The sequence below is a fragment of the Gallinula chloropus genome (genome assembly GCF_964237585.1).
Source record: "Gallinula chloropus genome assembly, chromosome: 31".
In the NCBI taxonomy this organism is placed as follows: domain Eukaryota; kingdom Metazoa; phylum Chordata; class Aves; order Gruiformes; family Rallidae; genus Gallinula; species Gallinula chloropus.
Genome location: NC_140116.1, coordinates 129,591 through 199,469, shown reverse-complemented (window position 1 = coordinate 199,469; position 69,879 = coordinate 129,591). Strand labels below are relative to the sequence as shown.

The 69,879-nt window shown below is 53.1% G+C and overlaps 5 protein-coding genes across 5 annotated transcripts in view; 3 read left to right on the top strand and 2 right to left on the bottom strand.

Moving 5' to 3' along the window:
• KRT80 (keratin 80) overlaps positions 1 to 7,855 on the top strand; it is a gene marked incomplete at both ends in the record, with an annotated part of 13,573 nt that extends 5,718 nt beyond the window's left edge. Inside the window, 7 exons of the mRNA XM_084277160.1 lie at positions 2,615 to 2,675; positions 3,625 to 3,720; positions 6,040 to 6,204; positions 6,699 to 6,824; positions 6,920 to 7,140; positions 7,507 to 7,562; positions 7,653 to 7,855. Coding sequence (XP_084133286.1) covers positions 2,615 to 2,675; positions 3,625 to 3,720; positions 6,040 to 6,204; positions 6,699 to 6,824; positions 6,920 to 7,140; positions 7,507 to 7,562; positions 7,653 to 7,855 — 928 coding nt within the window. The remainder of the gene's footprint in view (positions 1 to 2,614; positions 2,676 to 3,624; positions 3,721 to 6,039; positions 6,205 to 6,698; positions 6,825 to 6,919; positions 7,141 to 7,506; positions 7,563 to 7,652) is intronic.
• A 19,828-nt stretch (positions 7,856 to 27,683) lies between these two features.
• LOC311202585 (RNA 5'-monophosphate methyltransferase-like) lies at positions 27,684 to 30,939 on the bottom strand (the record flags this gene model as incomplete). Its single annotated transcript, XM_084277174.1, has 2 exons — positions 27,684 to 28,325; positions 30,748 to 30,939. 2 exons carry the CDS (start codon positions 30,937 to 30,939, stop codon positions 27,684 to 27,686), a joined length of 834 nt encoding a protein of 277 aa, XP_084133300.1.
• Positions 30,940 to 35,320: 4,381 nt separating this feature from the next.
• Positions 35,321 to 50,303, bottom strand: FAIM2 (Fas apoptotic inhibitory molecule 2; the record flags this gene model as incomplete). Its single annotated transcript, XM_084277286.1, has 12 exons — positions 35,321 to 35,600; positions 37,388 to 37,441; positions 39,278 to 39,373; positions 39,867 to 39,954; positions 40,780 to 40,817; positions 41,302 to 41,341; positions 42,056 to 42,106; positions 44,350 to 44,403; positions 44,873 to 44,937; positions 45,088 to 45,191; positions 48,736 to 48,916; positions 50,289 to 50,303. The coding sequence occupies 12 exons, from the start codon at positions 50,301 to 50,303 to the stop codon at positions 35,451 to 35,453; spliced, it is 936 nt and encodes a 311-aa protein (XP_084133412.1). The 3' UTR covers positions 35,321 to 35,450.
• An 8,917-nt stretch (positions 50,304 to 59,220) lies between these two features.
• Positions 59,221 to 63,532, top strand: AQP2 (aquaporin 2; the record flags this gene model as incomplete). The annotated part of the gene is made up of 4 exons (XM_084277129.1): positions 59,221 to 59,586; positions 61,435 to 61,599; positions 62,406 to 62,486; positions 63,317 to 63,532. The coding sequence occupies 4 exons, from the start codon at positions 59,221 to 59,223 to the stop codon at positions 63,530 to 63,532; spliced, it is 828 nt and encodes a 275-aa protein (XP_084133255.1).
• A 5,928-nt stretch (positions 63,533 to 69,460) lies between these two features.
• AQP5 (aquaporin 5) overlaps positions 69,461 to 69,879 on the top strand; it is a gene marked incomplete at both ends in the record, with an annotated part of 2,868 nt that continues 2,449 nt past the window's right edge. Inside the window, one exon of the mRNA XM_084277130.1 lies at positions 69,461 to 69,823. Coding sequence (XP_084133256.1) covers positions 69,461 to 69,823 — 363 coding nt within the window. The remainder of the gene's footprint in view (positions 69,824 to 69,879) is intronic.

Below are 69,879 nucleotides of genomic sequence, written 5' to 3'. Positions count from 1 at the left end.
CCTAATTCACCTGTCTTCCTGTCCAGGGATGCAGGCTGGAGGCTGGCACAGGATTTCAAACACAGGGGGCTTTAGGAAGATAAAAAAAAAATATAATCAAAGACCAAAGCATAGCAGGGATGACTGCCCAGAGGTGCACATCTGCACCAGAGTGTTTGCTTCTGCTCCCCACAGGTGTGATTTGCACACACAAAGACCCATTTGAATGAGTAGGCAGGGAATTTTTGCATGTGCTGACCTACTCTGGTGTGGCACTGGGGAGATACTGCAGGAAAATGAGGGATAAAGCCTTCAGAGGATCCGTTTCCATGACGCAGGGACAGTGTTGGTCAGATCTTGCCCCCTGAAGACCAGCCAGCCAACACCCCTCTACCTTCAGCCTCTGCAGCTGGCTTTCAGCTCCTTCCTGCCCCGTTTCTTTGCTCCGTAAGAGTAAGACTGACTTAATTCCATGCCACCAGGCTCGGATCCATCCCAGCACTATACCTAAACCCTACAGTAGTCTTGAAGGCACATCCAGGGTGGACCATAGCCTGCCTGAGATTTGGTTCACCTCTCATTTTGCTTTGTTGCCTATGGAAGGAGCCCAAGGCAACCAGACGCCTGTCTCAAGTGTGTCTTAAGTGCATGAATCGAGCTGGGATGGATTTACACCTTAATGCCTGACTGCTTGAGGATTATCTCTGAGGAGATAAATGCTGTAATGTGTTTGTGGAATGCTCCATCCCCATGTGAATCATCTCCCGGCTGCGGGGCCCCTCCGGAGCCATGCAGTGAGCACGTCTGGCTGGCTGGGCCTGCTCCCTTCCAGTCAGGAGCCTTGGCTGGCTGGGCCTGCTCCCTTTCAGTCAGGAGCCTTGTTTGTTCAACAGGCAGGATTATGTCAGCGCCCGGCAATGTGCGACGCTGCTTCGGCAGGCTGGGACAGCCTGGGATTGGGCTGAGATGCAATGAGGATGAAGGAAGAGTGGCAGGCTGTAATTAAGCTCAGCACACAGCTGCTGGCAGCATGGCTAACATTCCAGCTACAGAGCAAAGAAACCAGACAGGTAAATCTCGTTAGCCACAATCCCTGGCCTTATAAAGGCAGGTAAGGAGAGGGTGAGCTTAACACCATGGGGGTACTCAAAAGGAGCCTTAGAAGTGCCTAACTGGAGAGGCTGTGACTGTCAGACCCCTCCTTGTCTCACTGTCCACTCTGTCAAGGGAGCAACAGCTCCAGGGAGCTGGTTTTGGTATTTCAGGTCCTGAGCACGACTTACCCCCCCTCGCCCTGCCACACAATCCCCCGTGCTGCATTCCCAACACCACCTCCTAGGCATAGCTCTTCTTTCTCCTAAAGGTCTGTATAAGAGCAGGGAAGGCTCTTGAGGGAACCTGGAGTGATGCAGAACACCAGCAAACAACAGGGTATCACCATCGTTCCCCATTTTATCACCATCACTCTCTTAGGAGCTGCTATTTTACCTCAGTCCCCAAGGTCTCAGCCTTCCCCATATCAGTTTGACGATATCTATAGCAGCACTGCAAGGTTTAATTCACCACCTAATGTGTGTGTTAGGGTAAGAGCAGCCTGAGGTATCATGGAAAAGCAGGGAAGGTACGACCTCCCTGGGCACAACCTGCTCCAGTCTCAGCTCCCAGAGCGTGTCCAGCAGCACAGTGGGAGCTCCCAAACACCCATCACACTGTTCCTGTGTGGCAAACGAACCAAGCACGAGGCATAAAAGAGACCCTGTGGCTTCCTGGCCAGGTACCTGCTTCTAGCAACACCCAGGCCAGCCACATGCTCTCAAGAGCCAGCAAGGGCTGGGATATCCCCCAGGCTACCCTCTCATGTCTGCTGCTGGCCATCAAGAAATGCATTTGCCCCTGGACTAAGTCTTTGCTATCCTGGTCCTGCTTTATCAAGCCTCTTTTAAAATCCCTGTGGGGTTGGTTCCTCCCTGGATATTTAGCCCTTGGGACTCCTCCCTATCCTGCCTGGTTTTTGTTACCTTCTGCTCTGTGGGCATTTTCTCCACAAATTGCTTTGCCAGGTCCCACGGTCCTTCACAATTTGTGCTACGTTTAGGGTAAGTTATGGCACTGGTTCAGTATTCTCAGAATTTTCACAAGCCAAAGTCTTCTCCCATGAGAAGACTCTCAGACTCTGGAAATTAAATGCTGAGGACACCAGAAAGAAATAGAAAAGGAAGGCTGAGGGTGAAAATTTGGGAGGTTTTGGGTGAGCAACTGGGTTTCGCTCACCACACCCCACTGCTCCATGCCTACTCTCTTTCTGTGGCAAACGTGAGGTAACCTGAGGTTGCTTAGCCCTCAAATTAAATTAGAATTAAAGCTACCTCCTCTCTACTCTGGGGCTCTTCAGACTTGAAGTGCTCATGATGTTACTACAGAGCGGTTGGCATGCAGCAGCTTGTTATCCTCTCTCTTGTCCAAGATGCCCACACCTAGGAGGTATCTTTCCTTGGTGCACAGCAGCATGACAGGCAGGTGGGACACCACAGTAAAAGCTGAAAGCTTTGATACCAACACTGTTTGGGGGCAGCAACCATGAGCACCCCTGAGGCTTTCTCCACATGCAATTGCTTACTCTCTCCACTCTCCCCAGATATGAGGATGAAATTCGCCTCTGCAGTGGCATGGAATACACCTTCATGGAGCTCAAAAAGGTCAGTGACAAGAGCAGCTCTTCACCTGGGTGGGCTTTACACCAGCTCTGCATGGTCACAGAAGAGCCTGGAGAGGCAAGATGGTCCAGGCTCAGCTAAGACAGGCAGCCAGGGGCAAAGTCTGTACCGAGTCCTTGTACCACAGCTGCCTTGTGGGGTAGGGAGGCCTTGAGCAGGGCAGCAGAACAGGAACACAGTCACCATTTCAACCCAGAAGTGAGTCTGGGCCACTCGTGGTTAGAGAAAAGCCCCATGGCTGTTGGTGGAAGGGCCTTGGGGGGTCAGACCTCACCAGCACCCAACCCCACTGCGGTGACGGCCCTGGCCAGGCCTGGCCCAGCTGGGTCTGCAGCCCGGCGCCCTCAGAGGCAGCACCGCTCCTCCCTGGCTCGCTTCCTCTCAGAATGACATCAGACCTTGGCAGGGGCTGGATATTGATAAACGTGTTTGCTTTTGTTTCCTGCTGCAGGGCCACACCCTGCTCAAACATCCCGGCCCAGAAGTGGCTGCGTTTGAACATGGGCTGAAATGGGAGGCTTTGTGCACAAATCCCGGCTGCAGGGACGCAGGGTGTCATTAGGCAGAGGAAGCATTCTCCACAAACGATCATTAGGGCTAATTGCATGTTTTCCCTGACACGCTCATCAGCCAGCAAGGGCAGTTCTAGTGACTTCTGTGAATGGCATCAGAGTTTTCAATAACCTGTGCTTTTTGTGGTGAACAAAAGATGAGTGGGCATGGACCAGCCCCGGCCGTTTCCTCCTCCACCCTGCCTCCTCTCTGGCTGCCACCAAAGCAATCCCAAACTTACAGAGGAAAGAGCTCCACAAAGGAATCTCCCTACTTGTAGAGCAGTTTCAAAAGCACCTGCCAGGACACTTGCTGGGGGAGAGGGGGCAGTGGGAAAGACTTCTTGATGAGCTATTAATACACTTTCCTACTGCTGCAGGATTTAGATGTGAGCTTCTTGCACAGAACCGAGCTGCAGGTAAAACTCAACGGGCTCCAAGAGCTGATGGATTTGAAGAAAACCATCTATGAGCAGGTAAGAACGCCTTCAGTAGAGCGGCCCTGGCACACACACAAGCTGCTATGCAAAAAGAGAAAGGCATTTCTGTGATCACTTCCAGTACAGAGGGGGCTTTGTTCCGAATTTACACCAAAATCAGAGCTTGGCCGGGGCAGGTGCGTGGCAGACAACTATGAATGGCTTCAGGCAGGGGCTTACAAGCTAGTCCCCTCTCCTTAGCTAAAGTAGCTGCATTTTAAATCCCATCAGCATGTTCCTGCTGCAGGGAGGCTGCCCCAGCAGCTGGAAAGCCCCATCGAGCTCCCCGGCTTCGACATTGTGTCCCAGGGTTTTGAGCTTGGCCCCCAACCCCACTGACACCCAGTGCCCAGGCCAGGAGCGAGCTGAGCACTGCTCAGAGGAAGGGCTCAGCACAGAACAGGACGAGTCCCGGGGACCTGGGTGAGGTGCTGGATGCTCCTGAACACAACCCAACGTATTTCCACTTAAACAAGAGCTGTGGAGTGAGGGATGACTGCGCTGAGGGGGGAAGGACACGGAGTCTGCAGCCCTTCAGACAGACCCAGGGGCTGTAGCATGCCTGTATCTACTCACAGAGGCTGAAACGATTACAGCCACTTACTCAGAGCCTGTACAATGTTACCAAGCAGGCTCAGCAGTGTTTTGGGAATACTAATGATTTGTCAGGATTCTACCAATCCAAGCAATTAAAATGCTTGACAGAGGAATGTTAGTGTTCCTTGTGGGGAAACTGAGGCACAGAGAAACAGAAGGACCTGCAGAATATCAGAACTGCACTAGAACCCATACCCTGCCTGCAACTAACCACGAAGCCTTACTTGCTCTAGAATCACAAGATTCTTTCTGGTGTAAAGCAGCTCATGCTGGTAGCTGGAAAGCAGATCTTGCATGAGGATGACTTCCTTCAGGTCCCACACTGCTGTCCTGGCAGAAGGCTCCCTCCACCCCCCTCTCTGTCCTCTTCTCTCCTCAATAGCTTGTTTTCAGCTTAGTCTCTTCCTCGCCTGTACCCGTTGATGGGACTGACATCAACACACAGACAACATGTACCCAGTGGAAGGGCAAATGAGGAAAGCTCTGCTTGCCAGCTTTGCTCACAGCACGTTGGTATGAATCAGACCTCAGCCTCAATCCTCATTAATGAACCACCAGGTTCTTTTGTTGGTCTGCTCTGTCCCGTCCCCCCCCAGAAGATGGTCAAGTATTTCCAATAAACAGGCATTTTCTCACATAGCTCTTAACCTGCTCAAAGATTAACGAAAAGGCTCAGCTCAAGGATTCAACACCCCTGAGGAAGGAATACACTGAGTATCCTGCTCTTTGGAAGAGCAGTGAGGTATTTTCTGCTCCTCAGGAATCACCATGTCAGGGTGCTCTGTTTCCCCACTCAGGGGAAGGCAAACACGGGATACAAATGCTTCTCTAAAGAGATTAGAGCCCTCAGCACAAAAGGGAAGAACAAAAAGATCAAGATGAAAGGTAAGAGGTGGGGAGAAAGCACGTTGCTCTCTTGAAACAGCCTTGTAGATCAGAAGCAAGTGCAGAGATAGGGAAAGGAGCAACAGCCCTGCAGCAGTTGTGAGGCTGGGGGGGCTGCCAAGGGAATGTGTGTGCAGCATCAAGTCACGTCTTGCCTGGACACAAACCACCCAGGAGCGCAGTTTACAGGCAGGGATCAAGGGTCCTTTTTAGGTTCACTGAGGGGACTCTGCATTCATCACTGTTTGGCTCCTTCTCCTAAAGCCCTGACCCGGTCAGCAAACATCCCAGGCAGTGATCCCACAGCCTGTGTGTGCCTGTTCCTGCTCCCCCTGCGCTGGCTGGAGTTCCCCCAGCATAGGAGAGCAGCTCTGCAGAGCAGAACAGGTCTGCTGGTGATGGATGTGTTCAGAAAAAGGTCCTGCTCCCCCCTTCTTTTCCCAGACACCAGACTATCACAACAGAAGCATTTCTAGCACCCCCAGCCTGCAGAATGATTTGCGCTGCCCTATTGCTCTTGCCCAAGAGATGGATGCCCACCACCTGGATACTGAGAGAGACTGAAGCACGACCATCACTCCAGTTAGCCTGCTCTTGATGCAGTACAAACACACCATCATGTCTGGCTCTCAACAGATTGTATCCAACTGTTCCACACTGATACCTCAGCCTGAGTCTGGATTTTAAGGAGAAAATAATACCAGCTTCCAAACTGGAAGCCTAGGACGCTCTGCCTAGCTAAGCAGAGCAGATCTGCCAGGGTTCAGCTTGCTCCTGGCTTGTACCTTTGCTGACTGCTTTGTATTTCAGCCCTGTTATCTCTTTGCTGTTCAGGAAATCGAGGAGCTGCTGACAGAAATTAAGGACGTTTCTGTTGTCCTGGGGATTGACAGTGCATGCAAACTGGATCTGAGCAGGATTGTGGAAGAAGTGAGGGCCCAGTATGAAGCCCTGGCTCTTCGGAGCTGGGAAGAGGCTGAAGCACTTACCAGGAGAAAGGTATTTGTCTCCTTATCTGATTGGTACTGGGGAGAGGCAGGGAACAAGAGGGAGAGAGATCAGCCTAGAGAGTAGAGGAATCAGCAAGATGTGGAAGGACAGACTAGACCTGGGAATGGAGGGAGGGACAGGGTGCTAACCTGGATCAGCTCCTCCTCACTCAGGTGTGTAAATGAGGAGTTCCACTGCTCTAGGCTCTCCATCAGTGGAGAAGGGCAAGGTGGCAGCTTGACCACCTAAAATGCAAATGACCTTCCACTGGTACTCCTTCAAGCAGAGGAAGAGCAAAGGTGATGAACCAAGAGGCAGCGTGCTCTACACCTGACAGCTTCAGCCAGAAGGGGATTATGAGAATAAGCCCTAAATCCTTCCACACACCCACTGTTTTTTCCCCAGTTAGGTGTTTCTCCTCAAGGGCAATGGGAATCCTCACAGGTTCCTTTGCTACAGCAGAGGAGGTGCACAGGTAACCCACTCTTCCATCTCCCCTGCAGCTGAGTGAAGGCAGCACCCAGTCAGGCACCTATGGGGGTCACCTCCTCGACAGCCGACGGGAGATCGCAGACCTGAACATACAGATCCAGAAGCTGAGGTCCTGCATCGTGTCCCAGAAGAGCCAGGTCTGTCCTGGGGTGGGTGACAAAGCTCTGACTGACGAGTCTGAACCTACCACACACCTAACACCTCCACCACCCTTTTCCTTTTGCAATGCCAGTGCCTGTACTTGGAGGAACATATCAAAGAAGCAGGGGAGCATGGTGAGATGGCCCTCAAGGATGCTAAAGCCAAACTAGTCAAGCTAGAAGAAGCCCTGCAGAAGAGCAAGGAGGACATGGCTCACCTGGTAAAAGAGTATCAGGAGCTGATGAACATCAAGCTGGCACTGGATGTAGAGATCCTCACTTACAGAAAACTGATGGAAGGGGAGGAGAGCAGGTAAGCTGGGCTTCTGTGTGCCTGAAGAGGGGAAGGGATGCACCCAAACACCTAGGGAGAAAGCAGTCATCTCAGGCTTTGAGTCTGGTATTGCAGGTTTAATCAAAGAACAGATTCCAGCAGTCCCCAGTCAGTTGGGTCCTGTTTCTTGCACTCAGATTTTCCTCAGGCTCCCCAGACTGGAGGGTTCCAGCACTTCTCTAGATGATGCTTTGCCCAGATCCTCTTGATTGAGCCTTTGTGACTGAACTAGGCACTCGGCTCTACCCATGTAGCACAGCTCACATGGCCCAAAATCCATCCCTCCATCTTTCTGGCACAGCAGGGATTAATACACATCCTCACTCTCTGTCCTTGCATTCACAGCATGGAGCAGCCAATACCTACAATCATCAGCACCGTCCACTCCAGGCCAAAGCACCGTAAGTGGTTTTATTTGTACAGTTCAGTGAAGCAGAAGGTGCCCGGATCGGTTTTGATCTTCCCACTTTCACTTTTCCCGATCCCTGCAGTTTCTGCCAGCACCTTGAAGAACTCCAAGCTATTCGCAAGGGGAACAGGCAGCGCCAATGGGGAGATGAAACCAAATGGAAGCACCACAAAGGTGCTGCCCAATAGAAGCCAGAGTGACAACTGGGTGACACCCGGAGCAGATACCCCTGTCAGCGGTGCCCGACCAAAGCTCAGCTCCCTGCCCACCGAGCAATGCTCCTAGGAGAAAGGGAGCCCCACAGCATCAACACCAGATCTGCTGGCATCTGCAGCCAAACGAGGCCAAGGCACTTTCTCCTGAACTCAAGCTAACGTCTGAGGGCCAAAGGATAAGGATCCAGACCAGGGTCTCTCTGTTTGTCTTCACAACACCCCAGTGAACGCCTCTGTCACCCATTAGAAGCAGATTCCAAGCCAGGGTTTGAGAGGCTCTCCCACTCAGAACCCCACACCAACACCTTCCTCCAGAGCTCTGTCTCCCCAGGGGATCTGCATTCACAGCCTTTGAGATCTGCCTCTAGGAAACTTGGCAGGAGGGGACAGTACTATCACACAAGCTTTTATCACAGCAGCCAGAAGCCACCAGCCCAGCCTTTTCACCAGTATTACAACATCCCAGCCCTGCTCGGTGCCTGTCAGGGGGGCTCAGGCTTTTAGAGGAAGGCAGCAGATAGCTTTCTAAACTCAGCTGGCGGGGAGATGCAGGTAACCAACCTGAGCCAGGAGGATCTGCATTCCTGGTGACAGGCATACTGGCTGTATTCGGGGATCCTCACCCACTTCAGAGCGTTTAACTAGAGTTTCACAGCCTTTTTGGGTGTCCCCTCATTCCTTCCTATGCCACCAAACCTAAAGCTCCTTATAACTTTTATGTCCTAAGCCATCTCTCCAGCAGCAGGCTTCTCCACCCACCTCACCTAAAGTCACTCCAGACTCCACACGCAGCAGTGCCGGGGCCTAGAAACAGGATACCCACCACTCCCTGTTTAACCACAACGAGCAGGACTTGTCTTTGTATTTATTGACCCTACACAGCAGCTTTTTACCTTGCTACACAACCCACGTCACACCAAAGCTACTAGAGCCAGCTCCATAGGTGCCATGTCCCTCGGAGCAGGGTGTGGGGGGGAAATGCTCTGGCCTCACGCACAAACCAACCTAGACAGTGCCCTCCAGACCAGGCTCTGGCCTCAGCCACACAGCCCCGCTGGAGTTCCTAGAGTTCAAGTTCCCAGGAGGAGCTGTTAACAGTCTCTGCTCATTTTCATCGAGCTCGTGGCTGTATTTCCACGTCTCTGTAGGACAGACACCCACCTTCGCATCTGTGTACCCACACCACCTGCTCTCCAGGGTTATGGCTGTTGTAATAAAGTGTTGAGTGTTACATGGAAAGCACTGAGATGGTGTTTGGGGTGTTTCTTTCCTGTATTTCTTACCACAGCCCACCTGAAAGCTTCTTTCCCAGCTGCCAGCAGGTCCCAGCTGAGGACTCTGGCTGAACTCAGGCAGCCAAATGAAGCTGCAGTTGCTTTCCCAGGTAATCTGCCTGGGTCATACCCCCAGGGAGAAATACACCGGGCTGGAGGAGCAGCCAACACTCTGGGGAGCTCACTGCTGCTCTGCCACCAGCCTTGACTCCCAGAGCAGCACAGTGTGAAGGGTTACTGCCTGGGCCACCATGCTTCTCTCTGCTAAATTCCTCCTGTACCTCTGCAAAGGGGACCAACTGTGCACCTGCGACCCGGGTCCATCCTGGGAACCACACTTCCACGCAGCCCCTCGTTTCAGAGGTGCCCAACCAGAGATATGGGTCAGCACAGGACAGGAATGGTTGGCTCTGTGATCTTAAAGATCTTTTCCAACCTTGTGATTCTGTGATGCAGAGCACAGGGCCTTTCTTGGCACCCCTTGCTCAGAAACACCTTCCTCAAGGGCCTTATCTGGGAGGTCCAAACCAAGCAAGGCCCCCAGAGGTCCTGAGACAGGGAGTATCCCTGCTCTGCTGCTTGCTGCCCACTTGAGAGCCACGCTGCACTTAGAGAGTCAGCTCAAGGGGTGCAGGGGCAGGGGGATGCTCCAGGCCAGCAGAAAGAGCCCAGCTCTTAAATCCGTTTTCTCAAACTGGTGGGGATGGGGAAAGGCTGAGGGCCCAGTGGTACCAGCTGCTCCCAGCTCAGGAGATGGCACAGAGCCTCCCCTGGAGGCAGGAGCGGGCAAAGGCCTGTGAGGAAAGGCCTTTGCCAGGGAAACAAGGCTGGGTCTGTGTGAGGCTGCACAACGCCCACGGGCTGTGGGGCCCAGAAGAGGACTGGCGGCTCCCAACGGGCGTCTCTGGGAGGTGGGCTGGGCCTGAGGCTCTGCGGGCAAGGGGGAAGCAGGAGCAGCATGAAGCCTGCAGGGAAAGGGGCAGCGTAGCAGCCCCAAACATCCAGCCTGGCGGAGCGGGAGGGCACGGCTGTCAGCGGTGTGCTCATGGCCAGGCTGCAGAGTGCAGCGAGAACAGCGTTCCCAGCTGTTCTCCCTCCCTGACATATGGGCTTTAGGGGTTGAGTTTTGGGGTTTTTTTTGCTGCTTCTGAATGTTCAGCACCCCAGGGACTGGGAATAAGCCCTAAGGCCAGAGCTGGGGATGAGGAAGCTGGACTTAGTTCACTGCTCTAGGACCCAGGAGAGAAGATCCAACTCACCATTTCACCATCTCAAGTCACTTCACTGCTCAGTGCCTCATCTTCTCCACTGACAATCAGAAAGTGTCTATCAATCCACATTGTACCAGGGCAATGAATTTGTGTAGCAGAATAATTCCTGCATTCCAATGCTGGGAGCTGGGCTATGCCCAAGACAGCTGCATTGCTTTGGGACACCCATATGTGCCCGTGCACCCATCCTTCCCCCTCCACCATACTACCCTTTAAGCACTGACTTCATCTGACAGCCCAGCCTCTTCCTCAGGGCGAATTTCTGTAGCTGTTCTTACACCAGAGAAACAGCCAGCCCTGAACCCAGCTGCTAAATTCACCGGGGGAGCTCTGTATCATTTTTCTTTGTCCCTTGTCCCCTTGAGAAGCATGAGGCAGTACCATCAACTCAGCATCCCTTCTGGGATGCTGGGGGCAATCCTACAAGAGCAAGGATGCTGAGCCAGCAGAGTAACCAATGCAGCGGCCAACAGATTTCACTGTTGTCAAGGGGATCAGTGAGTAAAGGCAAGTTCTCCTGTGTTATCTGTCAAACAACATCTAGGCAACCCAAAGCACAGCCATCTCCAGGTAAAGCTGCATCAGCTTCAACTGCAACAGGCTTCCCAGAGCTGATCTCAAACTCCGTCTGGAGCCAGAGATTGAAGCATCTGCCCAAGTGTGGGGAAAGGAGACATCAGATGTCCAGGACACAGCCCAGTTGCGAGACAAAGCCCAGGGGCAAACCCCAGGGACAGATAAATCCACATGCTGAAAGCAGGGGCAGAGCTGATTTTGGTGGGGCAGAGTCTGGCAGGGAAGATCACCAGGGAAAGAGTCAACGTCTGCACAACAGCAGTTGGGCTGGAGTCCAGAAGACAAGCCAAAGCAGACAGAGGGAAGCAGCAGGGCTCCTCCTCTGTCTCTGAGCGTGGAGAGTCTCAGCTCCAGACCACATCTCTGGCACCGCACTCCCCGGGGCGGGGAGCACCAAGTGTGAGCTCCAGGCTCCCTCTCCTGGGCAGGTGGCACCACTGCAGGAGGAGGCGCTGGATCCCGAGAGCTGCCATATCCCAAACAGCCCGCCCAGCCTCCCAGGAGAAGGGGAGCACCGCTCCCAGGTAGTGAGAAAGAGGACACCAAAGCACGGTGGAGATCTTGCCCTGGATGCTTCCAGAGGGTACAGCAGTGGCTGCCAAGGGTGAAGGCAGATGTGTGCCTGATCCCAAAGCAAGCTCCTCATCCACCAAGAACTCACATCCTGGTGAAAATTGTGCCTGTAACCTGGCCTGTCTGGCCTAAACTCATCTCCCTGCACTCAGACTGAGATCTCATTCCTTCGTAGCCCACACACACTTCCCAATCAGCCTGGGGATCTGCTTGGGGAAGGGAAATCAGTTCCCAGCAGTTCCCGAGAGTGAGAAACACCTCCCTCAACCCAATCCCACCAGTCCAGGGACTGAATCCATCCCCTTCTCCTCGTTGGTGCCTTTGGTGACTGACACCCAAAGCTCTGGCCAGGGACTGTGCTGCCTACACCACTCTGAGAAAGTCATTTTAGGGGTAAATCATGCAAAAACCACATCACTAAAAACAACCTTATCAAGAACTGAGCTACATTTTCCTTTGGAAACTCAGCCTTCAGCCCATCTGCTCTCCAGGAAACAGATTCCCAGGTGCACGAAGGAGCATTATGGTTCTCCTCCTAACCCTCCTTTCCCCCCCAGATGTGCAGTACAGACCTGGCCTCGAAGCAGCCAGCGAATCTTCTAGTCCTGCCCAGGGCACTGAGCAGCCTGGCTCACAGAGACAAGTAAAGTTAGACTGGGGGAACCTGGCACAGGCTGAGTTCATGCTCCATATCAGAGGGGGAGAAAAATCATAATAATTTTAAAAAATCACTCCACAAGTTCCATGTTGTCAAATGTGTGGGAAGAGAGATGGAAATGTGTTCCTGGGGTGGAGAAAGGATAGCCTAGAGCTCTAGAGACTTTCCACTACACCTAGTTCCAGTGAATGCAGATGAAATCTTCCAAAAATACCCTCAAGCCCACTCCAATTTCCAACCCAGTTTAATCTGTCAGTCCAAGTTCACCCACAGCTGCTCCCCTTAGTTCCATCTCAAGTCTGGAGTGACTCCTAAGAGACGGGGCACAAGAGAAAGACTGCTGCTCCAGGCTCATCTCCCAGGCCTGCTGCCTGGCACAGCTGTTTCCAGGGATTCAAGCAGCTCATCCCAAAAAATCAGCCATTGGGAAAAGAGCTCCCCCCATCCTGGGCAAGGAGAAGAGTTTCATTTCTTTCCCCTGCATGATCTTGGACAAAACTGTGCCAGTTACTCCTAATGGGATTTGCCCACAGCCTCAGTCAGAATCAAGTCGAGATGTGTGTGTGTGGGGGGTATAATTCAGTTTTTCTAAGCAAATACTCAAGCCCAGGCCAGGGAGAAGGGGGCTTGGCTAGCTGGAAAGAGGCTTAGCCATCAGGCAGGCAGAGATCTGTACTGTTCCTACCATCCACCTGAGCTTGAAGAGCTCTCCAGCTCCCCAAGGGGCTCCCCTGGCTGCCCACCCATCACCTCCCCGGCTCTTGGGGGACACAGAACCAGCCACACTCGTTGGGGGGAACCAGACACTTTGTGAGCCTCAGACAGCCACACGGGCTGCAAAGCAAACAATGCAGATGTCTCCAGTACACCTGGAGAAGGGAGGGGAGAACAGGGAAGGGTGGGGAGAAGCACGCTGGACCCCATCAGCCCATCCACACCTCCCCAGGCTGCCATCCCATCCCTCCCGGGGAGGAGCAGTGGGCACTGGCTTTTCTGACCATATAAGGCCAGGTTTTGCTCTCCGTGGCCAATCCGGAGAGGAATGTGAACACCTGAGCCTTGCCCAGTTGCCAGGGCCCATCCTCCCCTGCCCACACCCTGCCTCCTCCTCTCCAGGTGTGCAGAGCCCTACCTGCAGCAGGGGAGGGGAGGGCAGGGCAGGGCAGGGGAAGCCGCCTCTGTGCAGCCCACTCCACACCTGGCACAAAACAGGGGGGGGGAATTCTGCCCTGAGTGAATTCATCCCTGGGGACAGCGGCCAAGGGGGCTTTTGTCTCCCGCAGCCCTTCCGAGCCCCCACGCTGAGCTCAGGGGGTCTGCTGCAAGGCTGGGTTGCCCCTTTCTTTCAACTCTCTCTAGTTATTCACCATCCCAGATGTGTGAAACGCCTCCTCTTCTGTCCTGCAGCCATCTCTGGTGCTTAGTTTCCAGCTCCACCTGAGACTGGCTGGCTCAGGGCAGCCCCTGGGGTCTCTACCTCCCTGACAGTGCCCGGGGGCGGGGGGGCAGCCTGCACAGACCTGCTAAGGGAGCTTCACCTCTGAGATGTCCTCAGCCAGGTTTTGGTTCAGGGCAACTGGATCACAAGGAGGGGGCTGATGAATCCCCCTGTATGGCTGGGACTCCCAGCAGCACCAAAACCAGTACGCAACTGGGCTGGCAGCCTTCTAAGGGCATCCCAGCCCGAGCACAACATCACCTCAGCCCAGGGTGGGAGGAGGAATGGAGGACAGCATTTTCCTGTCACTTGGTGCCCCCAGACTAGTGAGAGGAATAACCAGGGCAGAGCTGCTACCAGCCAGGAGGGACACAGGGGAGCCCCTGCACTGCCAGCTCCCCTCACCCCGTCCTGTCTCCAGGCCTTACCGCCACCTCTGCCACAGCGCTACGTGTGCCAGCGCTGCCGTGACGCCGCATGTCAGCACCCTGACCCAACCAGCCCGAGAATTTCAGAGAAACCAGCGCTCCCTTGTTGTGCTGCCAAGATTCGGTACCCGCCTGCCAACAGCCCTGGTTAGAGCGGGACAGATTCCAGGGGAGTTGTGTCAGCTTGTGTCCCCTGGGCTTACAGGGTGGGAGTGCCCACAGGTCCCACACCTCCGCCTCCAGGCATGCCAGGGCCTCAGCGCCAAGCCAGGCAGCAGCAGCTGCTGCCTCAACACACTCCCCACCCAGCCCAAATTCCTGCATATCCACAAGGCAGTCGCAGGCCTGGAGGAAGCCTCCACTCAAACAAGGTGGCAATAACGTTGGCCATTTGATGTTCGCACATATTCAATCCTGCACAACCCTCCAGGAGGACAGAGCTCCAGCGTGGGGGGCAAAAAGGGTGGGGACCGGTGTGTGTAGGAGAGGAGCGTTGGGTTCCCTGGAAGGCATGAATCAAAACAGTATTTCCTAGCACCTCCTGACCTACTCTCCACCCTACACTTGTGCTACGGAGCAACATCCCCCAGAAGCAGTGGGAGTCTTTGGAAACCAGGCCAAGCAGCAAAAGGGGCTCTGGGAATAGCAGCAGCCCTGGCAGGAGGGCTGTGTGGATCGTGGCCCGTGTTGACCCTCCTCAGGTCTCAGCAGAGATGGGTGCTCCTCCATGGAAAGTTCTCTGGGGCTGGGAAAGGCCAGCCTGTCCAGAGAGCAGACACCATGCCAAGGACAGTGTGGGAGCTGGTGTCTGTTGTGCTGAGCAGAGAAAAACGGAGTCAAGGTCAGGTGAAACTACCACTAGTGATCAGGACCGAGACTTCGCATCTCCAGTCAGGGTCTGTCTGCACCAGGTTCTACAGGCTCCAAGCTCAGCATGGTACCGAGACACTGACAACCTCACACCCATCTCCTCTGCTCTGCACAGACACCAACTGAGACAGAGAGCCTTCACCTGTGGGACCCAACATCACGGCACAGACCGCAGGCCTGCACTGCTGGCTTCACCTTGCTACAGGCACTGCTAGCACAGAAGACCGGCTCCTTTAGGCCTCTGTAGCAACCAAAGCTCGTGACTGAATGGGGTTCAGTTTCCTGTCTAGTTGAGAAGTTGTGCTGAAGTCGCAGCTACTGCATCCTCTCTGCTAGCTTCAAGCACAACTAGTTAACCACCCCTCAACATCCCCACCAGGAACTAAGCACTCAGGCTGCTTCTGAGGAGGTGGAAGAAGCCCAACACACAGCACATGTCCACCCTTTGGCAACGGAGATGGTTCAGGCACAGACCACCCATCCACGCTCCCTCCAGCCCGACACACTTCTCCATCACACCATGTGGTCTCCAAACTCAGAGCGTTGAGTCAAGACCCATGGAGGGTCTTGGGTTTGCTGGGGCAGTGCCCAGGCTGTAGGGCAGGGCAAGAGAAAATATTTGAGATCGCAGGTTGGGCGAGTGAGTCACACGCAAGGATGGGCCGTCCAGCTACCACAGCTGCCTGCTCAACTCTCCACCCCTACCAGCACAGTACCCTGGGAAGCTGCTAACCGTGGGAATTGGGATATCGCAGCAGGCCAAGCAAGTACGAAAACATGGCTGTTGCTGAGAGGAGATTAAAACTGCCCATCTCTGCAAAGCAATGACTTAGCGAGAGGAGCAAAACCCCAGAGCTCAGCAGGTCTGGGCGCTGGAGATTGGCTGCTGGGCCTGGCAGGATCCCCGTGGCAGCCGGCCAGGTATTCATAACATAATGGGAACGGTGCTCACCCATTCCTGCTCGGGCCTGCGCGTGTTTGCAAGATTTCATAGGCACACCCTTCAATTCAGGGCTTTGGAAAAAGAGCTCAGCACCTGGGGAGGAGGGAGAGAAGGAACCACTTCAGAGCTGAGGAATCCCAGCCTGACTCACTGCGGGGCGGGCAGCGGGGGCTCTGACGCAGGAAGCTGGGGCTGGGAACTGGGAGAGGGGCAGGGCAGGCTGGCTGTGGGCCTGCAAGGGGATCCTGCCAGGTAAGGCAGCCCCTTCTGCGCAAAGGAACCCTCCACGAGCCTCACCCAGCACCCTGTCTCCTTGTGCAAAGGGGGCTGGTGTCATTAGGGCCCAGCTTTTGCTCCTGGAAATGGGACTGACTGCTTTTAGCATTACAAACCTGGCCTGCACGTTTCCCAGCTCCTTAATACCCACCCATGTGCCCAGCTTTACCCCCCTCCATGGCACAGCGATCAATGCAACGAGTCCTAAAGTCTGCTTTGCCTCCAACATTTCCCAGGCTGGTGACGCCCCAGCACAGCACCAAGACCTTCCCTGGCCAGCGATGTCTGCCACCCAACAAGTGTTGGCCCCTTTGAGCTGCCCCACCAACACAGGCAGAGGAATAAAGTTCACGCTCAAGAAAAGGAACATAAAGCACCTGGAGCTTGGTTCCTGACTCTTCCAGAGACATCTCATGTAGCCAGCCTAAGTGCAGGAGGGCTAAAAATGCTGATTTGAAGCCTTTTGTATAGTTTACAGGGGTTAGAAATACCAGACAAGGAGTAAAGCAACACCAACTCAGATCCATAGCTAAACCCACTCCGGATTTACACCCACGTGTCCCACTGACCTCAGTCCGTGTAACTGCACTGAGGTCGGTGATGCCGCACTAGTTTATGCCCCAGTGCCAGCTCTCCCAGTGTTTTATGTCCCAGTTCCTCAAGTCAGGGCAACATGGAAGAAGTTGCTTTTCTGGTTCAGACTAAAGCTTTAGCCTTACCAACAACAGAAAACACTCAAAAATCTGGAACCCCAAAAGCCTCACCAACTAGACAAGGGGGAAGAACTCCAAACAGCTTTTTCTCTTAAAGCAACGGACCACAAGGCGCTACACAAATACTGAGGTTCATTTAGCCTGGGACTTCCCTGGGGGAAACCTGAAACTTGGCAGCATGCAACATGTTGACCCCTCTTAAGAGCCAGACCTGAGCTAGCATCAGGCAAGTCCCCTGCTCTCACAAGGAGATTGCTCTTCAGCCTCCACATCAGAGCTTTCTCCAGCCCAGCTTCGGGTGCACCAAGGAGGTCTCCATCCATACGTGCTCCACTGGCAGCTTCCCGGACAGCCAGCTCATACTGATGGCAACAAACACCCACGGGACATGTTCCAACCTGAGCACTGAATTCAGTTCTGCCCGGAGGATTCACCCACGTATGTATCTGGAACGTGCTCTGCAGATTATACAACACACCTTATCTAGGGCAACAGGGACAAGTGGAGCCAGGGAGAAGCCCCTGACTTTGCAAGGGCCTGGGGAATACCAGTTAGACTGAAGCAGAGGACTTAGTAGTTGACAGGATTGAATTTCAAGACAAAATGTCTGTTTGGAAGCCAGAAATACGTACTTCCACCTTGGTGGAAACTACTTCTCAGTCCTTGCCAATTCTTCAAGAAGAGTAAGAAACAACTTGGGGACACATCTTTGAATGTATAAGCCAGCCCTTGGCTGCAGCAACACTCCAGCCCTCTGTGCTGGGTAAGAGCCTGGCTCACCACTAGAAATAGCCCCTTGGCTGCATCAGCTTCTCACTGCCCCGTTCTGGGAAGGGTCAGCATTTCAATCTCCCCTTCCTAAAGCAAGCAGATCCATTCCAATCCTATTGCCACCCCAACCAGGAAAGACCCCCAATTCTTCACTCATTAACAACCCACAACAGCCTGGATATGCTTGTCCAGTCAGGTCCTCCAGCTGCGCAAGGAAGAGACAGTGTCAGCACCAAACAACTGATGTTGCTCCTGAACCTCCTAAAATCCTGCTGTCGTAGTAGTGATTAACCCCAAATTAATACCTGCAGCAAGGACGAGGACAGAGCTGCTGGGACCAGCTTACAATTGGATCGAGGATGCTACTATCCACAAGCAGCAGAGCTGGCAAATAAAGACTAACTTCAACCTGAGTGCCCTCAACACCCACCTCACTCCTCATTTATGCTGCTAATAAGGATCATCAGCAGCTGCCCCTTCTCTGCCAGCTTAAACCCAAGCGGAACAAGCAGAGCTGGGGTGCAGCAGGGCAGTGGGACTTGACCCCCTGCAGATCTCAGGGCAGCTGGACTGGGTGCCTCTCAGAGTTACTTCTGTGCCAATTTCTCTGCAATTTACTGAGAAGCCTGAGTTTTGTGCAAACCATCCCAACCATGCAAGGAATGGGGTGGGGATGTTTTGACATGGAGTCCTGGATCACTTACAGATCCCACCCAGCTCCCTCCTTGCTCACCTTTTAATGCTCTTGATGTGCTCTTGTTTCTCAATATCAAGCAGAGTGCAATTCAGATAGTGTAATTTAAGAGAAAACAGACAACAGGGAGCAAACAGTGTGCAGACCGGTGTGGATACACACGGCCATTGGGGCCAGGCATGATCCACACGTGTATCTGAGGCTACACCTGCATCCACTCATGTGGGCACCAACACATCAGCACAGACGGGTGCAGAAGCATCTCTGAGCTCCACTGCTGGTCTGCATGGGCTGGGAAGCTCAACTCCAAGCAATGCCACCACTTCGCTGGAAATCTGAGGAGAGATCTGGCCTGCCAGCAAGAAAAGGTGAACGCTTGAGACAGACCCTGGCTGTTGGAGAGACAGAAAGGCCCTTTTTTTAGCCTGGAGTGAATTTTCTTCGGCTGCTAAGCAGAAGGGACAAAAGCATCCCCCCTGGCCAAAAAACCCAAACCCTAACACATACAGAATCCGTGCTGACCAGATGTATTCGATCCCTGATGGGTTCAGCTAATCCTTTGTATATCACTCACTTCACTCAAGCAGATCCTCAGCATAGCAGCTCCTACCCTGTAAGGAAAAGAGATCAAATCCCTTCTACATTCTCACAGCAAACTCCTGCTTCTTGCAAAGCAGAACCGGGACATCCAAGGCACACGTACACGACCGCCCCTGTTCTCAGTGTTCATCGCCTAAGGAGCCTTGTAGAACCATGTTTAAGTCTGCAGTGAGATCCAGATCCCATTTCTGAGATGGATGGACATTTCACAACTGCCTTTATTCCCCTAACACACTTTTCCAGGCACTCCACCAGAATCCCAAAACCCGCAAAATTCAGCATGTCTTCAGACCCAGAGCTCACCCCCAGAGCCACAGGCCTTGCACTGCCACAACCCCAAAGCAGCCCTAAAGCAATTTCACCCCGTGAACATGCCAGGGAAGGACAGAAAGGCCAGGAGTGACTTTGGTGCTCCTAACAGGGCAAGAAAAGGTGTAGCTAGGTATGCTGGTAGCCTCCCGACACAAACACTGGTGTCCCCCAGCCCATGCAAATTCTGCTCTGAAGTCAGGAGAGCCATCAGGCCAGGCAGACGGCCCTTGGGCTGAGGAACCTCAAGAGACGCAGCCAGCTCAGGCTTCTTTTTCCACCTGGCTGGGAAAGGAGAATTGAGAGGCTGGGCCACCCAGCCCCGGAGGGCTTTGTCAGCATTGTTTGCAGCAGGGAGCAGGGCTGTCCGCCCCACCTGGCGCTTCTTTGTGCTGAGCTCTGATCTCACGGCGTCCATCGCCCTGGGGAGGGAACTGCTTGTAACCAGGGCAGGCAGCTCCCATCTACTTGCACTGGGTTTTGCACAGAAGGCAAATCCTGTGGGCTTCGAAACCTCCACATCAGCACATTGTCTGGCAAGTGCTTTTCCCTGGTGTCTTGTCAAAGAAATGCCAGTGTAAGGGGACTGGGGGGGTGTCTTCTCATCTGCAGAGGTGCCCAACCTTCTGCATTATTTTCAGGATCACCTCACCTACCACCCCTTTCCTTTCCCCCAGCCCCCTGTTCCTGTTCTGCCAGTGTGCAACCAGAGCGCAGGTGCCTCTGCCCCACAGCAGGTGGACATGCAAAGCAGCTCCTGTGAGAGGGGAAACAGGCCCTTCTCCCCATGCATCCATATCACACAACCAAATTTGTGTCTCTGTTACACGGGATCCACAGACACAGAGAGGGGAGCCAGGGTGAGCTCCAAGAGATCCCATGGCCCCTTTGTGATGCTCTGCAAGAGACTAAAGGTTTTATGACACCCCTCAGTGTCACACAGGGTGCTGCAGTAGGAACTGATGAATGCGGTGAGCCCACCTGCCCCCAGCCCTGAGACTGGAGGAGGGAGTTGAGGGGACCCAGGTTCTGTGTTGCTCTGATTGCAGTGATGACTGTCGTCAACCTACTTCTACAGGGAACATCAAGTCCTCTGGAAACCTCAGCGTACCTTCTTGGTACACCCCCCTCTACATGCACACCTGCACATACACAACATTCTCAGGTTTACTAGTGGCTTTACAAGCCTTTACACACTCCATAAAGCATTCTCTTTTGCCTGGCCACTTTGCCAGGTCTTTGTAAATCCTTAACACTCCTCCTTTTGAACCTGGAGGAGAACCAGGCCACCTCTACCAGCACGGTTCACTCTAGTTTATAGCTTACAACTCCTTATAAAGACTTTCCTCCCTTTCCCCTAAACCACTACCCTTCTGAGTCATGCTCTGCACGTTGCCTGCAGTCAGCACTTCACACAAACCAGCTGAAGCTGGTCTTCAGAAACAAGGCAGACACACAGCGCAAGGAACAGCTACCAGCCAGGACCTGCAGCCTTGGCAGAGAGCAGAGCAAATCTGCTGGTGACAGCACCAGCTAGAAACGCAGATCAAGAGAGAACAGAGAGAAGCAGAGCAGCTCCCTGCTCTCCGCCTCCCCCAAAGGCAAAGATCAGTGTTTGGGACACTAACCAGTCACCTGGGAAGCTCGTGCCCAGGGCAGAAAGGCTCAGCACAGGCCTGTATCTTCCTCTGCATTACTCTTCAACCTCCAACTCAGGTAAACACCTCCCTCAGCCTTGGGAATCCCCCCCAAATCAGTGTTGCACTGATGTTATTCAAAGTCAGATGACATTCCTCCTTTCAGGATCAATGGTACAATCCTCAGGAGAAAAGAGCTCATAAACACAAGGGCCAAGAACTACCTCAGGGACATCTGGTTTGATTTTCCAGTTTGGTTTGCACACTTAGCTCTCCTCTTCTTCCCCTCTCCTCTCCAAAGCAGCTCCAAGGCTCACCACCCCTTGAGGTTCTGGTTCCCTTTCACTGAGCTGGGTGAAACTGTGAATAGTCTGAGGAAAAGACTAAGCAATCTGTTTAAGTAATGGTAAAGATGTGGGGTTAAAGCTCAACCCGAGTCAGTAAGGAATGCACTGCAGGTCCTGCTCTAGGGGCTGCAGGACAATAAATAATTCAGTATCTGCCCTACTTAGCCACCCTGCCTGGACAACAGGAGTCAGTGCTGGTCAGACTGGGAATGTCCAGAGAATGCAGTGGTTACTCCAGCAAATCAGTCCCAGGAGATCCAAATAACCACCAGACACATTCCTCACAGCTTTCAAACACTGCCCTACTAATTCCCTTCCCTCCACACACTGGCAGCAGCAAGGTCTAACCCCTGCTGCTGTCCTACAGCAGCCCTACAGAGGAGACCTCTGCCCTGGTACCGTCAGGACCCTGCAACTGCAGAAGGGGACTGACAGTCCCTAGGCAGAGGAGGACTCCAGACCCCACACATGGTGTCTCCAGTTCCCCTGTGCCTATTCATGATCGTGCTGTGCCACCTGCTCTGATGGGACATGACATGCTGGTTGTATTACCAGGGTACATCAAAACTTTTGCTCTCCTATATGCTTCTGGCACGGGGGTAAGGGAATCCTCCCCCAACACCAACCAAGGATCTCTTCCCTCATACCAGTCACTTCACAGATGAGCTTTTCCCACCACCATCTGACATGCTTGAAAGAGTGATCTTCTCGAGGTAACTGAGATTAAAGGGACATGAAGAGAGAGATGAGCAGCATCAAGGGCCAGCCAGGAGAGAAGCCGCCCTGCTTGCTCCCTTTTGATCTCCAGAGAGAACACCATGGAGCTGCCCTTCTCTTTTGATGTGTCACCCTGCAGCCTGTTCTCTCGCAGGAGTGCAGACCTGTTGCAGCATGACTGCTCCTGGATTTCAGCTGCTGGGGTAACAAAGCTGCATTTCAGCAGCTTCTGGGAGTTTCACAGACTTGAGAGTCTCTGGGTTGACCCCAGGGGTGGCGGGGAGCTGAGAAGACCAAGGAGGGACACCACCCTCAGACTCAGCTCTTAACTAAATCCTTGTCACTCACAGAGAATTCCATTGAACTGCTAATGCAACAATAAAACAGAATTAATTATTATGGAATCATGAAGCACTCAAAGCAGGAAACAGAGCAGAGGATCTGCAGTGCCACGTCTAATCTTTGGCCTATCATATACAACTTAGATGGGGGGGTGGGGGGGTGTTATCACCTACAGAGGCCCTTATCTAAACTGCATTCTGCAACTGAAACACGAGTAAGATCCCTCATTACCTTCCCGGCTACACAGCAAGGTCCCCACACTACAGTGAAGGAGTTTAGAAAGGTCTACTAATCTGAAAACATCACCCCAAATACAATCTTCTGCTCAGTTCAGCATCTCTGTGACGGATCCAGGGATGGAGCAGCTTTGTTGCAAGTCAGGATGGAAATCCAGACAACTGATAAGTGTTTTATAACCTGATCTACAGCTGATTGAACTCAGCTTGTCTGGTCAAAACAGATCAGGTCTGCAGAGCATTTGGTATTCACTCAGGAGCTTATCACACCAGACGTCAGAGTGTATGTCCCAGTTAAGTAAAGGGTGGGAGATCAGTGTTCCAAGGAAAGCAGCAGCTCCCCAGGTTCTGCAGCCAGCTGATGACAGGCTGGAGAGAAGGTCTTTTAGACCCGAGCACCTTCAGTTCTTATCAGAGCATTATAAGCATATCCCAACCCCAGCCCACGACCCCAAGCCTTCTTCAAACTCAAGACCCCTTCAGAGTCCAAACCCAGTGAGTGACCGAGCTCTCAGGTAACACCACTCCCACATAATTAAATCCAAGACACTCAGGCTTGAGCTGATAAGAGTATTAGTGGTGAGGCTTCTGCCCAAAATGCTCCAAGGGATTTTTGTGCAGAGTCCTGTGGGAAACCAAACCTCTGGCCTATGGTAACAAGAGCGAATCTAATGAGGAAACTGGGGTGCTTGCAACAAAACCCTGAAGACTAAAGGAGGAGCTTGATGGCAGGACCAGCTCCCCACATACCACTTCTCCATCTGTCAACTTCTCCACGAGGTCCAGAGAGACTGCATCTAAGCCTTGGGGGCTCGAAGAGACCACTTTCACTTGGGTGTCACATTTAAGTGCGCATGGCAAAGCCACATGAGGAAGTGAACAGCTGATCTTGTCACTTGGTCAGTCAGGGGATGGCTCCTCATTTGCACCAGAGCCCAACAGGACCAGCCTTCAGCACATCCAGAGTGAACCTCACAACTCACACCTCGGATTTAGGGTTGCTTTTCCCACCAAGCTCCCCCCCACCCCGGCCAAAAGGGCTCTGCTTCCTCACAACCAGCTCACCAAGCCAATCTAGAGCTGTGCAAGGAAACCAGCTCACTGGTAGAGAGAAGACATTGTGTGCCTGGTTTGTGACTGCTCTTTCCCAGGTTTCCAGCCTGCCAGACACAGATGTCCATGTTTCAATGACTTGACACCTCTCCCTTTTCTCCTTTAATTCCCGGGCAGCAAAGTGCCAGAAGCACAAGAAGGAACTTGCCCTCAGCTGAGCGAAGGAAATCCGAAAATCTGCAGCCTCTGCGTCCAAGCCTGCAGGGACAAGCTGCTGGGTTTCCAGCTAGAGGAAGCTGCTTATGGGAAGCAGACACATCGCTGCCAGCTCTCAGATCCTAAACTTGATCCCTCCACTCTTGGGCTGGTCACACATCATGTGGCAAGTTGAATTAAACCATTTTTAAACTATGTCAGTGTTCAGAAACGCTGATGAGCAGCGTCTGCGAGGCTGTCAGTATGTACATGTGTGAGAAGGGAAGCAGACAGCAGGGAGAGGTGCCCACAACAGTCATCAGCTCTGGCAGCTGTCAACGTTAAACTGATACAATTACTGCTGCTGCACAATACTGACACACTGAGTTTTTTTCCCCACTGAGTGCATCCCTTGTACTCATCCAACACAAGAATGTGGGAAACAGTGAATGGTCTCTTAGCATAAGCTAAAGATAAGAAAAACAAAAAATAAAGGACTTCTCCTTGGCTCCATCTAAATCTTAACTCCTGCAAAGGCTGAAAGCAACAGCAGAACCATCCAGAAACTGGAACCTCCAAGTTCTTGGCCCCAACTTTGATGCTAGCTTATGCTAGCCATAGTCACTGCTGTGACTTGCTACACAGCAGTGGCGTGAGATTTAATTAGTCAGAACACTTTGAAGGTATGGTACCTAATTAATATCTGAAGTGGCTGCAGTGATTATTATGAACAATGGCATAGCTCACAGCTGATGATCCAGCTCAGCTCATCAGTATTCTTCAGGCTCAGAAGTGCTGTGCAAACATGCAGCCCAGATTCCACATCAGAAATCTCCACCATGGTGGGTGGTTATCAAGGGCATTTCCTGGCTGGAGAACCTGAGGGAAGGTCTGGAGGAGCCTGGTGCCAGTCACAGGGCACAGAGCAGGGGAACTCCTGGCCTGCTGCTGGCACGGAACAGGCAGCAGCTCGGCAGCCCCATCGCAGAGCTCTGCCCTGGTTTGGGTCAGCTCTGTTTTCTGTGCAGGGGTTGAATTTAGCAGCAACTGTGAGCAACCAGACTGTTGGAGCTTTGAGGGTAGGAAAGAGCAAGGAGAGTCTCTTCACTAACCCCCCAGTGCACAGGTACACGTGCACACACACAAATATAAGGTGGCAGGACAGCTGTGGGACCCACACATCAGCACAGCTCTTCCTCTACACAAGGAAATCCTGTCTCCCTGGTCTTAGCAGCAGCAACCACCACCAGGTTGGGCCCATCCCCGGATCACGAAGGAGGTGAGCAAGCAGTACTCTGGCAGAGAGGCCTCTGCACCTTCCCTTAGCCCAGGTACCCCGAGCTCTACAAGGGTAACCACCTCCAGGACTCACCCCAGCAAGGGGCATCCCCATTTCACCAGCTGTAGGATGAACAATCAGCAACCAACTTTGCAAAGAGCTCTCAGCCATAGGGAGCAGACAAGTTGCTTTTAACCCTCATCTTTACTTTTTCCTCCTGCCTTGCCATCAGGAGACCTGGAAACACATTCCAGACACACTACAAAATGCAGAGAAAGAGAGTATTTAAAAAAACAAACCCAAGTAAAGCAAAACAACTCTGCAGAGCCTTACGTAAGCCTTCAGTTGAGATCCAGAAGCTCTCCTGTATCGCTGTTCCCACCCTGAGCTGGGTTCCCACCTGCCTCGTCTCCCAACAGCTTCCTGGAAAGCTGAAGCAGCAAGCTAAGAAGAAAAGGAAAGGTTTATATATTTTTTCCTGCCTGCTAAAGGACCGACTCAGTTTTGAGCTCCTCAGTACCCCAAGAACCAGGGATTTGTGCTGACATTACTCTGAGGTGTATTTATGGCAACAATAAATTATCTTGTGCACTGAACAGATAAGGCCAGGATTGTTTTATAAATATTTCAGTGTTCAAAGAAAACAGCAGCTAATATTGACACAACCCAAGAGAAACATCCCAAAGGGCAAGGCTGTGGGTTGGACAATACTCCAGTGCCACCAGCAGCGCACCAGCGGAAACAGCAACTAAGCACAAGGGGAGACTGAGCTGCCTGGCAGGGCTGGGAGAGCCAACACCCCTTAAGTCAGTGGAGCTTGCCCAGTGATCGGAACTGACCTCAGATGTGGTGTTTAATCACCAAAGTGATAAGTGCCACATATTCATGAGCCGTGAAACAGATCAGGAGTGACCCCCGAGGAAAATACACGAGGAATTGGTTCTCCCTTCAGTCCCACAGGGACAGTAAAGTCAGCCTAGACACAGAACTCCTCTTCAGGAAAATCAACCACCACTACCAGGGAAGGCAGCTTGTCTGCAGCCGAGGAGGCAGAGGAGCTCTGGGGAGCTCCTGAATATTCCCTACCCAGCAGAACACTGTGAGAGGCCCTCAAAGCCTTTCCCTGACCTCACTCAGTCCCTTTAAGCCCATGTACACACACAGAGCTTTTCCACAAGCCTGACCATGGAGCCCAGCAGCTTTTCATCCAGAAGGCTGCAGCCAGCTCACACACTCACACGAGCTCGTTGCAGAGGAAATCAAAGCTTTGCTTTTTTCCCTTTTATTTCCTTTCCTCCCTCCCTTATTGCTGCATGATGAAGTGATGAGCAACTCCCAGTAAGGACCAAGTAAAACGCCAGGTTTCTCTCTGCCCTGCACAGCTTCCTGGGCAGAACTGCTAGCCAAGAGCTCCTCCTAGAGGAAGCAGCCTCCTCTCCTGTCCTCTGGTGCTCGGCTCCCACAGCGCTTACCTTACACTGCACACACCCGGGGATCCCTCTCCCTGCGGTAGGGAAGCAGCAGCACCTAGAAATCCCTGCGAGTCATCAGGTATCTATTTCTGTGTGTCACAGTCTGCTCAGCTGAGGGGTTTAATCTGTTTAGACAACGCTGTGAAAGTGTGACTCCTACCCAGGGCTAAGAAAACCATGATGTGTGAACTGGGGCAATAGCTAGTAGGGCTGTTAATAACAACGAACTTTAAATCAGACATTTTGCTCAAGTTTTCTTTCTTCCTAGATTTTACTGAAGAACTAAATACAACCTTAGCCACACATAGCTTCAAGCTCACTAAAGGCTCATCTGAGTCAAAGCACAAGAAAAGGACAAACTCAGTTACCTGGGACCACTTAAGTGTTGAAAATATGAACAGAAAGAGATTAAAGACCCCAGCACAGGATTTACAATAGAATTAAGTTATTTTATTGCAAGGTTATGATAACAGAGGAGCACTCACTCTGTTACACAGAGAAATGAACACAGGCCCTACTGTCGACATCCCAGAGCCCACAGAAAGCTCCACAGCACGCTCACAGGCCAGCTCCATCCACAAAGGCATGTTGATCACAGCCGGAGCGACACCATGGCATCACAAGTGGGGCTGGAATGGACCTTTAGAGATCACCTAGTCCAACCTCCAGCAACAAGCAGGCACATCTTCACCTACATCAGACTGCTCTGAGCTCTGTCCAACCTGACCTTGAGTGTTTCCAGGGATGGGATCTGCAACTTCCTGGGACAACCTGTCAACCAGACACGCTCTGCTGTGTCCCAAGTCACTTCTTCATGGCTGGGAAACCAGGTTTTAAGTTTTCCAACAGCATTTTACACAGAAAACATGACAAGCAGGACAAGCAGTGCATCACATTGGTCAACAGAACCATCCCCTTTTCCTTGAAAAGCTCCAGGGATAAAGACAGCAGGTCTCTCTTCTTCCATGGAACAGTCTTGGTACACATAGAAAGCACAAATGTGGCAACTTGGCTTTCTAGAGCAGTTTCTAGGAGCAGCACTCTCAGAACCCACTGGGTAGGTTAAAATTGCCACCACATTTTGCAGGTGAAAAGGGGGAATAAAAAGGAGTCACACACATTCCTTGCCTCAAACTCCCCAGGGAGGTCAAGGTCTGGTCCCAGTAGAGATTTAAGAATTCCCAGATCTGCTCCTGCAAACATCAAGCACCTCCTTGGCTGTGAATTCATGAACACGAGAGGCTACTTCCCAGTCGCTGTTCCTGCTCCGCAGACTCCCTGCCCTGGTGATCTGAGCTACCTGATTTAAAAAGCAAGAGGCTTCTGTCCCAGCTGGTGCTGCCAAAGCAACACACCAGCTCCATGGCGCAGTCCTTGGTTAGGATCTGGGTTATCCTCTCCACCATGTCCCCGTTGATGGCAAGCGATCGGAAGTGATCGAAGTCCCCCCTGCCCAGCCGGCGCAGGCGGCGCGCGGCTGCCCGGTAGCACTTCCAGGGCTGAGGCTCGATCAGCAGGTACTTGCTCAGAGAGGAGAGGAAGGACAGGAACTCCATCAGGCCGCTGTCTCCATGGTTCAGGTGGATCCACATGGTCACGGACATGCAGAAAGCGATGTCGAAGGCCGAGCGGCCAAAGCGGCGCAGGTAGGAGGCGAGGAGCGGCCCCCTGGCACTGGAGTCCATGATGTCCAGTCTGGCAAAGGAGATGGAGGCGGGGAAGGGGCTGAGCTGCTGAGCCCTCTCAATCAACACCGGATCAATGTCACAGCACAGAAGGTGCAGATCCTTTCCAGCTGCAGGCTGTTCCAGGCTGCCTTCACTCTCCTGAAGGCCAAGCAGGTGCCTGTACAGAGCCACACTTAGCTCCTGCAGAAAGGAAAACAACAGGGTTCACAGGGCCTGTGCTGCTTCAACACCAAGCACACTCCAGCAGCGGGGTACAAGCACCAACTCAAAGCTTCCTGTCGAGGTCCAGATGGATGAGCTCACCAACAAGCCTCCTTTCTTAGCCAAAAGCATCCCAGCAGCTCTGCCAGAAAGACTCCACTGGCTTCCCTGGAGGAGCCTCTGAAGTCCCCAGTGATGCTTAGAGCTATTTCTGATGCCTTATTTAGAGTAACACACTGCTGCTAAAGACATTCCCCGAGCAACAGATCGTCTCACAAGCCGGTTAACACAGAGCCTTCCTTCCAGCTTCCCTTCTCAGAGAGTGACACTAAGCAGAAGGCATCTCCATCTTTCCCAAGCTCCTGAACGACACCGCGAGCACGCAGCCCACACGAGCGGGCAGACAGTGTCCTCTGCTGGTGAAGGGCTCTGCAGCGCAAAGGAACCCGACCGAACGTGTTAATTTGACCTGTTGGACGGGTTCACCTGAAACAGGATCTGGAATTGTCCTGCAGATGCTGCCTCGGGCAGCCTTTCAAACCTTCTGCCTGGGGGAAGAGCAGCCACGGAAACAGCAGCTACTCTTGACCCCAGTCAGAATGCAGTTTCATTCCCAGGGAATAATTTCTTCTAACTTAATACACTGAGAAAGTTTCCATCCGAAAAAAATAACCAAACAACCCCCCCCTCCCCTCCTTTCAACACAGTTAAACACTGCACCAGCATGCCTCAGAGATGTGCCAGTACTGCTGAACTGCAACACTGCAGAGCTGCACACCGGGGAAAAGCTGTACAATAAAAGCAGAGCCAGGTAAATAAAGAGAATGAACTTTCAAACCTGGGAACTCTGTGACCTCTGTCACAAGATCCACAGCCTGTGACCAGGATTTCAGGTTCACACTGTCTCATGGCCGATCTGACACTGCACAGTACACAACAATAATGGTTTCCAGTCCCAGGCCAGATGCTCCCCTGCTCTTAGGGGCCCTACAGCAGCTCTCTGGTGCTCAGGACATGCAGCAACCCAGGGCTCTGCAGGCTTAGGCCTCAGTGGGAAAGAGGAGAGACCCACCACCACAGCCCCCGAACACAACCCTCAGCAACACCCCTGCCTTCATCCCAACCTTCATCCTCCCTTCACAGGGCACCTGCTGAGGAGGCTTTCCACACACTGATGACCACCGGTCTCACGCTGCACCCAAGTCCTGCCTTCCCACTGCACACAGGTTCTTACCTGTCCCAGGCTGCTACCCTCACCCTGGCTGTTTCGTTCCTCCCTGGCTTCCCAGGTTAGTGTTCCCCCACTGCTCCCAATCTGCTCAGTCTGTCCCATTCCTCCCCAACATCCCATGGGAGTCCCTTCCCCAACCTTCCCAGTCTTCTTCCAACACCCCAGATTACTCACTGTCCTAGCTTCCACACTCTGCCCCAGTGTTCCCAACACTTCAGATCTGTGTCTCCCCGCTTCTCCAGCCTAGCACACCTTCCCTCAACACCCCAAGCTCTCATCTCCCCCAGTGTCCTCCATTTGCCTCTCTGCCTTGCATCACTACCCCTTCCAGTCTTCACAGTTTGCCCCAAACATCTACCCAGCTCTACTAGGTCCAACAGTACACCAAGTCACCAAGTACAACATCTAGTCCTCTTTTAATCACCCCCAGGAATGGAGACCAAACCACCTCCCTGGGTAGCCCATTCCAGTCTCTGACAGCCCTTTCAATGAAGAATTTTTCCTAATATCCAACCTAAACTCCCCCTGATGCAACTTCAGGCCGTTTCCCCTTCTCCTGTCAGCAGCTACCAGGGAGAAGGGCCCGACCCCCACCTCCCTGCCACCACCTTGTGGGTAGCTGTAGAAAGTGACAATGCCTCTCCTCAGTCTCCTGGATTCTCCAGACTAAACAATCCCAGCTCCCTCAGCGGCTCCCCACACGATTTGTCTTCCAAACCCTACAGACTAAACAATCCCAGCTCCCTCGGCCGCCCTCGGCCAGCTTTGCAGCCGGTCTGTGGGGACAGTCGAGCCTCCCCCTGTCCTGCCAGGGGCCCAAGCAATTCACGGCGGCTTCTCTGTGGAAGCCCCTAGACTCTTCGGTAGCAAAGAAGCACGAAGTCACACTAGGAGCTCACAGCCGCATCCCCAACACACAAGGAAAGCGAGTTTAACACATTCACGGTTTCAGAGGAGCTGCCCGCGGACACGCAGCGGATGAGGCGTCACCACACCGCCCCCCCCCCGCGCCCCGGGCCCCCGCCTCACAGCCCGGCCCCGGCCCCCAGCGCCACGGAACGAGGCTCCCCCCCCCTCCTCGCAGCTCCCCCAGCGCTGGCCCGGCGCCTCCCCTCGACCCTTCCCTCAGCCCGGGCCGCCCCTCCCGCTGCCCGCGAGGCGCCCTCTTACCCCCGAGTTGCACCCCACATCGAGCCCCAGCAGCGGGCGGGCCTCCGCGGGGAACAGACTTCGCAGGAGCCCGCCGGGCAGGAGGCCGACTCGCCCCTCGGGCGGGTGGAAGCGGGAGTAATTGGGGAAGTTGCCGTAGGGAGCAGCGCCGGGCTCCGAGGTGGGAGGCTGCTGGCTCCTGGGCGCCGCCATCTTGTCCGCTGTTTATCCCCCAGCGAGCCGGGGCCGCAGAAGAGTTCCGGGGCAGAAAGGTTCCGGGGCGAAGGCGCGATTGCACATGCGCCTCCCGCTGCCGGGGCACAGCGCCACCTCTCGGCGCCGGCAGAGCAGTGCCCCCCCCTCCCCGCCAGAGCCCCCCCCCCCCGCGCCAGAGCCCCCCCGCCCCGCAGCCCCCCGCCCCAGCCCTTCTAGACCCCTCGAGCCGAAAGAACAACTCCAAAGGGATTCCCTGGCTCTGCCGTGGCGATGCTGTGGCCCAGCGCGAGGGTCTCGAGGTTCGCCCCCCACCCGGGACACGCCACCCCCCTCGGGAAACGACCCGCGTCTGGGAGCCGGTGTCAGGGATCGCCCCTCCGCTCAGCGCGGGCGGTGACACCACCCGAGCCCGGGTGGGCAGCTTGGCCATGGCTGGTGCAGAATTCTGTGAACACATTCCTTAAAGACATCCCAAAATGTTAAAAAACACCCATATAAACGTTATTTAAACCACATTTAAACACGGGGCTGCCCTGGGGTTGCCCAGGCCCTGCAGGCAGGCAGCTAACAAAGTCACAGACTCACAGGATCGTAAGGGCTCAGAAGGGACGCCCAGAGCCCATGGGGTCCAACCCCCTGCCCAAGCAGGGTCCCTAGGACAGGTCTCAGAGGTCGGTCTCCAGACGGGGCTGGAATCTCTCCAGAGAAGGAGACTCCACCCCCCCTGGGCAGCCTGTCCCAGGGCTCCCTCACCCTCACTGGGAAGAAGTTCTTCCCCAGATTGGTGGGGAACTCCCTGTGCTCCAGCTTGAGCCCCTCGCCCCTTGTCCTGTCCCCACAGACACTGAGAAGAGGCTGCCCATGGCCCTGACACTGTTAAACATTGATCAGTTTCCCTCTCAGGCTTCTTCAGACTGAACCGCCCCAGCTCACTCAGCCTTTCTTCCTAGGGGAGATGCTTCAGGCCTTTAACCATCTCCACAGCCTCATCTGGACTCTCTCCAGGAGATCCCTGGCTTTTTTATACCAGGGAGCCCAGAACTGGACACAATATTCCAGCTGGGGTCTGACCAGGGCAGAGTAGAGCAGGAGGATTTACATCAGGGGAAAATGAAAGCCTGTGGTAAAGGAGGGGAAGAGTTGGCGTGAGGAAGGTTCGAGGTTCAAGCTGACACAAGGGAAGCTGGGTTTCATTTGATGTTCTTTTATTTTATCACAGCGTGAAGAGCAGAGGGCGACAGGAGCTCAGTAATGCAGGTGAATGACTCTTGCCTGAAGCCAGGGCCTTCTTGCTTGGTTCTTGCAAAGGAGGGAGCGGGGATCACGCAGTAGGGATCCCCTTTGCAAGGCCTGCGCAGAGTTGACATCGAGAGCCCATCCTCTTCCATTTGGGAATTCCTCTCCTCAGAACTCTGGCAGCCTGAGCTCAGCAGCCTTTCAGAGCTGATGGAGAGAGAGAGGAGTTTGCACTGCCCAGTGTGGGCATTAATTTAGGTCAGGTGAATTGCTCTCTGGAGGCATTTCTTTTTCCCATTGACTCTGGAGAAAGCTTAGTACATCAGGCTGGTCTCCAGAGCTACAGAAACACCCTCTGAGGAGGTGAGTTGCTTAGCCCCACTCGTTTTTTTAATTCTATGGCATCTTAATAATTTAATCTTTAATTCTGTGGCATGACCTCAGTCATGCACGATGCCTGTGCTGGAGCCACATGTCAGTTATTCCTTTGTGTAGAACATGTTCCTTTGTCATAGCCTGGTCTGTCTTAAAACTCTGGGCCATGCTGCAGTCATCTTTATATCTTTCTGTTTTAAGGGGATGCAGCACCAGCCGTGCAACCAGACCTTCCCTCAGCTGTACTTCAGCCAGGAGACCTCACCACAGCAACAACAGTTTCGCAACAATTTATTTGCAATGTTTGGAGAAAATACAAAATCCTATTTACAGTGAAATCATAAGAATGGCCAGACAGGCAGAGCAAGGGGATACAGAGCCCGGGTCTGGGCAACACAGACCTCAAATAAAGGAAATCCACACAGAGGAAGAGCAGCAGCCCTGCACCTCCCTTACACAGACAGTCAGGGAACCCAGGAGGAACATGCCTATAGCTATATCCCACCCCTAATTCCTGTGTTACTCAGCCTCATGAGGACTTCCACCTCTCTGAGCATGTACATATTACTCACTGCTTCAGTCCCAGTGCTTTTGGTAACTCTGGCTTGGATGGACTGCAAGCCCCGGGGTCAGCACAGAGGAGGGACCAGGATGCATGCAAGAAGGGAGCCCTGTGGAGGGGCGTGGGAGGGCAGCAAGCTACCCCCACTTAGGTGGCCTGGGGATGGAGCAAGGTGCATGCAAGCTTTTCCCACACAGGAGCAGAAAGCCAGGATGTAGCAGCAGCTCAGGCAGCAGCAAAGTTACTCCACACCAGAAGGAAAAGAAAAAAGAGCAAGAGATCCAGAGTGGGCTGCAGATCTGCGTTCTCCATCCCAGGAAGTGCCGGGCTCATTTGGAGGAGTCCCAGCACAGAAAGGAGGGCTGCAGAGCTCTGGTCTAGATTGTCCTCCCAAGGAGGAGGTTTAGGACTACTTCAGAGTCAGAAATCATCATGTAACTCCGTACTCCCTCCTTAAAAGCTGGAAAGCAGGAATACCCACAAGGCCTTTTGCTGTGAGCAAAAAAAAAAGAGGCTTCAGAACCAGTCTGCTGAGATACTTCAGAAGTGCCTGCGTGGGTCTGAGCCAGACTCCTTTAAACTCCCATTTCATAAACTTTTAGGGTGCCTCTCATGACCATCCCCCTCCCCCCCCCCAATTCTGCCTGTTCAACAACCCAGAGCTCTTCTTTCTTCTCCGCAAAGCACTGTGGGAGCCAGTGGGTCATGAACGTCATGCTGCCATCGCTTATTAGTCTCTTTCATCCCTAAGAATATTTTGGCTGGGGTTTTTTTGTTGCTGTTGTTGTTTTGAGGGGCTGTTGGAGAGGAAGGTGGGGTGGAAGGCATCCCTCGTGCTCACGGACAAGGTCAGCACCGCTGCAGAGGGGCTGAAGCATTTTGACTCTGAGCAGTAACTTTCCTCTACCCAGCTCGGGGCACCCAACACGTGTAGTAAGAAGATACGACGTGTGAAGGGTAAAAGCTGGGGCAGCAGCAGAGGAGGAATGTGTGGTACGGAGCGCTTGGGCATAGCCTCTCTGGAACACGCAGGGATTGCTAGAGGCAGCTCAGTGACGCACTTGCCCTGCCATTCCCGGGGAGATGGAAGATACGGGGTTCTATCAGCAGGAAGGATCACTTTTCAAATAAGAGCAAAAGGCCTCTTATCTCTACCTGGAGCTTTACAGTTAGAAATTAGCCAGCTAATCCCCAAACAGGGGAATGTGAGCAGGGGGAAGATGGAAAGTTACCCGAACACTGAGGCGTCTGGTGCTCTCACTGACATCCCCGTCTGGGGGAGCGAGACTGGGAAGTGCCAGAGCAAGAGGCTGCACTGGTGCTCACTGCAAAGCGGTGCCCGTTCTGAGCAACAGGCATTCAGCCTGGGCTCAGTCCCTGGGTAATAACCACTTAGGACCAGTAATCTCAAGCAACCAGGAGAATCTTTGTGAAGGCATCAGATCCTGATGACCATTTCCCACATCAGGAGATGCCTGGCTTTGCCTGAAACTCGGCCTCTTTCATCTCTTCTCTGCCAATAAGCCTTACGTGGGGTTACAACCCTCCCTGGAGAGAGCTGATCCCTAGGGTGGGAGGTGAGTCCACTGTTGGTGGTCCTGCTGTCCCACTCTGGGAAGGAAAGAGTACACACTCAGTCCCACAGCCAGATGCAAAGGATACAGATGAATTCTTCCTGCTGGGACCTTAGGGATGTCCTCAAAGAGGCGGCATGTCCTGAATGACAGTTTCCCTTGTGCCTGAAGGACTGACTGCTGGGACATCCAGACTACTCTGTGTTTCTAAAAGCAGGTACTGTCAGGAACATACTTCTGCAGAGGCTGCAAGGCTCCAAGCGAATGCAGGAGAGAAACAGGGACACAAGGATGTCCCTAGCCATTCCCTTTGTTAGCTAGTTCTCTTGCCAGGATCCTATCTGAATTCCTTACTCCCCCCCCCCCCCCACTTAATGTCATTTTCCGCTGTTCTCAGCACTTCAGCATCCCACATGCAAGACTCAGACAGGCAACTCTGACAGCCTCTAGAGTAAAGATGATCCAGGTCTCAAGCCTCCCAGTCTCTGGTCTGGTTTGATTTCAGTAGGAGCAGAGGGAGCAGAAGAGACATAACACTTAAGCCCTGCTTTGCTTTCTGGGTCACAAAGGCCTAACAGCATATATACAGGCTGCATAAGGAACCCAGGGATTTGCTCAGCTGATTGGATGGAGCCAGCTAGTGGGCCAAAAAAGGGTGGGTTTGGTTTTGTTTGTTTTAACCCTCTTTTCCTCCTTTTTTTTTTTTTTTCTTTTAAACACTTGCATCTTGGTAGCAAAGAGAAGATCCTGCCCTGCTGCGCTCACTCCTGGCTGGAGCCAAAGAACTGGAGGAAGAAAGAGAAGATGTAAATGATGTCCAGGTAGATATTGAGGGCTCCGAAGATGTATTCCTCTGGGCTCAGCGAGTACCGACGATTCCCCATCAACAGCTGGGTGTCAAATGCCAGGAACTGTGAGGAGAGAGGAGGAAACCCAATGACAGTCACATGGAGGTCTGGCACAGGGAGGCAAGAAGTGCTCCCAACTGCTTCACTGTACCAGAACAAAAATGCAGCCGATTTCTGAGCTGCAACTGCAAATTAAAAGCTCAGAAATAGCTGCAGGTTTCCCCTTCCATTTCACTCTTGAGGATCAAACCCTGAGCCCAACTCTTCCTCCAGGCCCCTACTTCCTTCATGCTCATCCATCCCAGACATGTCTTGGGATCAGCTCTGGAGCACTTCTCCCTCTTCCTCCTCAGCCAATCCCTATGAGTAGTTACTCCCAGAATTCTCCCAGTTCAGAAACACCTGACAGGTAACAAGGTGACCTGGACCCAATGCAACATTGCAGCAGCAGCACCACCAGAACAATAAAGAGCAAGAAACCCCAGGTCGAGGCAGCACCAAGGCCTGCAGAGCTGCTAGCAGAGATAGCCAGACAGAGAGGGGAGCTCATACCTTTCTGAGCTACGAACACGAGTAAGTGCAGGTCTTGTGTTACCAGTGAGGCCACGGCACTGGGAATCCACTGTCATTGCAGGGCCACAGCACTCACAGGACCAAATATGGGCTACAGGGCAGGCTGGCAGCCCAGCTGCAAGAAAACCTGCACCCTCTTGACTTCAAGCCCAATATCTTCTCCCATCTCACCTTTACTCTGTCTGTTAACCTATCCTGCGACTGACACCTTGGCACGGAGCTCTTCAGGGCTGCTGGAGCATCTTTGCCATGGCCTGGGGGTCAGCTGGCATCTCTGCCCTCCCCAGTCATAAATAGCATCTGATCTCCCCAGACATGGGCAGGCTGAGCTGACAAGCTGGCACAATAAGCTCCACCAGCTGAGGTTCTGACTGAAGTTTATGGGGTAATTATAAGATGTTTAGCCTACTTGTATTTTACAGAGCAGTCTTTAATCATGAATCACAGAAGAAATACCCGAGCTCACTTGCAATGACTTTTATAGCTAATAAATGAAATTGCTCAACTGTTCTTATTCACAACGTGCCCAATGGGCACCGCCTTGAGCCCCAAGGCAGCCCTCCTCCTGACCCCCACCTCAGGGTAACGCCAAGCATCTTCCCAGACAACTCCCACACGTCCATGGCACTGCCAGGACTTGCTCCGGGAAGAGGCATGCGGGAGGGATGGCTGGGGAGCAGTCGGAGTGGATCCAGGCTTTTCAACCTTCCTTGGAGGAGCTGTCTGGCTTCAGGGCTTTTCCTGCCTGCAGTATACCTTCCTCATGCCCCTTAATCCCAATCCACGGCCTCTCGCTGTTTTTCTGTCCCTGTTCCTGTCAGACTCACACCTGCTTCTCGCTTCGCTCCCACTCAACCGGCCCTGCCTTGACCATGGTGTCGCTTCATCCCAGGCTCCCTTTGAGCCCTGTGGTCCGGCTCCCACTGCTCTGCCCAAGCGTAATCTCTGCTTTTCCCACTCCAGAGGTGCCTTTTCCCCTGTCCCTGCCACACTTCCTGCTGCTCACACCTAGTATTGGCAAACCCGTGCCCTCTGCGCAATCACACCAGGCTCTCACCAGCACCGTCACGTACACCAGCACCTCGGGAGGAGGCTGAGGTCACCGCAGTAATTGCTGTACATGAAGTATTTCAGGATGCAGAGCTCTCTGCAATCCCTCGACTCACTCTTCTCCCTCCTCTAAGCACCCTTCAAGGCTAAAAGCTCATATCTCAAGTATAAGCAAGGCTTATATTCCTCACTTCTTTGCCCATTTCTCCCCCACCAGCGCCACTCACCATCGTGAAGATGAGAGCACCGAGCAAAGCGTAGATCGCGTGGAGCCAGGGGACCTAAAGGAAACACATCCAGCAGTCAGTGCCTGGGAGAGAGCTGCTTAATTAGGACTTGACACAGAAGAGGGCTCAGCTCTCACGTGGAGGATATGAGGTAGGGAAAGTGCTCTCTAATAGCCCGGGATAGACTTGCACCACGTCCCACTCGAACGCAGTTCCTGTGGTTGACCTTTTCATGGCAAAAAAACCCACGTAGCCATGCCTCCATTTCCTCTCTCACTGCACCCATTGTGTCTATTGGGCTCATAAGCTTCTAGATCAGGTATTTGTGTTTCCACATAGCCTCCTTCAACACAGTTACGATCTCTGTGGAATTATCTAGCACCATCCTGCTGGAAACATATTTTGCAGCAGCCCTGGGTGGGTTTTTTACCCAGACAAGGCTGATGCCACTGGCAGAAACACCAAGCCCTTCCAAGAGCTATACCCAGCTTAATTAACAAGCCTAACAAACACATTCATCTGCTGGACTCACAGCAGGAAATTCACTGGCATTAAGACCAACCCTCCAGCACTGCACAGTGCTAAGGGAGAGGTGCCCCTGTCCCAGGAGAAGGTGCCCACATGAACAGCTGATTCAACCCAGAGATGGAAGCCTGCCTCCCCAGATAGACAAGCTCATTACAAGGCTGCCTCAAGCTATGCTTATCTTGACAGGCTGCAAGATAAAGAGCAGTTGTCTCAACAGTTTAATGGCAGCAGCTTGGCACTGCGAGCTGCTTTACCCTCACGTTTGCACAGGGGAATGATGGATCCCAAGCAACAACCACCCAAACCCAAGCTCCTGGCTTTGGAAACACCAGCCTGTGTATTTGTTCATCGGACCAATTCAAGGTTTAGTAGCAGTGGGAGTGTCTTCTGCAGGTCTGGCCCTTAAAGGATGACTCAGGTCCCCAGAGAAACCAAGTAAGATTCAGAGGGTTTGGAGGTCACTTAAAGGCTATGGAGATCAAAGCCGGGTGCCTCCATCTCCAGCACAAGCAGGAATTTGGGGTGATTAATGGTGGCTGCACAGCCCCACGCACCTCCCTCTCTTTCATCAGCATCTTCCAGGGTCTGTCAGGCTCTTGCTTGAAAGACAATTCACCTAATGAGACACTTTTGGATGGGGACCAGACACTCCATGCTACGACGCCAAACCCTCCGTCAGGTGCGATCACAGGCTGCTCCAGGATTTAGCACAGCTAATGCCAGCTCCAGGATTAGCTGGGCACAGCTAATGCCAGCTGTGACCACCGAGAGCGAAGGAGGAGGCTGGACCCATGCAAGAGGGGCTGGCAGCAGCTGGAGGTGTGACAGGGTGGGCACTCATCATCAGGACTTGTCCTGGGGGCTGGAGCACGCTCCAGGGGTGCTTATTCCTGAGAAATTTGAGTCTCAAGATTTAAGTGCTGCAGGATGGTGCCTAGTGTTTTCTGTCTGGCCAGACAGGCACCCCACCACACTTGTCCAGAGTCCAAGTCCTGCTGCAAATTTGGGGAAGGAGCCCTGTTCTGTACTGGGCAGGCTGGCACTTTAATGGGCTCGCTACCCTCGGTTTACTGGAGGGGAAACTGAGGCAGGAACAGGTGATGTGACTGCCATTGGGTCACTACACAGATCCAGGAACAGAAACAAACTTCCTCAAGCCCCAGGCCAGTGCTGTCCTAGGCCCTGGTATCTGATTGTACACCACCCAGGCAGCAGCCACCTGATCTCCCCTTTTCTTTCTGCCAGTGTTTCTGCAGGGCTTTGGAGAATAGGGAGACACCCCTCCTGAGCCGAGCTCAGCACTGCACCAGGACTGGAGCCATGGGGCAAGGGAGGAGGGGTGGGGTGCAGGTCACTACTCACGTATTGGTAGGGCAGTATCACAGCCAGGATGATGCCACCAAAGAAGAGAACCATGAGCATCACAAAGAGGACGCCTTGGTAGGAGGTGAAGTCAAACTGCAGAGGGAAAGAACCTCCCATTACAAGTGCAGAGTGCTGGAACAGGAGGCAGCAAGGGCACCCAAACCACCCCATGCCCACAGAGAGGGACTCTCCAGCAGCACACACCTCTTGCCCACCACCCATCTGTACGGCACAGAGCCAAGACTTACTGTATCCCCTTTATTGCCACAGGCAAGAACTCAGTGCCCGTCACACATCTGACATCCAAAAGCCCATCATACATGTTCGTGCCAGTACCCCACAGCCTAATCCTCAAAACCCCCAATTCCTCTTACCCCCAATATATTAACATCTTCCAGCCCCATCTATACCCCAGCACATCCCTCAGCCCCAGCACCTGCCCTTCCTGGGACCTCTCCTTGACATGCCAGCATCCCTCAGGTAGCTACTGTATCCAGAGTCCCACAGAACCTGCCCCTCACACCTCACCACGATGTGTCCCCCCGGGACCTGCCTCTCCCAGAGGGACCAATCGGCACAAACTCACCTTGGTCTGGAAGCTGAAGATGGTGACAGACAGACACACCAGGGCTGTGATCCCCAGGCACAGAAGGACTGACTTGGTGTTGTAGTAACTGCAAAATGAACAGCAAAGCCCCTTAGCAGCATCTCCTGCCTGGAGCAGTGGAAGGAGACTGAGGCCAGCAGGAGCTTCACAGAGGGTACCAGGGAAAACCCCAGCCCAGGGGCACAAGGGTGTCGAAATTATCAGTGTCCCTCCCAGTGTAAAAAGGGAAGGATGGGGGGATGGGTCTTGGAAAACCATAGGGAAGGAGGGATTTGAACAGGTGGGGAGACCACAGGTACCCGTAACAACTCTGTGTATGTGTGACTACTGATTTTGGCCACAGAACCAGGCTCAGCTCTAAGAAGAGCCGGTCCCCGCTCGCCCCTGTGGTTGGACTGGGCAGTGATATCACTGGTATTTTCCCTGGGTTGCTGAAGCTGCGACTTTCTTTGTTCCCAGCCTGCATCCACCAACACTCACTGCCTCATCCACCTCATCACCAGGGACCCACGTGAGCCAGGGCTGATCTTGTGAGCAGGCTGCAACAGTAAAAACCCAACCAGAAGCGAGCTACAGGGTTTTGCAGTTTACAACACCCACCCCATACACCCCCCCCCCCGCCCCCCCGCCCGAAACTGCTGGAAAAAACTCCTTGTCTCACTTCAGCCCCATCTGCTAGAGTACTGTTTAGTGGAGAAGGGGAGATGACAGCCTATGTTAGTCCCACACAGCCCATCGTGCCGGTGCTGCCTTGTCCCTGGCCCTTCTATTGACTTTAGCAAAGTCAGGCGCTACCAGAGTGTGCTGTTGCCCACGTTTCAGAGGCAGGGATAGGCTTTCTGCAGGGAGACATAAAACATGGGAACCTCCAGAGTCCTCATGCTTGACCTACCTGGAGAGCATCCCAGTGAGATAAGCCATGGAGAGCGTCTGGGAGGGAAAGAGAACCACATTACTCCTGCATTCACGTCCCAGGGAGAGACACATAAAGCATTTCAGTTACAGTGGTGATGATAAAGGGAGTGGAGCCTTTTAAACAGATGCTCAATTTTTACATAGTTTCTAATCCTCTGGTGATTAATATCCACAGAGCAGGTTAAAGTGAGGGCAAGCCACCGCCCCGAGAGCAGTCCCAGCTTCTCCATCCCTCTACCCTTCTTGCACAGGACTCCAGCACCCTAACCTAGCTCCCACCACTGACCAGCAGCGAGTATTTCTTTAAAAGCCAGAGATTCCCCTCTCTCCTGCTTATCACAGCCTAGCTCGATTACAGCTCCTTAGCCCAAGAGCAGAGCAATTAGAGGATGAAATTCCTGCAGGTTTCCAGACCAGATGTCTCTCCTCCTTGGAGCCATCCTGAAACCCAGAGCTCATTGCAGGGGCAGGGCAGACACTGTCCAGATGTGCTACTTACAAAGATGCTCAGCAGGATCAGATTCCATGGGAAATACCTCCTGCAAGGGAAGAAACAGGGGCTGGTCAGTTCTTCAGTGTGAGGGCAGAAGTAGCTAGCAGCACCACACAACAGGTTCCCTAAGTTATGGCAGGTGATTAACGGCCTGGGCAGTAAAGGGCAAGGGTGGTGCAAGGGGACAGTCAGCCTCTTGGGAATGAGTGTGCACTTGGGGTGTTCCTAGACCAGGAGGGCAAACGGCCCTGTGATATCCCAGCAAAGCAGCCGGCAGCGCCCGTGACACAGAGCAGAGAGCCTCCTCTGCAGAATTCCACAGGGAGCGTTTGGCCCCAGCTCAGCTTCCTTCCCAGTTGTGATTTGATTCAAGGTCTTACTGCAGCGCTGCAGCACCCCATGACTGCATCAGGCCCGCAAGGATGGCTGGTCCCTCAGGCCCGGCATCGCTGGGTCAGCACGACCCCCTCCCACCCTGCAACGCCGCTGGGTGCACTTGAAACAGGAAGACTGAATCCATCATCGAATCCCAGACTGGTCTGGGTTGGAAGGGACCCCCAGGGTCACAGAGCTCCAAACCCCTGCCACAGGCAGGGCCACCAACCTCCAGGCCTGGAGCTACACAAGGTTGCCCAGGGCCCCATCCAACCTGGCCTTGAACACCCCCAGGGACAGGGCACCCACCCCCTCTCTGGGCAGCCTGTGCCAGCAACTTCCATTTCACAGGGACATTCCAAATCCAAAAAATAGAATCTTTTACCTGGGTCCAGAGCAGCAAGCAAGAATCAAGTAGGTCACAAAGAAAACAGCACTGCAAAGGGAAGCAAAGGGGCAGCTCAGGGAGGAAAACACAAGTGTGGTGTATTGACATAGGGGAGAAGTTTCCAGCTGACAAGTTTAAAATGCAGAGCAGCCACTACCTGCTTTGCCCATGCCAGTCCCCAAGGTGGGACAGCAAACCCTCCTCAAAAAACCCCACGGGTGGTTTTAGAGCAGAGGGAGGGTAGAATTCAGGTCCAGGATGAGCAGAGCACCCAAACATGCTCTCTGTTGATGCCTCAGCACATGAATTATTGCTCGTACTGAGGCAGCCAGACTTTGCCTCTCATCAGGGTGGGATCCAGGCATCCTGCTGGGATTTTGGCTGCACATAAACCAGGGTTCACAGGGCCGGGAAGAGTGACCTGCCTAAGGCCAAGGGGAAGGTGCGTGTCGGAGAAGGGACCTGGTTCCATCTCACTCCACCAGCGCTCGAGGAAGAGTTCAACACTCTGGGTCGGTGAAGCTCATGGACCCAAGGCTAATTATGCTGTTGCACAAGCCATCCCCAGGTCACAGGAGAGGCAGTTACTTATCTCACATGACTTGACCCTTCAGCAAAGCAAAGCAAAAAATAATAATAAATGTAAGGGGTGAGGGATGTGTCCCTCTGCTCCAGCCATCGCGCAGCCGGGTGTTTTTCCACAGCGCTGATGGGGTATAGCACAGCGGGAACCTGCTCACCCGCTTTCACCCAGCCCGGGGGGCGGGGGGGGCGGGGGGGGGGGGGAAGCAGCTTCCAAGCATGCCGATGGCTGCCTGATAGCCACTCACCTCAGTCTAATAAATGAACATGACGGCAGAACCCACGGGCCATGATAAAGGCACCAGAGATAAACCTGAGCGCTGCTCTCCCACAGGGAGAGCAGGAAAGCTGGAGCAGATGTGGCTGAGCAGGTGGGAAGCAAGCACGTAGGGAGCAACGAGCCGTCACAGCTGCCCAGCTCCTTCACATCCCCTGCTGCACGTCTGCTTTATTCCCTCCCAGCCACCACCCCAGCAGCAGGAAGACACCCTCAGGCACCCACTTCTGTAGTAGAGGTAGAGAGTTGGGAGTTAACGAGATCCAGACCCAGATCAGGGCAAGCAGCTGGCATGGAGGGAAAGGCTGGTTTGCTGGGGAGAAGCAGGGACATTTAAGCACCCCCTCCCCCAGATACAGAGCCTCCTCCAGCTGACAGCTTTGCTCCTACTGAAAGCTGTAAACATTAACTGGCCAGGAAGCTGCAGGAGATGAGCCCATGGGTCAGAGCACAGACCTGAGCTTGGCCTTGTCTCCTCCCAGGACAGTGAGTGCTGCTTCTCCAGCTGAGCAACTGGCCAAGGAGGAGCATCTTGTTTTCTTTTAAGGTCAAAGAGCCACGCTGGGGCCAGTTCCCTTCTATCACTGCTATTTTGGGTGTTATTTTTTCCCCATGTTATATAAGCTGGTGTCTCATCTCTGGGTCTGGACACATTTCATGAGCTGGGTGTGAACTAATTAAAGTCACGTTCAGGGAGCCCTGTTCACCGACAACTGCATCGCACATTCTGCCTGCCTCATTAGCAGCACCAGCACAAGCAGGATCCAGGAAAACAGCACAACTGCAAATATTCTAGTGCAGGGAAGCACAACCCTGTGCTGCCTCAGAGCTGATCTCGGAGCTGATCTGTAGGGCCAGGCTCAACTAATGAGCAGCATCCCAAATTCTGGGCACTCAGAGTGGCTCCGTGATGCAGGTGCAGGCATGACAGCCCCTCAGACATCCTAATCCCTCCCAACATGCATTCCTCCTTTAACATTGCCTGCACCCTGCTTCATCTGTTACATGTCAAGGCACAAGATGGAAATCTGGGCAATCTCCTGGCTTCCAATGGTACAACCCCAAAATTAAGCCTCTAAGGTATCCTAGGCAGCCTTTCAGGTCTCACATTTGGGTTTCTGCGCTGTTTTCCTGGAAGTTCCCCAGTTTTACCTGGTTTGCTCTGCCAGCAATACTCAGGTATTTATTCTGACCCTGGTTTGGAGAGCAGCAAGCTCTTTTTGGAAGTACCTAGCACATCTCATGCCTCAGACTCACCTAGGCAAGACGTTATCTTCTCACCTCATGATATCCGTGAATTTCCCCACACACATTAGTGCAATTCCTCACACACAAGATACTAAAGCATTTGAGAGGTGTCTCCACATCACCACAGCCACATCCAGAGCTGTTGGGAGTGTACATGGCCATAGGAGAAGCAAGAGATACTCACTAGGAAGCCCAATACCAGGCAGCATGTGTCTGGATGTACCCCTTGACTGGCTCACTGCAAGACAGACAGGAGAGAGATCACTGAGTGGAAAGGAGAAGAAAAGCCAATTGCTTCACAGGCTGCTGCTAAATTAAACCTGGGACCACGTATGGGGCGATGCAGCATGGGGTATGTGGGTGGAGGGGGGGAAACCCCAACACCACCCATCAGCCTGACCAACTGGAAAGAAATGGGAGCTGTGAGAGGCAGCCCTGCTGTTACCCACTGTATGGCCGGGCTGGCTGGGGAGCAGCCTCCTCAGAGAGGTGATTAAGGAACTGAAATCCTCAGGCTGACAATGATTCATTATTTATTCTGGAGGCAATGTGAGCTGCACGAAACAGTCATCCGAGCTGGACAGCCGCTGGTATCTGGGGGTATCTGCTCCTTCAAGGGGGGTAACCCTTGAAGCACCCCCAGTAACAGATGGTTCAAGAGCGGGGCATACCCAGGACAAAGCATTACTGCTACTCAAGAGACCTACCAGAAGGTGAAGAAAGCCACAATAACAACAGTGACCAAGAGCTGGACCATCAGGATGGCATAAACCTGCAACGAGAGGTAGCCCATGGGCATCCCGCATTCTCTGTGGCCCCCACCATTGAGCCACTGCAGACAGGTCCCCCTGGCCCCAAGGGCTCATAGCTGCTCTCCTGCCTTCACAAGAGAAGGCTGAGCCTGGAGGGACATGCCCCTTACCTTCCTGATGAAGACTCTGCGCACGTTACTGTCATCCCAGCTGAAGGACGTGAGCATCTCCGTGTCCCCTGGGTACCCGCCGCTGCCATAGCTCGGGCTCGTGCCTGAAGCAGAGGCCAGACAGATCAGCTCCCATCACCCAGCTCCCTCCCCAGCTGCACCAAGCTGACCCCAGTGCTTGACTGCAGCTCCAGAGCCCTGAATTTCAAGGTTTTCTTATTGCACTGCAGAACAGGCATGCAAGGAGGCACTCTGCTCCCTTCCCTCTCCTTGGGACCATCCCCAAGAACAGACCGGGGAGGGGAAAACACTTCTGCAAACCCCAGCACCACAAGGACACCAGGGTTAATTCCTGCCTGTGGTAACAGTGTATTCCTAATGGCAATTAGAGGGCTCATATCGCATCCTAGCTCACCTTTCACTGAATATTAAAGCATCCCCCAGAGGAGCTGTGACTCAGCACCTCAGTCATCCCATCAGCAGCTCGGGTGCAGGAGGATTCCCTCGCTGCTCTGTAATTGCCTGAGTTTAGACTGTGCCTGCATAATTCCTTCTACCAACAGTGTGTCCTTTCCTCTGACAGAACCTCATTGCAGCCAGCTTTTCCATGAGGCCCCATCCCTGAATCCTATTTCCATGCAGGGAGTCAGAGAATGGTTTAGCAGCAAGCCTAAACAAGGGGAGACACCCCCGGTGCCTCCCCAAAAATCACTGCACCCTACAACACAGCTCTGCTTTGCTAAGGGCTCCAATACAAGCTGGAGATTGTCTGCAGATGGGCAAGGAGAAGGCTGGACCATAAAGCATCAGCTCACTCTGCAGCCTGAGGGGAGGTGGAAGGAAGCCTCAGGAAAACCTCCTCCTGCTGCAAAGGCAGCTATCAGCAGCCAGGGATGAAGGTAGCAGTGAGGGTATTGAAGATCAGGGCACTGTGAGGAGAACCCCAAAGCAGCAGCTTCCCCCTGCTGAGATCAGCTGCACAAGCCAGGTGTAAGAAGCGGCCTTTCCCATCTCCTGAACCTCTTGCTCAAGGAAAATAAAGCAAATACTGAAGCCTCAGCTGTCACGGTGCATTGCTCCCCTGTGCTATTCCCCTTCTGACTAACCCCCCGACAGCCTCCCTGCCTGGGCTTCTCATGGAACGAAGGCTTATGTGATCACACCAGCCACACGCTCCTGTCCCTGCCTGTTTGGCAGATCCCTCCCCTCCTTCTCAAAGCTTCTCAAGCCCAGTGATGCTGCCGTGGCTCAGGCCCAGCCAACAGCCATGCCCCACGCAGCCACTCGCTCACTCTCCCTCCCCTGGTGGGATGGGGGAGAGGATGGGAAGAGTGAAAGTGAGAGAACACATGGGTTGGGATAAGAGCAGTTTAATAGGACACACACACACAAAAGGACGATAATGAGATTAATAATATACACACAGAACAAGTGATGAACAGCACAACTTCACCCAGAGTCAATGCTCCACGAGACCCTCCAGCTGCTGCACCCAGCCCCCAGCCCACCCCCAGTCACAGACAGGGCACAAAGCTGGTCCGGGATATCCCTTTGGGCACCTGTTCTGGTGATGTCCTCTCCCAGCTTCTCAAGCACCCCACCCCCCCTTGTTGTTGTCAGGCCAGCACAAGCAGCTGAAAAGTCCTTGACTGCTTAGCAACAGCTAAAAACATCAGGTGTTATCACTGTTACTCTCATCCTAACTCCCAAACACAGCGCTACACCAGCTGCTAGAAAGAAAGTTAACTCTGCCCCTGCCACAATGGGGACAGATGCTCAGAGCCTTCAGGCAGATGGAGGAAAGACCCTCTCCAACTCTGAGGATGGGCTGCAGACACCAGGAAAACCAAGCTCAAGGCTCTGGCCGTGCATTTCTTCTGCTGCACTAGCCAAAGGTTGCTGGTTCTTATTGCAGAAGCCTCATCCTAAAGATGCCCCTGGCAGGAAGTAAATCCCTCAAGCTCTTCTTGTGCCTAATAAATCTCTGGTGCCTTCTTCTAGGCCCCAGTGGAGACGAAACTCCTGCAGCACATCCTCCCTGTCCTCCCTGCGTGCCTGCGAGGCGCGTCATCGCCCACGCTGGCCAAGAGCACCTGAGGCCCATATCCCCAGGACACCTCAATGCCTCCTGCGTCAAAGCAATCAGGCATCTAAACAGCAAATTAGGCACCTAAGTGCCTCGGAGGAATGGAAGGGGTTTCCTCCTCCCTGCCTGCTGCCCACAGCATCCCTCACCTCCCAACCCGCGGCCGCTTGCCCAGCAGCAGGGGCATGTTCCCCAAACTCATCATGGAAGGACACAACCCAAAGCACACGCCTCTTCCCTCCAGTGACTTCCAGTCTCACATAAGCTGTCAGACACAGCCCTGTGGCACGTGTCCATGTCCCGCCCCCCAACACGGGTACAGGAGCCACAGCTTGCAGCAGGGCTGAGGGCTGGGAAAGGGAGGAAGAACATGAAATCAGAGGAAAACCCCAGCAGGGATGAGGGCAGGAGAAAGCTGCAGAAAGGAAATCCTGACAGGCTTGTCAGGGAGGGGACGAGAGATGACACATCACCTAAACAGGTCCCCTGGGATGCCCAGAATACCAGCATCCAAACCCATTCGGGTTTCACCCATCTAATTCATCGTGACAGTAGAAAGACACAGATGGTTGTTGCAGCGAGCTGGGAGGTTATTCATCCCCTCTGTTTCTGATTCCCAAAGGTGAACAAGAAAGGGAAGATCTGTGAAAACATCGGAGGGTGCAGCACATGCATCTCCAAGGGGTTTAGCTTGTTCTCTCCCTAAATGTCTCCATCCCTGTGGCTGTGACTGTCCCTGCTGGATGGAACAGTCAGCAAAACACATCAGAGGCAAAGGACTGAGCAGAGAGAGGACTTGGGAGTCATTAAATCCAGTCCCTCCAGCACTCTCTCCAGCTCAAGCCATGCTGACAGAGCAGTTGCCCACCCCAGCAGATTCACTTGCTGGCCACTGCATCCTGCACCCATCCCAGCTCACTGCTACACAGTTGTTCCCCTGTGTTGGGCACAGTGGAGCCTTTGTCCTCTTGTCATGACCAAGCAGGAGCTGCATGAAGCACCCAGGGAAGAAAAGCTGCTTGTTTACTGAGGGATCGGTCACACAGCCCAAGGCTGGGACAATTCAGCCTTCAAGGCCAGCAGCGTTGTAACCTCCACTGGCTCCCAACAGCCGCTCAGAGCAGCCAAACATCACTGCTGCTGTGACACTGATTTTGCAGGTTCAGCAACTCCTTTGAAAGCTGAGCTTGAGCAGGAGCTGGGTGGGAGGGGATGCTGCCTGCAGAGCAGGGGGCATTGCACCAGGACTGTCCCCAGCCCTGTGATGTGGCATCACCAATGAAGCCAGCTGGAATTTCACCCATCCTGGTACTGGGAAGCAGAGTGGGGAGGGAGTGATGGGGTTTAGTGCCACCACTGGAAGGCAGCGAGGTGGAGAGGTTGAGTGAAATGTTCTTTACATCTCAATACAGACCTGTTTGGTTTATAGCTCCGGGGTGAGCTCTGTCATGGACCAAACTGGGCACCACATCCCTGGCTGCCCTCTTTACAAGTCTGGGGGAATCTCTGCACCCCTCTCCCCTCCTCTACAAAGGGATCACCCTGGGTACAGCAGGACTTACTGGGGTCGATGTAAGCCCAACTGGGGTGGAGCGGGACTGACGGGGGTGGAGGGTAAGCACCAGACTTCATCCCTTCTCCGGCTGTTGCCTCCTCATAGGTTGGAGGAGCTGGTGGAGCCGTGGCATTGTCCTTCTTTTCTCCATGTCCCTCGGAGTTGGGGGGCTTGTTGTTCACAGAGAGCTGCACAGAAAGGGAAGAGAGGGGTTAGGCTGTAAAGACTGACAGAAACTGTCCTGCAGTGGAACCCAACAGAGCACAGACAGGGGGCTGGGCATCCTTCGTTTGGAGGAAAGGATCGGGAACTGGAAGGACATCCAGCAGCTCCTGTGGGCTGGCAATGGGCTCACGCTCAGGAAGGAGCATCCTCTGATGCATCTGAGGCCAGAAAACACCTGGCATGTTAAAGGGGATGAAAAGTTTTAGGCAAACAGGTCTGGGGTGCGGGGGGTGTGGGGGCAGAGACAGAGCCTTGCCCAGAGTCACCTGTGGTGCCTCATACATTTGGGCCTCTAATTTTCTTCTCTCTCATTCCTGTCTGCCCACCCAGCAGCTCAGCGTTGCTGTTTGCTGTAAATTGGAGATGCAACTAAGGGATTTGGGACTCTGTGTCTTCAGACTGGGAAATCCCAGCAAAGAGCCACCTGAAAACTTGCTTCTCCTTGGGAACAATATCCATTTAACTTTCTAGACCTTTATTATAAGTTCAGAGCCTGATATCCTGCCCTGGCTGCCAAAGCGAGTGCCAGCCCAGCATCAGGGGTAGCATCCTCATGGATCACAAGGATGCAGGATTGGAACCACAGAAAGTCCAGGAGGAAGCAGGCAGGGAAACTCTCACTGCAGCAGAGACACAGCCCCTGTGAGAGGGTCTGAAATTAAAGGTGTGAGAGGCCCTCAAAAACAAAGTCAGGGTACCAGGCTGGGACGGGCACTGCAAGCTGCATCGGGCTGCAACTGTGCCACAGCCTCTGTCAGATTACAGGGACTGTCCTCACAACCCTCCCTCATTACACACCATACGAGATCCCCAGAGATACCCAAGGAGATACAGGAGAGATGGTGCTGCCTGCATCCAGGCAGCCTCCAGCATAGTTGTCATGGCAATGGTGCACTGTGCAGCTGAGGATGCCCAAACCCCCCCCCAGTCCCTGGTCTCAGAGCATTGGAGAACCCCACAGATCCCCAGTTCCTGGACCAGGAATAAGGTGCTCAGTGCAGGAGCCAAGTGCTGGCAGCCGGGGGCAGGGATGGGAAAGCACAAGCACCCATCAGGCCCCCTGACACTCAGGACGGGCGCAGGGATCAGCCACAGGTCCAACGCGGGGTTGAGCTGCACAACAAACAGCCCCCGACCCCACCGCCCCCAAACCCTTCCTCTGCAGGAAACATCCCCATCGCAGGGGCTGATGTGCTGGGCTGCGCACGGGCACCCAGCTCCTCCCTTCACAGCGACTGTTTTAGTCCTTAAATCCCCCCCCTTCAGCCCACTTTCCCCACCAAAACATGCAAGGATTACACAAGCTCCTCACCCCCGCCCTGGCCTCCCACCTACCTTCCCCTGGGTCATCCTTGCTCCTTGCTAAGGATGCGAGCGGGAGGGACGAGGGCCACAGCAGAGCACCAGCCTCCTCACCGGTCCCTTCCGTCCCTCTCCCAGGGTGTCTGGGGGCTGGCTGCAGCCTCCGCAGCCTGTGCTGATGCCTTCACCTTCTAGCAACATCCACAGAGCGCCGAGCGCTGGAGAGAGGACTGTACCATTGCCAGCCTGCAGCACAGGGGGAAGCCGGGAGAGGAACAGCTGAGGCAGGAGCGAGCAACGGGCAGGACGCACGGACACGGCCCCGGGCAGGCAGCGAAGCGGGACAGTGGCTGCCCAAGAGATGCTGAACTCGGGGACGGGCTCGCAAAGGGCAGGGAGACGGGAAGGATGCTCTGCTGCAGCATCTCTGCTGCTACAGGCCAGGGCTGACCGTGGGCCAGGGAGCCGGCGACAGGGGGGGCTGGAGGCTCTGCTGGGGGCCTGAGCCAAGCTCCAAGATGAGAGCAGGAGGGAGGAATCGCACACAGCCTGGCTCCCTCCCTGCCCCTTCCCAGGCTCTGTATGGGGGGAACGGGACACTGAGCAGAACCCATTTGCCCCACATGGGTTGTCCTCTCCGTGGGGGCACAGGGAGGATTTGGAGGTGTCCCAGGGGAGCACCATGCAGCCCCCACCACTGAAGTGTTATTATTAATTCAGCCCCATGGAGAGGGATGAATGGGGAATCCAGCTCCCAGAGTGTGTCCAAGGGAAGGGGCACAAAGTCGGTGGGATTTTCCTGGGGGAATTACAGTCTGGAGAACAGGGAGATGGAGACATCTCGTCTTACTACCCAGCCGCAGCAGGAGGGGGGGGGAAAAATGTCCCTTTGCATAGAGAAATGCGTCACATGAGCTGAAAACTCATCCAGGAGAGATGAAGAGGCAGTGCAAACACAGCACACCCTCCACCTAAGCACATGGAGAGACGTGCTCATGATGAGTGAGGGCTGTCAGCAGAACAGTCTCGCCCTGTGTTCCCACAAAATGGAAGCACCTTTTCAGATAAATCTGGCACCACACTCAGGCTACAAACTGTGCCCTACATTCCAGCTCCCCACAGCCTCCCCACAGTCCTTCCCCAGCCCCTTCAAGCCATTTACTGCTTGTCAGTATGCCCCATCATACCTCGCATTAATTAGCTAAGTCTATAATACAGGTACAAAAAATTAAGTTAGCTTAATCTATTTAGTCTGCCATGACTGGTAAAAAAGGTCCTGCCACATTTTAGGCTCCCCAAAGGTGAGTCCTAGAGAAGGTAAAGAGCAGACTGTCTGCAAGAGGACGTTGGAAGGACCATCCCTGTTCAGGGCTTCTGCAAAGAAATGGGCAGTGGAAGGGTTAAAAGGAAAGCATGAGCTGGAAATGAAAGAATGCAGCCAAGCAGTGCACAGCTGGCATCCACACAGACCCAGCCCCAGCTATTCAATTGGAAAGAGAGGCGATTACCAGGAGGACTGCAAAAACTTGTCAGGATTATTCCGAATCAATTAAGTGCCTGTTAACCACAAGCTCCTCAAGGGCTTTCAACCTCCTCAGGCTGAGCAGAGGCGTAAAGCTGGGCAGGTCCCAGGGGACAGAAACTCAACCCAGCAGGTGGGGTTCTCACTGCTCCGGTTTGGTGATCCCCTTCAAGCATGGGATAAGCCAAGGGGTCAGGCACCGGGGAGCAGGGTGATGCAGCGTGGCTGGTGGTGAGAAAGGAGGCAGCCACATGCCTTAGGACAGAGAAACTCGTCCCAGCTGCAGACCCGGGCTGAGCCAGGTCCTTTGGTGGGGTAAAGGACACCACATGCTCCATCTCAGGTTGGAGATGCTTCAAGGGAGCCAAGGCCTGGGCTGGAAGAGGGAAAAACCCCCAATATTTTCCTCTAGAACATCTCTTTTCCCAGTCTCACAGATGCTTTAGGAGGATAAACACACACAAGAACCAGATTCCACATCGCAATGTTCACACGCAGCATCACAGCAGCTACTCAACATCCCTTGTCCAGCTCCCTGGCTGGTCCCTCTCAGCATCACACCACATAAAGCGTCCCTGTGCCTGCACACACCTCTAATTCACAGGGGGAGATCAGAAGAGGAAAAAACCCCAACAACTCTGTCAAAGCCACACCCTGCCAAATCCACAAGGGATTTCACAGGGATTAAAACAACTTTGCTGAACACTCAATCACATCAAAAACAAGGTAAAGAAAACCTGATGGGATAATTAAGGGATCTGCCTCATCAACATACAACATGATGGCACACCCAGGAGCCCTCTGCAAGTACATTTCCCACCCCCCCAATCCCCAGCAGGGAGAAGCTCCCACTAACAGTGGATGCTCTGCCCTGGACTTTTAAAAAGAGAATACTAAAAAACTCCCAGGAATTTACCCAAAGATTTCAGGCTGCTGAATTATCCCTGGATTATTAATGCTAAATCCTGCCACTGGGCTCAATCCCTAGATGGGAGATTAACAGGCACACCAGGAACATCAGGGTGCGCACAGAGAGGGGCTTGTAAGGACAAACCAAATGAATACCCTTATCTACCCTTGAGGGGCAAAGCCCTGCCTTTGCCTCCCATCAGCCCCAAGCAAGAGGTAGAAACCTGCTCCTAAGTGCCAGGATCTGTCTCTCCTTGGGCAGTTCATACCTTCTGCTGCTGCAGAGCACTTCAGCCAAAACCACCATCTTCTTCCCTTCCCATGAAGCCCTTGAAGAGCAGGGAGCTCCCCCCTTAATAAACAATATAAGGGGCTGGACAAGCCAAAGATCTGTTTGAAGGCACATGTTTGCCCTCCAAGCTTCTTCAATAAGCCTTGCCCCTCTGCCTTTAATAACCACCACTGGTCCCTGAGCTAAGAACAACCCAACCCTCCACCACCCCCTTTATACCATCAGTTTTTTCCAGGGCCTGGAAGAAAATCCTGCCAACCATGCCCAGCTGGGCTGTCACACCTGACCACAGGCATCCCTAACTGCTGGGATGAATTAATTTAACCCCTCAGAAGGGCATTTAATGAGGGATGGCTAAAAACTCATCAGTGGCTTGTAGCCGTGGCCCCTTGTCTGATTAAGCTGCTCAGGTGTTTGCCCCACCGTGGGGTTAAAGCAGTGCTGGGGTTTGTTTAGGTGCTTTGAGAACCTTGGCCTCCTGTTTATTGTTATGTTTTTAAATGCCTCTTGAGCTGCAGGGTGTGATTGGCAGGGAACAGGCCCCAGTGGGGACTTCAAGTTAAGAAAACACCCCAAAAACAATGGGACTAAAATCCGTGACACCAACAAACCACGTCAGAGAGGAACAACAACACCACCATGCGCAGCCACTGGTCGGCTGAGGAGACAAACACCCCGATGGAGGAGGCACTGCCCAGGGTTACATTGTTCAGCTGCTGGGGAGCGTTTCACTCATCACTGCCAGAAGAACATGTTCTTCTCACCACTGCGAGTGCCTCCGATGCTTCTCAGTGAAAGGAATTGCACAAGTATGCAAACTGGCCTCGCTGGGAGTGGGGTAGGGAACAGGTCTGGGTGACGCTGGGGTTGACACCTTCATGCCATTGTACAGTTTCTTCTTTAAACTATTATGAAGGAACTTTATATAATACAATTCAGAATTCTTCACATTCCTGCCAGCCCGACATGATGAGTGATGCTGGTGGTGACGCAGCAGCCTGATGCCCAGGACCCCAGGCAGGGAGAAGACCTGGGAGGGGGGAAGGTTCTGCACAAAACCCACAGGCTTTTGGAGTTGAAGATGCTGCTGCAGCCACCAGCTTCCCAGGGCTTCCAGCACCCGGCTCCATATGCAGACCTTGGCTCCATACCCAGACCCAGCTTACCCTGTACCCCAGCCCCACCAAAGCAGAGGCAGAAGCAGCTTTTCTTACTCAACAGTTGATTTTAAAATGTCTGGTTCAGTGCCCGGGAGGGATTTAATGGAGCCTGATGTCTCCTCTGGCTGTCCCCCGTGACTGCTGCACCGCAATCCTTTGTCCCTCATGGTGGACCACAGTTTCCTGCACTGCTCCCCTTCTCTGGCTGTAAGACGAGGACCACGGCACTGACCTTGCTCTCAGATGAAAGATGCTGCTTTCAGAAGCCAGCCACCTTTATCTTTCTCCATCAATCCCACCTGGGATTTTTGCTATAACCTCCTTTCACCCGTGCACCGTTCACGTGCCTCCTGACCACACTGGGAAGATGCTGAGATAACAGCCTTTTCCCAAAGGTACAACTGCCAGACACACTCCTGCCTCCCTCCCAGCAAAGGTCACGAGATAGCAACCAAAAAAGTCCTTCCACACAGGTGAGAAGCCAGCACAGACACTAGTACCCCCAGCTCTGATGGTGAGATTATCACCACAGCCCTAATGCTGCAATGCCGTCCGGTGACCAGCATCTCTGACCCACAGGGATGCAGGAGACAGGGCAGGAGGGGAGCCATTGGCAAGGACCAATTCCTGGCATTATCTAACCCAGATCTTCTTTCTAAAATCTGGGATAATAACTTAGACAATTAAGTTCTCACACAGACTTCAGTTCAATTACTTCTTTTTTACAGAAAAATGAGGAGAACAGTGAAAAGGGCAGCTGCTGGGTGCTCTCAGTCAACATCACTGTGCTGATGTCAAAGCCACATCCCCAGTTTACACCTGCTGGGAGTTTGGCTCATGGGATGTCATTTGTTTTGTGGACACAGGTGTCCAGAGGAGGGTGAAGCTGAGGGCGCCCGCTCGGCTCCGTCACCTGAGGATGGTGTTGCAATCCGATTGATTTTAACTGATGTAATAGTCATGCCTGGGTGGGTAGCAAAGGGCTTCCAAGACCTGGTACAGCCATGGGGTCAATCTTGCTTCAAAATCTGCTGGCTACATGGCTATCCCAGTGTCTGGTTTGTTTGCTTCAGAGATTCAAGGGGGGGAAACACCCAAATTAATTATTTTCTTATAAATCTTTATGCAAAAATATGCCATGCCCTGGCCTTGAACTTCAGCACGCAGTCAAGGGGAGAATAGTCTCCTTTCTTTGCCCCTTAAGGCACAATTAAAGGGAGATCACATCCTAAATCACCCCATCTCTGACCACCAGGTATCTTGGGGCTGCCTGTATCTTGTCTGCAAAGTCTCTCAGCAGAGGAGAAGCCACTGTTTCTCTCTCTCCCTGGTTCTGGACAGGCTGGGTCTCACTACCACCTTGTTTGCAAAAGAAATAATGGCATTTTCCAAGCAAATCACAGGGAGAAATACTGAAATCCCTGCCTGGGTGCTGCACAGAGCTGCCCAGCTGCTTCCTGGTCTTCACGGATGTCGGGATCTATCCGACCCATGTCCAGATCCTGACATCATCTGCAGCCCAGCTCCACCAACCACAGTCTCACTGCCCTGACTAAGACCCTGGGCAAACATTCAGGACCGAACTTGCAAGTCCTTGAGATGGGATAAAAAAATAAATCCAAGCCTTCTCCTAACACCAGGCCCAGTCCTGGCCCCAGCTCAAGCTCCATTCATTGAAGTCAGTGAAGGAAATCAGGGCTGCATTAATCCTTCTGCTTCAATTAGAACAAGAACAATAAACATTGCCAGAGCCAGCACAAGTTTTGCATGAATAGGGATTTAGGATTTGGCCTGAAATGCCGGAAAAGGTGCTGATTTTTTTTTTTCCATTTTGCTCCTTTGGATGAAAGTCCTTTTGGTGTAACGTGGGATGAGAATACAACTTTTCCTGCTGGTTTTGGGGAACACAGACATGAACCTCTGCCTCTTCTCCAGCCATGACCCGGAGACAAGTAAGACTTTCCTGCTCCGATTCCCAGGTGAGGGGGTCCTGCCCCTGCCTATACCAGCACCAAAGCATCCGTACCCTCGTCCCCATCCACCCCACTGCCTCCTGTGCCCAGGGCTGCTATTCCCTGTGCTCTGCTGCGGGCTGTGGATGGGGCCAAGTGCACCGACACATCCTCTTAGCTAGGCAGCAAGCACAAAACCTTGGGGAAACAAGAAGATGAGACATAATACTAGAATTTTTTTGCCCTTCTTATCCTTTGGGTTCTTTTGAAGGCTTCCCCTAGAGCACTCTCAGACGTAGCATTTTCAGTTTACTACTTTCTTGGGAAGAAAAAATGCATTTCAGTGATCAGCAGGACCAATGATGTCCAGGTTTGTGTAAAGCTTTCTCCCTGGATTCTCCAGGGTGTAATAAAAAGGGCGTTTGCTGCCATGTGAAGCATGGGAGGGGGTTGTCAGCTCGGCTGTTGGAGAGGAGGGTGAGCTGTCTATGGGTACTCTCTATTCACAAAAAAAGAGCAAAAACCCAGCGCTTCCAGTGAGGTCTGGGCAGCACATGGACCTCCTGCCACAGATCAGATCCAAGCAGGAAAACTCACTGTTGTTTATGCAATAAATCTTTTATTCTCTGTGGCTTAGAGGTATTTTAGATGGAATGGAGATACCTTAAAGATGTTTATACTTTCCTGAAAGCCAGGAAAGCAGAGATATCTGAGCCATCTAAGTCACTGGAGAAGCCAGCTGTTGTGCAAGCACACAAAACACTTGCAAAACGTTCCTCAAAAAAAACACGTTGCCAGGATGCTGGGAGGAGGCATGGGGCACCAGCCCTCCGAGGATGCCGACACACTCGTGTCAAGCGTTCGATCCCAGGGGAGGGCTGATGCTGCACTTACACTCCCAGGGCTGTGGATTTAAAGGCAGCATAACGTGCTTTCCCAGCTCAGTTGGCTTTGCTGCTCCCAAAGCTGCAGCACACGTGGTGGGAGATGTGGAGACGCATCACCGTCACCACCAGCAGCTCCAGGAACCACTCCTGGATGCAAGCAGAGCTTCAGCGACCCAGTACCAAGCTCTTTGGCTTGTTCATTGACCCCTTCCTCATGTTTCCTGGCCCTTTCCAGGGCAGGACACGTGGCTGTGGCAGCCTCCAGCAGTGCAGGAAGCCTTGGCTCTGCCACTGGCCTTAGCAAGGGCAGCGTCTGGCTTCGTGCCATGGTCACACATCTCTGCAGAACCAGAGGGTCAGTCCTGCAGCGCTGGAGGCCCCTGGGTGAAGCTGGGATGTGGTACCCAAAGCCCAGCATAAACAGGAGCAGCAGTGACATTCTACATCGCCAGGCACAAAGTGAGGAGCCAGGAGGCTGCCTTAGACTTTTCAGTTGCTCAGAGCTAATCCTGCTTACTTCTCTTTCCTTTTAATTAGCCTTCATTAAACACCAATACATCACAACTTGCTGTGAAGAACTATTAATCAAATAGGCTATCAGCTCCAGATAATTGCCCGTCTTTGTTCCCTGCACTAACAACAGCCTGTGCTGGTAGCCAGCCCCTGACACAACTAGTTCTTGAGTAACGCTGAGCTCGAGCCTGCACCAGGCAGGAGCCAGAGCCTGCGGACTGGATGTGACCGCGTCCCCGTGGCTCATCAGCACCCCAAATATACTTAGCCTTACAACCTGTTTTATGAGATTGGCTTCTCTGCTGGAAAACCAGAGGCTGGAGAGATGCCACGATGGACCAGAGCCCCTGGGGAAGTCCAAGAGAAGGATTATTCAAAGGAAAAGGTTTCCTAGAACCACAGTCCCACCTCCTTTAGACACCCACCCCCTGAACTTGCTGTCCCCACAATCTGTCCCTTGTTAAGAGCAATATCCCCATAAAGAAATGACAAGGACAGAAGCGGACTGGCTCAGTTGGAAGGGACCAATGACGATGATCTGGCAGCACCATTACCCACCTTTTGTGGAGGAAACAACCCTGTGGGCCCTTCCAACTCTGTGATCCTGTGATGCTCGAGCGACACAGAGTATTGTGTTTGGTGGCCCTTACACTTTTCCTCTGGAGGGGAAAAATATTTGGTTTATCACACAGGAGCAGCCTTTGTCAGAGCCAAAAAATGGACCCTCAGTTCTGGGGCTTTGAAATAAAATGGCCCTTTCAACTCCATCCCTGCCCTGGGCTCCTCCCAGCTCCCCGTGCTTTAAAGTAACTCCAGAGTCTGCTAATGAGGGGAAATAAAAGAGATGCTATCTTCCCAGCAACCCTACCAACCCCAGTCACACAGGAACCACCCAGGAACCGGCGAATGTGCCCTAAAACAATGGAAGAAAAATATAAATAGGCTTGTTTGGCAATTAGGGGATGGTTTGATGTGAAGAACTGTGCTCCAGAGAAGAAAATATTGTTCCTCTTTTGGGGATTAACACCAAGAAGTAAGAAGACATTTCTGAAGAGCTAAGTTGGCCAAAATCACCATAATTAGAGCACAGCCGGTACTCCAGCAGCGCTTGTCATTTTTTCACACCAGAATTTCTTCCCTGACAGTCATTTCTTGGGGCTGGTTCCCATTTTTCTGGGTAGGAAATCTGTGCCCAGGCTGTAAAATCCTGTTTACTCTGAGGACTCAGGTTGTAGTAAGTTACTTGAAGGGGTTTTTTGCATCTTCTGCATCCAGTTTTTGCCTGGTTATTTAATCACAGCCCCACCTCAGCTCCACCTCAAACTCTATAGAACCACCTCCCTTGCTCACTGACCTCTCCACTCCCTGCTGCAGGTGGTAGAGCAGGGAGAAGAGAGGAGCAACAACCACCTCCCGTAAGGAAGCAGAGGAGGAAGGACACAGTGGTTCATGGCATTGCTGGAGGTTGATTTACGGCCTCCCAGGGGTGCTGCATTCCCCAGCTGTGAGAGGGGCAGGGTCTGGTGTTCCCTCAGCTGGAACACAAATAAAAATAAAGCATCAGGTTTCCCAGGACCCGGATCCCATCTCCTCCAGCGGGTGACCCTTTGCCCCCTGCATCCAGCTATATATATGCTGTCCCCAGCATCCTCTGTGGACACAGCAGCCGCAGCCTCCCGCAGACACCCCAGGCAAGGCAAGTCCTTGCAGCCTCTGGCAGTCAGCGCTCCATGATGTGGGAGCTGCGATCCGTGGCCTTTACCCGGGCTGTCTTTGCAGAGTTCCTGGCGACTTTGGTCTTCATCCTCTTTGGTCTGGGCTCTGCTCTGAACTGGCCCTCAGCTGCCGCCCCCAGCATCCTCCAGATCGCGCTGGCTTTCGGCTTGGCCATCAGCACGCTGGTGCAGGCCCTGGGGCACATCAGCGGAGCCCACATCAACCCGGCGGTGACGGTGGCTTGCCTCATCGGCTCCCAGGTCTCCTTCCTCCGCGCGGTCTTTTACGTGGTGGCCCAGCTCCTGGGGGGAGTCGTGGGGGCTGCCATCCTACACAACATCACCCCCGTGGGCTCTCGGGAAGGCCTGGCCATCAACAAGGTAAGACTTCAGCCCATGGGTCGGCTTGGAAGGAAGCAGGAGAGATTGGGCAGGGCTTTTGAGAAGGCTGAGGGATGTGGAGAAGGGTTTTGTGGCCAGAAAGGATCCCCCCCAGCCCCCTCCTTTATTTAGTGCTGGGTAGGAAACCACTGTCAGCTGCAGCCTGAACCATGAGCTTGCTGCACCAAGGGTGCTTCCAGGAGCAGGGATGGAGGGAGGACTCCAGGATAGAAACAGAGGTATGATCCAGCTGGCCCCTTAGACACCTCCTTTAGAAGAGGTTTTTGTCTAGCGCTGTATTGTGGAGGAGCTGGATTTGAAGGAGACCAGGTGTTCAGAGGAGGACAGGACAAGAGGTATCACCTCCTGCCCCAAGATGTCCCATGTTCCAGCCATGGTGTGGGCACAGGCAGCCTTTTCTCCCTCTGCATTAGCAGTGCCACTGATTACAACTGCTGGGACAGATTCCCAGCAATGGGAATGTCACACCAGGGTAGAGGAGGTTGGCTTGGGTCCCAAACATGCTCCTTAAGTTGTTTCCCATGGGGAAGGGATAGCCACAGCAGCTCCAGCTGCTTCATCCCAATGCCCAGTGCACACGGGTGCCCTGGCAGTGCCACCGTCCCCTTCCCCACCAGCACATGCAATAAAAAAAAGGGGGGGAACCCTTAAAAATCACAGGGTTCATTATCCCATCTCCACGTCCCACCACTCCTCGTCCAATGGACACAGGCAGCCGTATGCCCTGCAGAGACACTCATGCAGCAGCATCACCCAGAGCCCAGCGGAGCTGCAAGGGAGGAGACACATGAGGAAATCCCCTCTCCTGCAGCAGGGAGAAGCTGCCAGGACCTGGTGTCACTGCCAAAGAGATTAAGAGGGTTGATAAAGGGATTGAGGATTAATCTGAACAAGACTATTTAAACTGATAATAGGTCAGGTTTAATGAACCCAACCAAGCAAGAAGGAGTTTTAGGAGGGACTTTCAGCACGCCCGGCTCTTGGTTTACAGCTTAAACCACCTAAAAGAGGGAACAGGGAGTTTGATTTATTTTTTTACCCCATGCCCTGTTCATCTGCACAAATTACCCTAAAACAACCAGGGGGTTGGGGAGATATTGGAAAGGAGAGCAAGTGAGAACTGGCTCTGGATCTCCGCTGGGTTGGTAGTTGCCACCTTTGTGGCATCTCCAAGCAAAGCTCTGTCAGCATCAGGATTTGGGAGGTTGCACAGTGTCTGCAGCAGGAGTGATGCAGAGAAAGAAAGGGCAGAGACAGAGTGCAGAGAAGGAAGACAGTGGGCAAGCAAGAATGCCACCGAGGAGTGATAATGTGCCAGGAAGCAGAGCTGGAGGAGAGGGGGTGCAGCCAGGCCCAGCTTCAGATCAAATCTGAGAGATTCTTTCAGTCAAAGCTGTGTGGGAAGGGGAAAGGCAATTTTTTGGGGGGACGGGGTTGTTTTTTGGTTGTTTTTTTTTGTGGATTTGTGGGGGTTTCTTTTAATGCCAAAACATTTCTTTTTGACATTTTCAAAGTGTGATTTGTAAACATCTCCAAGTCTGTGGTAACTATGAGGAAAAGAAAATCGAATTCCTAGGAGGAACGAAGTGGGGGGGGGGGGGGGGGGGGAGAGGCAGAACAAGTACCCAGAGCGGCACTGATAAAGCTTTTCCTGCCAGGTCAAAGTATCAGCCGTTGACCCTTCCTTTTCACACTGGTGCTCAAGTTTCTCACCTATTTCCTGTGGTTCTCTGGTTCCCCCTAATTTGGGTCACTCCTCCCCTCCACATTTCCAATCCCATCACCAAGCTTGCCTGCTCCTGAGATGCGTCTTTCCTTCCCTTCCAGCTGCACAACGAGACCACGACGGGGCAGGCAGTGACTGTGGAGCTCTTCCTCACTTTCCAGCTGGTCCTGTGCATCTTCGCTTCCACCGACGAACGCCGGGAGGACAACCTGGGCTCTCCTGCCCTGTCCATCGGCCTGTCTGTTGCCGTGGGGCATCTCCTTGGGGTGGGTAGAATGGGCTAAAACTCAGCGATTTTTTTGAAGTTACCTTTGTGTTTATGCCTCCAGCATGCTTGGCAGCATGCTCCAGGGTGAATGAAGGGTGTGACTCATATGGTGCTCGTGGCTTTCCAGTGGGTAGAGGAGAAAAGTCCCACAAAAGCCATGGCAGAGCTGCAGCCTGAGCTCAGCTTTAATTTGGCATGAGAAAAACAACAGACTTAACCTGCTGGGCTCTGCTGCTCCTTGAGTCCTGTGGGCAGCTCCAGGGATCAGCAGAGTCTTCTCTCCTGGGGGTGAATGTGTTGGAAACTGAGGCACTCAAGACCATGATAATTCTGGGAAGTATTTGGTATGGACATGCAGGGAAACCCCTCCTGGATGCCAGACCAAAGCATCCCCCAAGACTCCCACCAGCCTCTCAGTGCACACATTAAAACAGCAACACTCACACTGCATCTTCCACCCTCAGTGTTCTCATGTGCCCACTCTCCTCCTGTCCTCAGTGGAAGGGAGTAGCAGTTTGCTCCAGTTCTAAGCACAGCAGGAGCTTGTCCCCACAGTCCCTGTCCCCCCATCTGAGTCTCGCCATGCTCAGGACACACGTGATCAGACAGAAGATGCACAAGCACAACTCGCCCATGTTGACTCAGGAGGTGGAAGCTGCTTGCATCCCTTTTCCTGGAACAGGCCTGCTGGAGGGTGAAGCATCAGCTCAGGGAATGAATCACACTAATAACACACCGGGATTTCTTAAAAAAACAAACTAAAAGGGCTTCATGGTAACAACAAGCCTTGTGCTTCCCTGGCAGATCCGCTACACTGGCTGCTCCATGAATCCGGCCAGATCTTTCGCCCCTGCTGTGGTAGTCGGAGACTTCACTGACCACTGGGTAAGGAGTCAGGTCTAGGTGGGCTATTTTAGTGGCATGAGCTGTCCCCCTCCCCTGGCCCAAATGACCAATATCCCTCGAAACCCACAGAGCCATCCATCCCTATTCCTGGCATTTCCAGCCATGCCAGCTCCCAGCCAGAGGAGAGATTAGAGATCAGCAACGAGAGGTGGAGCAGCTGGGAGCTTAATTAGCTTATCTAAGCAAGGTGCAACAGGAACAAGGTGTGTGACCTGTTGACCGTGACTTAGCAAAAGCAGCAGAAACAATGGAGTGTGGAGCTCTTCTTACCGGTCCCTCCTGGGGACCCTTCCTGGTTCCAGTTGGATCTGGGCACGCATTTTCCACTCCCAGGCATTTCCATCTGGAAAGGGGCTGTTGGGACCCGGAGCTGTGGTGGTTCAGGTTGTGCCCAGAGGTGTCCAGCCCACGCTGGTAGCTGCCTCCTCTCCATAGCAGAGTGTAAATGGGGAGGAAGACCCTTCTCCAGAGGAACCCAAATCATTAGGCATGCTCGTGATGAGCCTATCATTAATGAAGATCATGCAGCACTCAGAGGAGGAAAGACAGAAGAGGGTGGTTAGGGTCACTCGGGGCAACGGTGATGTCCAGACCTGGCACAGAATCACAAAGTGGTTTAGGGTTGGAGGGGACCTTAAAGACCATCAAGTTCCAACCCCCCTGCCATGGGCAGGGAGACCTCTCACCAGCCCAGGCTGCTCAAGGCCCCAGAGCACACAGGGTAGGAAGGAACACAAGCCCCCTGCCATGCTCTTCAGGGCCCCTGGCTCATCTGGTTTTTGCTCACCTGATTCTTCTCTTTCCCTCAGGTCTTCTGGGTGGGCCCCCTGGTTGGGGCAGCAGCAGCCTCCATCATCTACAACTACATCCTCTTCCCACAAGCCAAAACCTTCTCGGAGAGACTAGCCATCTTCAAGGGCTGCGAGCCGGAGGAGGACTGGGCAGAACGCGAGGTCCGGCGGCGGCAGTCGGTGGAGCTCCACTCCCCACAGACCCTGCCCAGGGGGATGTCTGAGAAGGTGTAGCTGAACCTCCCTCTGGGCTGAGAGAGGAGCTGGGGAAAACTCCGGCATCTGCTTTAGAGACAGCACTTGTTCAGATGAGGTTTCACCTCTCCCCTCTCTCCCTTCATTTTGGCTGGGGGACTAAAGTTGGCTCACCTTCTGGGGAGATGCAGTGTGATGGTCTAACCATCATTCTGTTGCCCACCTCTCCCCATAGCCAATGGTTTTCTGATGCTGGGGAAAAACACCATTAAGTCAAACCCACTAGTAGAGCAACAGGAACCAGGACACTGGGATGCTACCCCCGGCCAGCTCCTTCCACATCCCCTTGCAGGAGGGTAGCTTGGAGCTCGTTGCCCTTCATGAAGAGCTTCGAGACGCTGCGGAGAGTTGTCATTACAGCCATTTGCTGGGTGTGGAGGTTGCCACCCAATGCCTGATTGCTGTTGAACTCTGCTCACCCATCTCCCACTTCTTCTCTCTGCCCAGCCGCCTGCACACACACAGAGCGCTCGCTCCACGCCACAAGCATCTCACAACCTTGCTACTGCCAGGAAACGAATTGCCATTTACACACACACACCCCGCCATGGGAGGCAGATGCCCATCTCTCACAGGGATGGGGCTGGAGCATGTGTCTGAGTCCCTGCTGACCCCACTGGGGACCTCTTGCAGCTGCTCTCCCCTGTGACAATAAGAAACCTCTTGATTTTCAGCCCCAGTTCATCCACGGCTTGTTTGTTCTTGGACCAGTGTTGTCCTCCAGCTTTCATGCTAAATCTTCCCCTGGTTTTTGCTCTCTTACCTCGGTTCCTGCTCCACTCTGTTTCTCAGATGAGTACCAGACATTTCAGGAGTCATCTTCTCCATCACTTGCTCCCTACAGCCCAGTTATTTTTTTGGGATCATCACACCAAAGCCTCATAACCATTCCACCCCTATGTCAGGACCTGGCTATGGTCCACAGCACAGTCAAGGAATTTGGGTTACCTTTGGGATGCAACTGTGCTTTTTCAGCCAGTAATTTAATTCTGCTTCTGTTGCTCAGCCTGAGTGTCACACATTCCCAACATGACATCCCAGGGCTGCTTTCTGCTGGTGAGGTCTCCCCAGCATTGCACCATGCTAAGGGTGTTAATGGAATTAGTCAATACAGTTTGACCCAACTCTAAATCACAAGGAACATCACTGATCATTTTCTCCCTCTACAGCCCTTTGGACATGAACCACCACCAAATGATGCTCTTCCTCTTGTGCTCTACTTGTACCAGTCTCCTCCTCCCTTTGAGCTCATCATTTCCTCCATTCCTCACTGTGCTCTTCCTCACACACACTAACAGCTGCTGCTGGAGAGAAAAGGAGTAAACAAAGCTTTGATCTGACCCAGGCTGAGCGTTACTGTGGGCTTCATTTCACCATACCAAGGAAACCAAATCCATCCACATCAGGAAAACCCAAAGAAACTCACCCAGAAGTGCTCCTGTCAACAATCTGCTGTATCAAATGCCATACAGCTGATTTGTTTGGTTTTGGCAATGTTGAAGTGAGCTACGTGCCTCTTCTCCTTCAGATCTAAGTATTTAAATTATTATTTACCCTGACAATGTTTAAGACTCACACAAACTGCACAGGGCTCAAAAATTAGTTGTAATGTCTAATAATTACTGTGCTCTTTCAAATAAAGTGCTTTAAATTCATTTCTATCCACTGGGTTAGTACATGTCAACCAAATAGTGACACATTTATGGTCATATAATATATATAAGGTTATGGAATACAGATGACCTTCATATCCAATAACCACCCAGACCCTAAACCCCAGCCACCAGTGCAACCCAGTCCATCTTCGAGCACAGCTGCCTTGTGCCAACAACCCATTGATGTGCAGAAGTGACAGTAAACAGCACAATCCTCTTCTCCAAAATAGGGACTGACAAAATAAAGACCATTCCTGCTCCAGCACCCCTCAGACACTCTGATTTTCTGCTCCAGCTCTGCTCCAGCAAGAGATGCTGCCACCACGGTTCTTTTTACATTGGTTTATACTACCTAACATTTTAGGTTGAGAAAACTCTTGATCCTTTTGCTCTTTGCTCCTGAGACTGCAGGAGTGAGGATGACATCTCCACAGCAAACACATTTCAAGAGGAAAAACACCACTGCCCCCAGCACAGCCCTGTCCCAATCCCAAGGACACTGACAAATGGCCCATAAGAATTCAAAGTATTTATTTAGATGGGCAGAAATGCAGCCTCTTAAGGTCACACTGCAGGTGGCTCTGCTGACAAGGGAGAGACCTGAAAATCAGGACACTGGGGTCCTGAAGCATTTACATCCTCCCCGTACGCCTCAGAGACCACCAGGTAATTTCTAAGCAAAGAGCAGAGGGATGCTGTTATTAAGCATTGACACGGTTCAGCATTTAGAAAGCATCACCCCTGCCCACAGGCTCACGGTTTACAGGGCCACGGTGGCCACCAAGGGCTGGGTAGCAGCCTCAGGGCTTGCTTCTCAAACCAAAGGGGTGAGATGGTTACAGGAGGACATCCCCACAGCCAAACCTGTGCTCACAGGTTGGGTTCTGTGGGGTTTTTTTTGCTCTGAAGCTGGGTCAGGTTATTCAGGAAGAAAAAGCCTCATTGCTCCAGGGCAGGAGAAGGTGGAAACACCATCAGCCCCAGGCCAGGGGAGTAATCCCTGGGAGAGAGCACAGCAGATCATGGGGCAGATTAGAAAAATCCTTGAAAGCACTGCCTGAAAGCAGCCAGATTTTGCCTTAATCCCAATTCTTTCCCCACCACCATGGGAAGCAGCATTCCCAGGACCCAAGGATGAGGAAGGCAGGAGTTTGCCACCTCCTGCTCTACTTTTAATTCCCAGCCCATGTTATTTTCTTTCCTTTTTGCCTTGCTGCAAGCTCCCAGAGCTGAGCCAGCAGGAAACACCCTTGATCTTAAAAACTGAACCAAACTTTCTCTTCTGGCCATCTAATCCCAACTAATCATAGATTCCAGCAGAAGGAGTTGTCTCCTGTTACTATTATTATTCCTGCTTGTATTAACGTGCCAGTTTTGAGGGCCTAGGTCTAGGTGCAGAGCCAGGTGGAAAGGTTAAGACCAAAAACCCCACACCAACCTGAAAACCAGGCTGGTCTGGGTTACAGCAGCGTTTATAGCCCGAATCTGGCTGCCCGTAAGGCCACCTGTCAGGCCCTGAGGCCCACCCTGGGGTTGAACTCATGAGAAATCTGGGCTGCCACAGAAGTGACGAATTCATCGCTGCCCCACGCGGGCTACGGAAAATGAAATCAGCAAACTGGGGACAACAGGGCCTGACACACGTATCCAGTTAATAACACACACGCCTCCGTGGGTGAGGCAAAGCCTCGGGAGGGCCCCAGGCCAGGATGAGGTATGAGATGCCTTCCTCCCACCCGGGCACCCTGCACCCCAGCGCAGCAGTGGGCTCAGGTCCCTGTCTCCCTCCAGCACATCGGACCCAAACCATGTGGCCCCACAACTGCACAGGGGATGTGGGTGATGGTTGTGCTCTTTCTCTGCCAATACCAGCGAGGAGGAGGAGGAGGGAGATGACAGCTAATCTTGTCCTCCTTGCAAAAAGCCTCCTCATCTCCTTTCCTCCAAAAGCCAAGGCGTGTGTGACCCCACCACGTAGGTGTCCGTCTGTCAGCAGGGACCTGAGTAATGCCTTCTCAACATCTTGCCTAATTCAATTAAATTTGACACATCAAAGGCACTTTCAGTTCTTACAAGCTCCTCGGAGGGCACGCAGCTGGGGAGAGGAGCCTTCCCAGTGCTGGCTCACCGCGGTCAGACATCGGAGCAGGGACACCCCAGGAGAGGAAAGGCTAGCAAAGAGAAAATGGGGCTTGTGCGGCACCTCAATAGAGAAGCATCTCGCTTCTCCCGGGAAGTTTTCTCCATCATTTTCAGCCTTGTTTGATTATATCTCCTAGCCAGTGGAGGATCTTGCTAGGATGTCATTACCTGCAGTTGGGAACCTGGGAGAGCATCTTCCAGCCAGGCGTGCGATGAAGGAGCTGGCAGCAAAACACAACCACCTCCGAAGGAGATCTGTGGCAGGCGCGTTGCGAAAGGGTTTGGAGGATGGGAACAAGGTGCTTTTTAACCAGCTGGAGCCACAGGCAGGGCTGAAGGGAAGTGGCAAGCAATTACTCCAGCTGGAATCTGTCCAGGCTGTCTTGAAATACCAGCTTGCAAAACTTTCACCAAAACACACCAACGGACCAGGTGTTTCTAGGATAACAGATCTGGTCTCTCGCTCTGCAATCGTCCCCAGGGTCAGCAGAACCAGGAGAGAAAAACCCCATGAATTAATGCTGTAATGGATCCTCAGTCCCTTGGGACTCTCTGGGTCTGTTTGCTGAGCTCAGGACTTTGGGTACAGCTGGAGGAGTAAGATTTCTTTTTGGCTGTGGAGGAAGAAGTCTCCTCTCCTCGCTCTGGAGAGGAGTCCTTCCTAGTGCAGGATGTGCACAGGTCTGATTGCGCCCAGCAGAAGGCAGCAGGGACGCAACTTTTAAATCTAAAGTGGGAATTAAATGATTTTTACCAGCCTTCCATATAGAGAACTTTGCTCACCATGTGCTGGAGTGCAACCACGGATCACCCCAGCCTGGGCTTGCAGCATTAGGCACGGAGAGATGGGATTGCTTGAGAAAGGTGAGATGCAATCAGCCAAGCAGGGAGAGCAGATCTGGCACCCAAACCCATTTAGAAAAAAGAAAAACACAACTTCATCCTGGCACAAGGCTGCAAGGACGATAAGAGAACCAAGAATTCATTGTTAAGTGTCACTGGAACCTTTTCCCGCCCCAAAACAGTCCCCATCAGCTCCCCGTTGACAGCACTGGGAGCCTCCCCTCTTTGCTCCCTGCCAGCCAAGGATTTGTGGCTGGACAGATTTAGGATGGAGGGCAGTGCCACAGGAACGTGAAAGGAGACGTGCAAACATGGCCCATGTCCACACAAAGCCTGTGGCTTTATGCTGGCACTCCCAAGAGCAAAATCATTGGCCTCATTGAGCAATAGCTTGAAAAGCAAAAGAAAAGAGATGACAGGGGCAGAATACACCCTCCCTGGCTACAGGCAGCCAGCACCCCCCAACCCAGATACCAGCAAAACCCACACATCACACAGAAATGCAGCAGAGGCCCAGAGCCAGGCTCCCCAGTGGTCATCTCTATCAGAGTCACCCCATCCCATTCAGCCTCCAGCCAGGCACCTCAAGGAGTCCCTGGCTTGTTTACAGTTCCCTGGCTAAGCAAAGCATCCCCCAACCCCTGCCCTGCTCCCAGGACAATTACAGCCAGCTTATTTCCTGGGGTTGAGCCATCCCAACAGCCTGGGAGCAGCTCCAGGCACTCAACTTCACTGTACATTTCAACATCCCCTGTAAATCCAACACACCGGGACCCCTGCCCTGGGAGAGCTCCTCCAGTTCCACACGAGCCACCGCTTCCCAAACAGAAGGACAGTCCTTTCCAGCCTGCAAGGAGACAGGGGACAGGAATACTAACTACACCCCTGCACCTGGCAAGAGGTAGTAAAAGGGAAAAGCCGAGGAGGGAGCATGGCATCGTTATGCAACCGCGTTATCTAACGACCACAGAGACACCCTATAGGGGCTCTTTGTTTGCAGAGGGAAGCAGAAAGAAATGCCACCAATCTCTGAGTCATTGGTTCACCAAGAGGCTCCGAAGTTATTTTCAGATGGAAACTTTTCCAGTTTCACACGATAATTTGGGAGGGCTGGCTAATTCCCTGGCTCCACCCACCGCCTTGTAACACAGCTCCCTGCTGCTCTTGCATATATAGATAGGTATGGCACTTCAACCGGGAGCAGACAGAAGAGTCCAGGGAAACGTAAACTGTCTTCTTTCCTAGCCGCCCTCCGCCCGCTCCCACCATGAAGAAGGAGATACTAAGCCTCGCCTTCGCTCGATCCGTCTTTGTCGAGTTCATCTCCACGCTCATCTTTGTCTTCATCGGCCTCGGCTCAGCCCTGAAGTGGCCGTCTGCCCTCCCCAGCATCCTCCAGATCTCGCTGGCGTTCGGCCTGGCCATCGGCACGCTGGTGCAAGCCTTTGGGCACATCAGTGGCGCCCACATCAACCCGGCTGTGACCATCGCCTTCTTCGTGGGGAACCAGATCTCCTTTCTGCGGACTCTCTTCTACGTGATCGCCCAGCTGGTCGGGGCCATTGCTGGCGCTGGCATCCTCTACGGTGTGACGCCCGTCAACACCCGTGGCAACCTGGCCATCAACGCGGTAAGTCTGTCTCCCTCCCTCCCTCCAGACAGGCTCTCCGTTCTTTGCGAGCGAAA